Genomic DNA, 70,318 nt, shown 5'->3' on the forward strand with positions numbered 1-70,318 from the left:
GTTATTCAATATTTACTTTTTTTCTTAATTATTTCCATTCAAATTCAATATTGGATGAACGAAAAATGTGATATATAATTAGTTTTTAAAACGGTGCCTCTTAGCATAGTTATTAAAATCGGACCGGACCAGCCGGTTTGACAAGAAATCGACAAACCGAATCCAACACCGGTCCGGTCTAAGATTAAAACCGCTTAAGGTAGAGAACCGCCACAAACCGATCAAACCCGGAGAGAACTAGATCAGACTGAACCGCTCAGTTGAAGGCGAATCTACGACGCTCCAGCTTTCTGCAAGTCTATCGTGCTCCATATGCTCCAGTGCCGTCAACTGTCAAGCTTGTGATTTTTGAAAAAAAATTCAAAATCCTTCACATGGGATTTGAACCCTTACCCCCAAGGATACAAGAAGGATGATCATACCACTGAGCTAGAATGCTTATATATATATATATATATATATATATATATATATATATATATATATACATAAAAATTATAATATATATAATAATATTTTATTTTACTTATATTCAATTTATTTTAATTTTAACGTCACTCATTTTAAAATCAATTATATTTTATTTAAATATAAATTTTATTAAATATATACAAATTAAAAAGATAACAAAAAAATTTATTAATCACAATTTATTTTTTCAATAAATACTTGTAGTATATAATAATAGGTAAAGACTCACATGCAGTTCTTTTCATATGAGGTTAATAGTTGAAAATTGTTAGATGATATTTAGTCAAACTTGTCAAATCATCTAACGGTTTTTAAATATCAACTTCACACGAAAACAACTGTATGTGAGTTTCACCTATAATACTATAATAATACAATAAATAAACTAATTAATAAAGTATTAAAATTTGAAAATGATAATTATTTTTATAAAAACAAAATAAAAGTACTTATAATAAAAAAATAATTAAATTTTATATAATTATTTAATTATACCAGGTTAACCAGTTCGACCAGTGATCCACCGGTTGAACCAGTAATTCAATGACCCAATAACCTCACTGGTTCGATTACCGGTTCGGTTCTGACAACTATGCCTCTTAGTCATTCTCACCATGACCCTAAGTCAATATTATAAATTGAATTCTATTAATTCGATTTAGCCATGGGTTACTAACCTATATAAATACATGCAGAACATTAAACCTTCATCAAAGTGACACTCACAATTGCTAGTGAAGAAAGTTTTTTAGTTCTTGTGCTCTAAAAAAGGATGATTAAGAAAAGAACACGAGAAAAAAATAAAATTTAGTGATAAGGATCCGCTAAGTGTATTCACTATGCCTTGTATGCATATATTATACTCGAAACCTCTATATTCATTATACCTTGACCTAGAAGTGATCTAGCCTAGCTTGCAAATAGTTGAGATAATAATATCTGAGGTTCTTACATTATTTAGTGATTTAAGTCAATGCTCAGCTTAAAAAATATTTGAAGAAAGAATATTTAAGGTTCTTATATTCATAAAATCTGAATCAATATTTAGCTCTAAAAAATTTAAGAATATCTCAATTATTATTGATGACCGGATGAAAACAAATCTCAATTTAACCAATATATATTGTAATGTACTATCTTTTAAGCTTTATCTCTTTTATATTCTGCCATTCAAGTTTAAACACCATAGAAATTGTTTTTAGAAATACAAATAAAGTTCTGTATAGTAGAGTGTTATTGTTAGGCTAAAACTGTTTTACAAGTGAATCTACTTACGTAACTTCACGTCGACAACAGAACAACCTTTCACAATGATCATATGAATAATTATTAAAAAAATCAATATGAGTGACTTTCTGGGTAAAACATTTTACGCGTATCAAAATTAAACTCAAAATAACTATAAAAGAATCTGTGTGAACATAGTTTATATTTAATAAAATAATATCCTAGTGTTATAAAAGGGCTTTCAGTATTTAACTTGGTGCAATGCACATTTCCCTTGATACCATTTGCTTTCACCCTAAATTTCAGTTTTTTTTCTCCAGCAATCATGCCCAAATCTCGTGACTCTTATAGCCCCAGCCATGAAAATTGAATTGGTGATGGTGGTGCTATTAAGAGCTTTAACGTTACCCTTTCACCTCTTTCTTCACCCAATTTTTCTTGTGATAACACTACCACCACTATCAGTGATCCGCATTACCTATTAACAATCAATGGTAGTAATAATAGTGAACCAATGAGTGAGATTAACTAACTTGACCTGCATCAAAAGTTGAAAGAGAAGAAAACAAATGGATATGGTAATAATGATGATGTGAATCCCAGTTTCATTCATCGTGCATCATCGTCGTCATCCAAAGGTGCAAGTATGAGTGATCATGCAGCAAAAGATATGTTGAAAACTCATCAAGTTGAACATGCAAGTCCAACGAAGGACAATCTGATTTGGACGCAACAAAATCTCAAAAGGTATGATCATGATTTTCTCTTTAAAACAATTGATGGGTCTTCTGGTTATAAAAATTTCTTTGAGAAAGTAGTGTTAAAGCCACAAGGAGGAGTAGGAAGAGGAATAAGAATAGTTAATCACAATGATAACAGTAACAACGAACCAATCAGAAATAACATCAATCAGCAGCACCGTCATCACGTTGATCCAGATAATAATAATCAAAAGAAGGTAATTGATGATGTTATTGTTAACGACGGTGAGGATAGAAGAATCCAGAGCCTTCCTTACAAGAAAAATAGGCCGTACACATATTCAAAGTGTATGGCAGTGTTCGAACATCACAAAAGTTTGCAGCTCATTTAAGTTCTCACTACAAGCTTGAGAGTAAGGCTGAGAGAATGAAGAGACAAATGGCCAAAATGATGCGTAAAATCAAAAAAAGAACCGTCCTTGAACATCAGCAACAACATATCAAGAATTTTGGAGGAGGAAGAGGAGGAGGATCTGCTTTGCAGGTGAACGTGGAAGATCAAGTCCATCATAATAATAATTATGATGCTCCTCCTGGTTTTGATGCTCGTTTTAGCGTTGGCAAGATCAAGATGGAGCCTTTCCCATTGATGTTATTATGTTATGTTCTTCAGTTCCTGTTTGCTATTTGAATTCACAGGTTCATTAGTGTTTAGTTATGGGTTCTAATTGTCATGGTTATGGAGTTATATATATGTATTATTAATTTTTTTTATATTTTGTTGAATTGTGTGGTTTTAGTGATGTTATGTGTGTATTTGGACATTAGTCTTTTATATGAATTATTTTGTTGTGGGTGTGTGCTACTGAATCGTGAATTCGTGCTATGTTTATATGAATGATTAGAATGATAATGATGATATTGAAATAGTTCTTCTGTAACTCTTTAATGGAAAAAATATTGGTAGTAGTTTATAGGCTAATAATTGGTAATAAATCTTTTAAGAAGATCGAGAATTTAATGAAATAATAGTAACAAATAGGAGAGAAAATGTTATTCAACGTTTCATTTTTTTAATTATTTCTATTCAAATTAAATATTGGAGGAACGAAAAATGTGATATATAATTAGTTTTAAAATGGTGCCTCTTAGTCACTCTCACCAAGACCCTAAATCAATATTATAAATTGAATTCTATTAACTAGAGTGAGACCCGCACAATGCGCGGAGAGGTAGATTATTTATATTATATAGTATATTTTAATAAATGTTATATTAAAAAATTTTAGAGAACATATTATAAATAGATTTTAAATTTATTTATTTTTAAAAAAGACATAAGTTATTTATATTAGAGTTATACAAAATTACTTTTTTTTTTTCATTTTTCGATTTGCATTAATGGCTACACTTTGTCGGGTTTTTTTTGTAAATAATGAAAAAAATAAATAAATGGGAATGAAAAACATATAAAAATGTTATATTAAATTTAAGAAATTTTTGACAATTAATATAAGAGATTAAGAAATGAAGAGTAGTAAGAGTATAAGTTGTAGAATTTGAATATTTGTAACTGAAATTTTTTATAATTATTATTATTATTATGACACTTTTAATATATGTTTATTGCATTTAATTAGTACTTGATGTTTCAATTGAATAATAATAGATAAGAGTTTTTTGTTTTAATTTTCATCTAGCAATTTTGGGTATTAACTCTTTCGGTTTGTCATTACCACTGCAAATCCTTCTACAACAAAAAGAATAAGACATGGTCAAAGAATGATAATCCATTCCAAGTAAATTGTGGAAGTAATACTGCACATGTGGAATAACAATTTGAAAAAGAGGAACACGTAAATGTAAATTGTGGAAAAAACAATAGCTCATGGGACCGGAAGAGGATGGAAAAAATAGGATGAGACCGAAAAAGGATGGAGGAAATAGGATCTTAGTACAGAGAGGTGGTAAGAGGGTGAGGGTTTGAAAAAGGTAATAATTAAGCTCTTTGGTTTTGAGAGCTTTTTGTTGGGGTAAATGTTAATTTGTGTTTTTGTTGTTTTAGAAATAAAGATTGATTTGAAAAAAGTTAATTTGTTGGTTTTTATTGTGTTTTTTAGTTATTTTTTGTATTTTTTTTATGTGAAAATAAAAGTTGATTTGGCAAGATTTGAGTGGTGGATTCTAAAATTTTGCCAAGTAAGCGTTGGTGCTGACATGGCGTTAGTAGAAAAAGAGAAATAACTTAGAAGCAATGTGGGTAAACCTATGTACCTACTTTTATATATTAAGAATAGATTCGATTTAGCTATGGGTTACTAACCTATATAAATACATTCAGAACATTAAACTTTCATCAAAGTGACACTCACAATTGTTAGTGAAGATAATTTTTTTGTTCTTGTGCACTATAAAGGGATTATCAAGAAAAGAATGCGAGAAAAAATAAAATTTAGTGATAAGGATCGCTGAGTGATCCAGCCTCAAAACTTCTGTATTTATTATACCTTGACTTAGAAGTGATCCAGCCTAGTTTGAGAATAGTTGAAATAATAATATCTAAAGTTCTTAGATTATTTAGTGATTTAAATCAATGCTCAGCTTAAAAATATTTGAAAAAAGAATATTTAAGGTTCTTATATTCATAAAATCTGAGTCAATATTTAACTTAAAAAAATTTAAAAATATCTCAATTATTAGTTATGATTGGATGTAAACAAATCTCAATTAAACCAATATATATTATTATGTATTATCTTTTAAACTTTATCTCTTTTACATTCTACCATTTAACTTTAAACACCATAAAAATTGTTTTTAAAATATAAATTAATCTTAAAATCAAAACTAAATATATCCTTGCTCATTATAGGTTTAAAAGCTTGATAAACTTTATTTGTTATTTGTTTTGGCCCAACAATAGAAATATATGGTTTGTTTATATTTTTTGTTTTGTGATCTAAAATGCGATAGGAGATAAATTTTTGAAATTTTTATGAAAAAAAAAAGTGTTTTAAAATAAGAGATGAATGAGATCTAATTATTTTAACTATTTTAGATGGTCCGACGGGTTTAAGCCATTTTTACTGTCCTATATGTGACCCTCTCTTTTTTAAAGAGGCGGAATCCTTGGCCGACTGTAAACGCCGCAATAGCTAACTCACAGCCACCTCCACCACCGAAGGGAACACATCGTTTAATTTGATCTCTTCCCTCGGTTCTTCTTGTCCACACTAAATTGGTAGCTGGAATTCATCATGCCCAAAGAGAAGAGCCCTGGCTTGAAGATCTTATGGCTCTGGACCTTTGGAACTGCTGCTGGTAATTCGCCTCTCTTTCTTTCTTCTTTTATTCGGTGCCCTCAATTTCGAAGAATCTAATACATTATGACCATTTTTTCTTTGGCAGTATTAGTTGGCAATGCGTTGAGGACAACAATAAGGGACATGGACGCGCTCATGAATGCCGAACAACAAAAACATCATGATCCCCCTCAAATCATAATGGATACGTTGCCTCCCCAAACTGAAGCTGATTTTCCTGATGATAAAACATGATTGGCTTATTGTTTTGTTTCTTTTTTACTTTTTGGGTTATGACTTATGATATTGAATGCTAGAGAGGTTTGTCATCTTTATTGTTGTTGTTCAGAACTTCAAACCATGCGTGATAAAAGAGTGCCCACAACGTGTTTGTTGAATGTCGTGAGTGAAAATTGAGGCTTGCCTTTCCAGCTAGTTTTGAATATATATATTATCTCGGAATAATTTTTTATAAAATCCTCTCTTGGATTAAAAGTTCGTATAGTGTAGATCATGTCCCTCTTTTTTTTTTTACTGAAAGATATGGAGACTCGAATCTACAACTTCTTAATTGAGTATGGAAAAACTATGCCATTTAAGCTATTACTTTTTGGCTAAATCATGTTCCTCTTATATGAATAAAAATTTATGATGATATAAATATTTAAAACCTCCATAAATATGACTTGTTATATTATAACAATATTGATCTTTAATTTTTACAAAATGTGAACAAAGAGCTTAATGATTGATCCATCCATCATATTTGTTTATCTATCTTATCTATATAAAAATTGATCCACATATTTGTTTACAATTATAGATTATCATTTCATCTATTAATTTATTATCTCGAGTTAAATACTAATTCGAGTTTCGAAAAATTTAAGCACTGACAAAATAATTCTTAAAAGATGTTATTGATAAAAAAAAATATTCCTAAATAATTTTAAAATTTTTCAAGTGTGCCCACAACTTATGAATCTCATTTTAGATGAGCATAATACTAAAATAATCATCGAAATTGGACTATCTAAATTAATGATCTGGACATTGAAAATAAACTCTAATTAAATTAATTCAAAATATCATATCAGTAATGTATCTTTAAAGGTAGTCAAATTATCCAATTTCTATGGCCACTACCACATTATACTCAACGAAAATGGGTTCTGACAAAGTATGAGCTCTGGCAAAGTTATACGCCTAATTGTCAAATTTTAATGTAATGCAAGAATTTTTTTTCGATAATATTTTTTAGTATTTTTTTTTTTCAATGTCTAAATCTTTTAAATACCTAATTGCTAATTGGTAGTTAACTCTTATTATCACAAGTTTTTTTTTAGTTGTAATTTTTATAAATTTTTAAACTTATTTATTTCTATTTGCTCTCTTCGTTCAATAACCTCCATTAACGTTATCATCTAATTAATATTATTAGTAATGATTTTAATCAATAATAATATTATTATTAAGTTATTTTCTAGAAAAACTCTATCATATTATTTCTTTGTCATTAACTATATTTATTGAAATATTATTCTATTATACATATTTTATGTTAGGCAAAGTCTTCGGTATAGACACCAAGATAGTATCTATATGTGTAGATAATGGGTGGCAGGCTGTGGCGATGACATGTGGTATATGGAGGGGACAAGGTGATCAGGCCTTAACAGGAGTTGCAGGAAAAGCTGATGGGAGCACGTGAGGGAAGGTCTTTGGTTAGATGGGGTAATTAGGTGTTAAAACTAGCAATCAGTTTTTGCTGATTAGGGGCCCAAGCCTTGTGGCCCGTTTTTTGTTGTTGGACCAAAATATTTTGATGGTTTTTTTTAATCTGTTAACAAAAAAGAAGGACCCAGGTAAACCCCAAACCTCCCTCGTGACCCAACCCCCTCCCCTTGTTCCCTGAAACAATCATTGATACACGTATAGGAGAAAGCAGATTCAAAGAAACCCTCACGGTCTTGACCTCCGCCTAGCCCTTGTCTTATATAAATTTATTTCAATTTTATGTCTCTTAAAATTTGTAATAAGAATATGAAATGTTTAATATCTTCACTTCCTTATGGATAACTCGTTAAAAAAGGTTATTAAATAATAATGTCAGGTTATGATTAATTTATTTATTCCTTGTTATACCCTTTTCTTTTGAATTTTTTAATACTATTTTGTTTAGTACTCCATTTAAGAGACATAAATGCAGGGCTAGGCGGAGGTCAAGACCGTGAGGGTTTCTTTGAATCTGCTTTCTCCTATACGTGTATCAATGATTGTTTCAGGGAACAAGGGGAGGGGGTTGGGTCACGAGGGAGGTTTGGGGTTTACCTGGGTCCTTCTTTTTTGTTAACAGATTAAAAAAAACCATCAAAATATTTTGGTCCAACAACAAAAAACGGGCCACAAGGCTTGGGCCCCTAATCAGCAAAAACTGATTACTAGTTTTAACACCTAATTACCCCATCTAACCAAAGACCTTCCCTCACGTGCTCCCATCAGCTTTTCCTGCAACTCCTGTTAAGGCCTGATCACCTTGTCCCCTCCATATACCACATGTCATCGCCACAGCCTGCCACCCATTATCTACACATATAGATACTATCTTGGTGTCTATACCGAAGACTTTGCCTTTATGTTATACATAAAATAACCTATATATTATACTTTTATAGATTTTCAAATTTTAAACATGAAATTATAAGTTATAAAGTCAATTGATATTCAATTATAGTATAACTGTCGTTGGAAGGGACTTCTCGTACTTCAGGCACTCCAGAGGTTAGTTTGTAAAAGAGTGAGAACATGTGAAACAACAAAGAGAATTAGGAAAGAAGGAGCTTCCGCTGGATTTACTCTGTAAGCTGGAGCCACACCACGAGTGCTTGACTGGACGAAGTCTGCTAGAAGTATTTGAATTTATTTTAATACTTTATAATTTTATTTTCTTTAGCTTATATATATGATTGTAAAATATTATTCAAGCATAAAAAATGTTTTTAGTAGAGGAGTGTACGGGTTAGGTTGGTTCGGGTTTATGGTGAAACTAAAACCGAACTAATTGAATTATAATTGGTTCGGTTTGGTTTGAATTTACGTTTTTTTGTATATGTACCCGAACCAAACCAAACCGATTAAGAACGGATTGGTTCGGTTCGGATAATTGGGTACTCAATAAAACAGAAATTTATAAAATAAAAAATTATCTTAAAAATTTTCAAGTACAATAAACATGTCAAATCAATAGAAATAATCCAAATATGTTAAACACCAAATATATTAAAATATAAACATATTAAATACAATGGGAGTGACTGCACTTCTCAAAATCATTAAAAGGCATATATATATATATATATATATATATTAAATTTTTTATTTTTTTATTTAATTAATATATAATCGAGTCCACGGGTTGGTTCGGGTTCCGCACCTCCAAAATCGTTACCCGAACCATTTACTAGAAAGAGTCACTGGTTTGGTTCGGGTAGGACCCGATTACCCGTTGGTTCCAAAACCAATTTAATTGGTTCGATTTGAGTTCGGATAGATAATTGAATACCCGCTACCCATGCTCACCCCTAATTTTTAGTGAAGTATAATTTTTATAAGTCAAACTTTTTTTAACTTATATATTACTTTTGTATTTATTTGTTAATCTTTTTGTTCAAATCTAACTTATTTATCAAAATCAAATAGGATAAAAATTTATTCTCTTCTTTATATTTTATCAAAAAATTCTCCTTAAGTAAATATTTAATATATATAGTAAACTGTCAAAATTAATTTTTATTATATTATTATTATTATCATTATTATTGATTATACTATAAAATTTATTATTATATAATATATAAAATCCAAAATTCCATTATGATTTTAATTATCTAAAAAACTGTGTACAAAAATTTTATACCATTAGCTTGTATTAAGCGGGATATAAATCTAGTTACTGTAATTTATTGGGTATAACGATAAAACTAAGTTTTTATAGAAATATATAAACGCTGTTACTTTGCTTAAAATGACACGTGTAAGTCTAAGTAATTGTTACACTTCAAATAATTTTCATCAAAGTAATTTTTTTATAAGTCCCAGCATCTCTTCTGGAACATACAGCATCTCTTCTAGAACATAACCCTTGCACAATATTATAGAATTTACCAAAGCATAAATAAACAATAGTTGTTGACAAATTAAATCAGATAAGAATAAGAACAAAAAGGATAATACACTTCACATTTCCCAGCCATATAAGAAGTTTGAACAATTTGATGTTCATTTGAATTATTTGATCTTAGATTCGTTTCATCAATTGAATAGAACCAAACAGCTTGATTCAACCGAGAATCCAATTGAAATAAAGCAAAACGAACATGAATTGAGATGTGAATACAGCAATAAGGAAATTAGGACGAGAATGAATGCAATCATTGCCAGACGAAAATGGCGACTGTGAAAGAGATAGCGGGCAATGATTGAAAGAGACGAGAATGACAAAATTTTGGTGAATCAGTAATCTGAGAGAGACATGAACCACGATAATGAAGGGGTTAATCGCTAAAAAAACAATGACAGTGTGGGAGTGTGCGATGTAGGCATCTAAAAATGGTTTTAGGGTCGCTTGGTTGGGACATGGCTGGAGAACGTACACCTGACATTTTTCTTACACTATGCCCATTTTTCCCTCAATTATTTTTCTTTTTATAATTCAGGTCACCCATTCCCACCTACCATGCGTTTCACCACAATCCAAAAATCTAAGCCTGTAAGCCTTGAAAATGTTTTTTCCCCCCTGGTTGGTTTGAGATTAGTTTTCAAACTAACATTTATAGGTTTCTGGGTCTATAAATGGCATGAATTAGAAATAAAATACATAAATTAATTGTGACAGAAGTGTGCCTTCGGATAAGACTGGCATTGGTTTTGATTGTGCTCTTCGTGATGCCACCGGCAGGTGGGTGAAGGAAGCTGCCGGCTGCAACCCAGCTGGGTCTGTTCAGAGGACCGAATTCTTTGCAATTTGGAGGGGTCTTTCTCTTGCAAGGGAGTGTGGCTGCCGTCAGCTAGTGTGTGAGACTGACTGCTTGGATGCGTTTCTCGTGGTGACGTCCCACCTTCATGAAGCGTCTTTGGCAGAGGATGCTGATCTGCTCGTGCAAATTAGAGATTTGCTTCAGCTGAGTTGGGAAGTTCAGTTCAGCATTATCCCAAGAGAATCGAATTCTGTGGCAGACGCTTTAGCCAAGATGGGTGCTTACAACCTTGCTGGGGCTGAGGAGTGGCTGGATCTGCCGTTGGAGCTATGTGAGATCTTGAACAGGGAAGCCTCCACCATGGCGTGCTGACCCTGTTCCGTGTTTCTTGTTTTTTGCTCTTTTTCCTTTCCTTTTTAGCTGTAACTCTACCCAAAAAAATTTATAAAATTAGAATTTAAGGATAAGCTGGGTGATTGTAATGGTTTAAAAAAATCAGCCAAGTGTCAAACTGAAAATTAAGAGGGAAATCCTGATACACCTCAGAAGGTAAATAAGCACTGACATGAAAAGAATATGTAGCAGAAGCAGACCCGAAAATTTCAATAAGAATGCTTCAAGGGGCATGCAGTACAATTTCAATTACATGTTTAAGACCTACATGAAAATCAAAATTTGAATGACCATCATTAAATACTGCATGCGAATGCCATAATAACAGAGTATTATCTACAGAAGTAATCAAATGAATCAACAATTTTATAGTCAATTTTATTATTCAATTTCTGATATAATTGCTACCTAAAAATAGGATGTTATATAATCTTGAACATGAAAATTAGTAAATAGCTTTCAAAGTGACAGGTAAATCAGTTTCTCCCTTTAAAAAAAAGGGCATATGGAGAATAAAACATCACCAACTGAAGTGCAACAATAAAGTTCGATCAGCATGAAAAATATGGGTTAATAGTCAAATTAATCCCTGAAAGATAAGACATTCTTCAAATTCGTCCCTAAAAGATTTTTTCAATCAAATTGGTCCTTCAAAGATTACGAATTAATCATATCCGTCCTTCAGTTACTCCACTCACAATTTTCGTCAACAATTGATGATGTGAAATGTTAACTGATAGCATACATGACACATAACATGTTCAATTAGACGTTGACTAAATATGTTTAAGAAAATCTATCAATTTAATCGCTAGGTCATATTAGGAATAGGATTCTTGTAATTAGGGAAAATGACTAAATTAATAAATTTTCATAAACATTTGGTCTATATCCAATTAGACATATCAGGTATTATATATGTTATCAATTAACGTTTTATAACATCAATCTTGGAAGAAAATTGTTAATGGAGTGACGGGAAGACAAATATGATTAATTCGCAATCTTTGAATGACCAATTTGATTGAAAAAAATTTTCAGGGATGAATTTGAAGAATGTCTTATCTTTCAAGGACTAATTTGACTATTAACCCTGAAAAATATCTATATTGGGAGTGTTAGACACAATTCATTCAATGGGAACAAGGTCAACAAAAGTAAAACCTTCATTCAAAAATCAATATTCTACTCAATCCTAAAATTGTCACCCAACCTTGCAAAAGGAATAGGACCAAACATCAAAATTACATAAATAAACTAGTAAAACATACCGAAGCTATGTTTGTCAGTAACCATCAAGTTTTCCAACTTTTTGGCGGCCTCAGTCATGCCGTGAGCATTGTAAGCCTGCATTAAGCAAGCAAAAGTGATGCTATCAGGTTCACAATTTCTTTCCTTCATTGCCCGGAAAAATTCACCCATCTTTTCCAAGTCGCCAGCTTGGCCATAAGCACTAATAACACTATTAAAGAAGGGAGTATCCAATACTACATCAGAATTTTCTACATGCCTCATGATTGAGTCAACTTTGTCAATAAGCCCAGCTTTGCTATATGCATTGACAAGAGAGCAATAAGTTACAGTGTTAGGCTTCACACCTAGATGCTTCATCCTATTGAAGTGTTTATCCATCTTCTCGATTTCTCCAGCTTTTCCAAACACATCAATAACCGTATTATATGTTACAATTGTAGGAGAGAAAAATCTCCGTTTCATAAAATCCATAACAGACTGCATCTTCTCATACATGCCTGCTTTCCCATAGGACTTTATCATCATATTGAATGTCTTTAAGTCTGCTTTAACGCCCATTAGCTGAAATTCATCATACCATTTCTCCATCTTGTCAATTTTCCTACCTTCTCCGTACGCTCCTATAATAGAGTTCAGTGTGAAAACATCTGGTTGGCAATTGCCACTTTCAACCATATCCGCCAGTGAGTTTTCCATGTGTTCAAACATGCCAGCCTTACCATACCCATCAATTATGGTATTATATGTCACATTGTTACATTCAATGCCTACATAAGACATCTCCGAAAGAACATGACCAATTAAATCAAAACGTTGAAATTTTGTGCAGCTGCTGATAAGAATAGAATATGTATATATATCCGGTTCACAGTCAACAACTGATTTCATATCTTCAACAGTACCAAATGCCTGATGAAAGGAACCACTTAGACCGTAAGCACCTACCAGAGCGGTGTAGACATCAACAGTAGGTCTAAGCCCTTCCGACAACATTATCTCAAAGATCTGACCAGCCTCTTCAGGTTTCCTGCACTTGCCAAGCATCATCAATATTTTTGCATATGTTTGGCATCTAGGTTCATACCAATGTTGCCTACGAAGAAGTGCAAAAATCTGCAAAAAAGATGTCCATCAAATTTCAGAAAAGGCTAAAGCTAAGCCCTAAACCCTAAACCCAATATGTCCCTATAAGAATATACCTAAGAATATTCCAATTCTTTTAATATTTTTGTAACAAGGATTTAATTACAATTTTTTTTATAAACATTTGATCCATATAGCCGACCCCACCTAGTGGGACAAGGCTTTGTTATTGTTGTTGTTGTTGTTGTATCAGGACCTAATTACAAACTTTTGAAGTATAGGAACCTACTCACAAATTGAGTAAAATTATAAGGACTTCCATATTAATTAAACCTTTAGATGATAATAATAATAACAAGAAGAAAAGTATTAAAAACTTGAGCAAAAGAGATTGTGTTGCATTGACTTTCTTTGTAATTAAGTAACATTACACATTTCATCCTTTGATTGTCATGGCTACATTAACTTCCTTACAGAGGAGATCAATGTCATGCTGACAGTAGAGTTAGTGACATATCACCTAAATCTCAAGGATAATGTATAATTTTATAAATCATGGTGTGTTGTGTGTAACAACACATAATTCAAGAGAGATTAATGAAATTCCCCCTAAGTTAAGCTACCAGAATCATGAGCCCTATAAAATAATTAACACAAAAACATGCTAAAATGGAGTACACCCACGGATCCCTCACAATTTTATTTTATTTTATTTCTTGATAAAAGAAATTCATTAAGATGAAAGGTAAAAATAAATGGAGGACAACGATTAGAACTCCAACAAATGACAAACAAAACAAAAGCAGAGCTATCCATAAAGCATTGCTTTTGAATCTCTCATCATGTCTGAGATGGAAAATCCTCTTAACAAAATTAGAGCTATCTATAAAGTAGATGCCAATCATCTTATCCTATCCCATAAACTTGTTTGTCAGAAAATCTTAAAACCTACCAATTTAAGAGAAGAGAGGGGAATGACAAGAAAGTGGCACATTTTGTCTCCCTTGCATCTCAGTCTCCAATTTCAAAGCTCCCTCCAAATTGGTGGACAAATAGGAACTAGCTAAATTCTCTTCATTTTTCCCATCAAACTTATTGATCATCCAAACAAGAGAATGACATGTTCTATTCTCCTTCACTACTTGCCTTTCCCTTCTATTCCATTGAGAGTAGTCATGCCCTTACATCATCTAGAAAACACCCACACATACCCTTATATGGTTAAGGAGATCTCCCCATAACTTGCCTAAGTACACAACAAGACACTAAACTTACAAAACATTGGAGATATCATAAAACCAACCAAGAACATTCATCATCATGTGTACATCCTCACCATTTATCACAAACATTTTTTTCTTTTGATTTTTCACCATTGTTTGTTGTTAAAATTCATGGTTACTCAGCAGAAATATTAGAGTAACTAAACTAAAGAGAGAAAGATAATATATTGTGTTTAGATTGTCGTTTGTTACAATAGAAAAGACCAATATATACAGAGAGGAGAGTAATAAATGTAAAGCACATATCAACTACTCTCCACTAATACACCATTTAAACTACTAACTACACCATTTAAACTACTAACCACTATCTAACAATAGGATCACTTCTCATATTTCAGCACTCACCCTCAAGCTTGAGCATGTAGATAACATGCATCAAGCTTGGAACATAAATAACTGATAGACGATATTATGAGATATCAAAGGATAATCTCTTTTATGTTTAAAACTCCCACCTCAAGCTAAAGCTTAATAAGTGAAAACTATATTGCCATTGGTTTAAATTGGAAGCTGGAATCTAACACAATACTATAAACACCACTTTATACATGAGGAAAACTAGAGGCCGATGCTTGGAAGGTAGGTGACTTACTCCCCCTCAATGTGACAGTGGCATTGAACAATCAGCCAAATACAAGCAGAAAAACGTAGACATCTGAGAAGACCACAAGGCCAAGGGCATAGACAGAAATGCAGAAAAGCGCAAAATATGAAAGATGTGATCAGCAGTGGAGTACGGAGACAGACACGGATGAACAGGGCAGTAGAGCCAGACCAAAAAGGGAAATGCAAAAAGTTGCAAAAGATGAAAAATTGTCAGATGTGAAAAAAACGACCACTTCTAGAAAGAGAACAACTAGGGAAGCAAGGTGGTGCAAAAAGCAGCAGAATACAGTAGCAGATACGCCCTCACGTGCTGGTGGAAGTGATGGAACTTGGAAGTGACTTGTTCATGAAAGAGAAGCAGCGTGTGGATTATCAGGCACGACACTGTTGACAGGGTTGGACATCTATAGACAAGGAGAAGCTCATGATATGATCGTTGGTCAGATTGGATGACGGTGAACGGTGGCGGCAGCACTGGAGAAGTTCTGAAGGTGGTTGGATTGTTGGAAGGTGGCTTTGGGCTGCGAGAGTAATAAATGTAAAACACCTATCAACTACTCTCCAGTAACGCACCATCTAAACTAATAACCATTATATAATATTAATATCACTTCTCATATTTCAACAATTACTTTTTTCAAATTTTCACCCTCTTAATAACAATCTCATGAACGGTGAGATGCTCCACTTGCTCATTTGCAATTTGTACATTACAAATATCCTCTACCCAGTGTTATTGATTTTAAGAGTATACTAGATACCCAATTGACATGTTAGCCTTTATGAATCAAGTTCGTCTATATTCATGAAAGCTCCAAGTTCAATTGAAAACTCTTGTTTGATTGCCTTGCCTCTACCATGCAACATTGAACATAAAAATGGCCCCTACATAATTTTTTGTTTAACTTGTCCCTAACATTTACAAACAGTTTCAATATCATCCTTCCATTTTATGAGGATGAGGTGGATGAAAGGAGAGTTAGAACTTAGAAAGGATATTGTAGGAAACTTTCTTTCCTCTTAAAAGTTTCTGTCACGTTTTACAGAAGTATGATTTTTGAAACAGTTTGTAAACGTTAGGGATGATTTTGACAAAAAAAGTAAAAAGTTTATGGACCATTTTTATTTTCACCCTAATTTGGAAATAACTTTATACATAACACAGCAAAAAGCATCAAACTAGAACCTACCTTGAGTGCAGCCTGCCATCGACACCCTTTGATGGCCTCATCCAAGGCTTCAAGAACAGCCTTGGGCCATAGCTGCCTGTGCTTCCATGAGTTCCCTTTGTTTTCCACCCCTTTGATGGCAGCTTCCGTTCGTAGAATCCGCGATAGGTCCTTGTTGGAATCCTTTTGGATCCCAGAAGACAATGGTTTCAAGCCTCGCTTCATGAATTCAACACGAAGTGGGAATGGTGGGTTTGGAGCGGTGTTGATGTGGCTGTGTTTAAGGAATTCTGTTGAATGCATGATGGGGGCTGTGGAGGAGATGGAAGAGGCCCATCTAAGGCTAGTGGAGTCCACGAGATGAATCTCCATTGGAGAGAGTGAGTGTGATTTCTGTGAGTCAGGTTGTGCTTGTGGGAATGAGAGGACGAGCACAACTTCTACTAAATTAACATTCCAATGCATTTAGCAATCCCATTGATCCACATTTTGGCACCACATTCATGCGTTTTCCCACCATTTTCCCCTAGCAAATCATGACCATTACCCTTCATGCTCATGCATGTCAATTTTGATGTGTTCTGCAACAAAGCACTGATAGTCAATGGCCAAAATGATGCATGTCATATCTATATGGGAATGAAGCATGCATGATGTGACAAATCAATTGGATTCCACGATGTGAGTTGATGTTTGGCTTCGTGCAGTTAAGGCACAAGATGCTGAACTATAGATGATGCACACAGATTCTCATAATAACTTTTGAGCATCAGCAATATTATATGCCCCTATCTGTATCTATAAGTACCAACCTTTAAATCATAATCATAAGCAAGTGCAGTGCACTTTTATGATTTCCATCAAAGTATCTATGTAAGCATCATTTATATCTTGCAGCTTTTTTAGCCAATTCTTATGTCTAGCGTAGAAAGCATATTTGGCTAATTCCTACTTCAAGGATTCTTAGGCACAGATAGTCTTAAACTTTTAATTCCACAAGCTTTTAAATGTCTTTCCACGACATACAAGATTCATAATTTCACCATACAATTCACATATCCTTCATTACTTAATATGAAACTCAAAGCCTTAAATTCATATTTCTCTTTATTACAACTTTTCCCTAGACTTTACGAAAACTACATTTATCAAAATTCTAATTTTAATTACTTTTTAGTTTCAACCAAGTTAACTTAATTACTCTAAGAAACTAAAAATTAGAATTCTTGATTCATAATTTCTAATTAACCATCATTTAATGTTAACCTACGGATAATTCTTAGTGATTACTTGAATTGTTTACAAATTTACATTATTATAAACTAAAACTATTAAATTATCTTCTTTATTTTTAACTCTAATTACTTACATGACAACAACTCTAATGGTACTCGTTAAAAAGCATCTAGTTACATTTTCTAACTCTAGTAATTAATCCAAAAGCCACCTAATCCAATTAGTTCTCTAGCCACACAAACCCACATTTCTGCTCTAATTAACCTATATAAATCCTAGTTGACCACTTGCAAAGCTTAAAAAAGCTTATTCCTAAGCTTAGAAGTTACAATATAAGGTTGCGAGAACCGAACCGGTCATTAAACCGGTCGAGTAGCTGGTTCAATAGTTCAAGGTCCAACCGTGGTCCAACCATGGTCGAACCAGTTTCATTAAATATAAAATAAAATTATTAAAAATACAATATAAATCTTTTAAAATTTAAATTCAATCATTCATATAATAATAAAATTTAAAATTTCATAACCCACCCACTAACTAAACTATATCTCATCTCATCATTAAAATTCTACATTCAAATTCAAACATCAAAATTTATAACTAAAACAAATCATGGCATAAAATACTATATCCACATTCCATCAACAATCACCAACAATCAATAATAATGTCAACAATTGCTTAATTAGACAAAACTCACTCAATTAATGCCAAATTACTAATTAGAAATAGCTATGAACCAATCTCAGCAGCAATATTTTTCCAAGATGTGCAAAGCAAACCATCCCCTGCCCCCTGAAAATCCTAAAAGGAAAGAGATTTACCAATGATTGACCAACTTCTATTTTAACATTCAAACCTTCTAAACAGTTCTAAAAAATTGGTACAACCTCAAAGAAGAAAAGTCTAAAACCCAACTTCATGTTTCAGTTGCAGTTACAACTTATAACATAGCATACCTTCAACGAGCATAAAACAAAGGGACAAAACAGAACCAAATTACAAATTACAAATATACATACAGCAGTTACAGCAAAATAAAACCTCAGCCATTACAGCAATTACAGCAAAATTACCCAAACTCCTTGTTAAGGCTGTTGGCGGCAGCATTAGTACCGGCCTTATCAGAGGCACCATATTTGGAAAAATCATCCTTCACTCGCTCCAGAAACGCAATAGGAACCTGCCTTCCAGCAGATTTATCCGCAACAACACAGTAAGCTGAAAAACGACAATGCAGCATTTCAAATCACTCAAACACAATGAGAATTCCACCCTAACAATCATCTGAGCAAAAATGCATACGTATGTACACAAAATTGAATCAGAGGAAAACAGATCTAGAGAGAAAAAGAGAGGAACCGACTGAAGCCATTATTGAAGAGGAAGCTGAAGGTGTGGTTGTCGCAGTTGTAGGTGAACTTGTTATTGGAGGAAGGAAGCTTCTGGAGGCACTGGAACGACGGCGAGGAGAACAGGGCTGAGTAGATGTTCGCGACGTCGAGCGACAGAAACGTTCGGCGGCAACGACGGCACCCTCGGGCTCGACGACGACGAGGACAGGTCCGGGATTGACGACCTTCTGGCGACGACGACGAGGATAGGACCGGGCTTGACGGCACCCTCGGGCTTGACGACGCGGGGAGGAGAGAATACCTTCGAGAAGCTAGGATGGCAATCACTGGTTGTCACCGCCGATAGTGGCGGGAGCTGATGGGGGCTGAAAAGCTTGTTGATTTTGTTCTGATAGGGGTTAGGTTGGTCAATTTGAGGCTTTGGGCGTTTGTGAAAGATTGAAGGTGGACTGAGGTTTTTTTTTTTTTTTATCAAAACAGCGCCGTTTTGTGTAGATTAGAGCACGCAAACATTTTCAAAACCCGGCCGGTTCAATCGGTTCAACGGTTACGTCGGTTCGACCGTTTTTAACCGGTTTTTACAAAACGGTTTTAGATGTCAATCGGACCGGTCAGATGATCGGTTTTCGGTTAATCCGATCGAACCGACCAGTTCGGTCCGGTTTTCAAAACACTAGACATCGATTACCCACTCTAACCAATATTAACATGTGGATCATCCACGTGTCATCATTTTAAGCTCAGTTAAACCATAAAAAGCTATTATCAACAGCATCATCCACTCAATAATCAGTTAATCACAATTAACCAAAAAACCTTACCTCAGAGCTTAATTTGATAGTCACAGAATTTTAGGGATAAAGGCAGTTAGCAGAAGCAGCAACAACTCAGGCAGTTTCAGCAGTGACATGGACATCGGCTACCACTACAACTCACGCCAGCAGCTCCAATAAGACAGAACAGAACCAGCGATGCAGCCCGAATCCGGTGAAATAGGGGTGGTGGAAGAGAGAAGGCAGAGGTGACGGCATTGGAGCAGGTTCAGAAGCAGAATCGGCAGTGGTTCCGGCAACTTCAGCGGCAGCAGTTCCAGCAGACAGGGACGGCAGGCGTGGTAGCAACAATGGCAGAGACGGAGGCAAAATGGTGGCTTTGAAACAACAAGCAACAGTGGCGGCGGCGGTTTCTCCCGGCGACTCTTCCTCTTTCTCGAGCTCGCCTCTCCTCCTTCTCAACCTCCCTTTCTCACGGTCTCACTTCTCCTCTGCTATCCACGACTCTTACCTACGTGCAACAATAACAATACCGCCAACACTTCCACGCCACTCCCTTCGACCTTCCCTCTCGGCCTCTGTGTTAAAGCGGATACTCCAATGAAGTTATCCAATTTGTCTTCCGATGTACTTTCATCCAAGACCATTGGATAGATTTTGATAGAAAAATGAAAACATCGTGTAAATAACTAAATATGGATTAATTTTGATTGGATCAACATACTATAAAGTAATAAGTGTTGGAAAATTACTCTTAAAGGCTTTGTTTGGATATAGGAAAGAAAATAGAAAGAAAGAAAATAAGAGGAAAGAAAATGAGAGGAAAGAAAATAGAAGGAAAAGTAGAATTATTTGTGTGTTGTTTGGATGAAGAGAAAATAAATGGAAAGAAAATAGAGAAAATATTTTCTTTTGTTTGGATGAGAAAAAAAGTGAGAAGAAAGAAAATCATAATGATATAAAGTTACATTAATACCCTTATAATAAAATAAAGTATAAATATTTTTATTTATTTATGTTTTATTGTATTTTATGAATATTATAAAATATTATAATTTTATAAATTATTTATCTAATACATATATAATGTTTAAATATAAATCTTTATTATAATAATATATTAAAACTATTAAAACTAAATTTATATTAATAATTATTAATAATAATAGAATTAGGGGTAGTATTGTAAATATACCAAAAGTAACATTATCCTTCTTGTTTTCTTGCTTCTAATGGAGAGAAAAAAATTTTGTGGGACCCACACCAAAATTTTCTTTTCTTCCCATTTTCTTTGGTATCCAAACAAAAGAAAATAAAAATTTCCACTCATTTTCTTTCCACCACTTTTCTTTTCTCTTATTTTCCCTTAATCCAAACATAGTGAAAGAGAAAAAAATAAATAGGTTCTTGAACTTTTTATTCGAAGATATTTTAGTCTTTCACGATTTGAAAATATGAAAATATCATTGACCACTCAAAACGCTTGATATATGGATTCTTCCATTTAATCAGCTTTCTAACATCAAACGAATATGTCTGATGTGGCACCCATGTGTTTATTATAGAGTGATGTATTCGTTATGTTGTCGATGCGTCATCTTTCCATAAGGTTAGAGGACAACTAGGTCCTTATGCTCCCAAAACAATGTCATTCTGGGAGCTGCCCTAACTCTTCAAATTGGGGCCAGACGCCATTGCAGCCCTATAGTTAGAGGATTTTTTTTTTGTTTAAAATTGTGTTCTATTGCCAGTGAAGGAGGTTCTTCGAGCACGCAACGAGTCCGATTGCAGTCTAATATTCATTGCATGGAAGATGGAGACGAGAAGGATGACATTGCTCCAATATGCAAATGTGGAGTGTATGATAAATTGTACAAGTTCAGGACGCCAACTAACTCCAATCGGTTGTTTTTTGGGTGCCCCTTCTTTAAGGTAAGATGGTTATGTAAAGATTGATTAAGTTAGAAAGGAAGCTTGTTTATTTACAAAGGAAGAAAAAAAAAACTAATTTGTTGATTATTCTTGTGTGTTTGCTAGTAACTTGTGTTGCTGTTGTTGTAATTAAGTCTTGAAAAATAGTCAATTAAAGAAGCTATGCATTGTTGTTGACTTATTGTGATGAACTATAGTTTGAGTTCACAGAATTTAGTTATGTTTATCCATTAATGAATGATAATATTTTGTTGTTGTTATATAGTGTGTTTAAATGGCTATATAATATTTTGCTGATGGTCTAACTATGTGAATTTCATTAAATGTTTTGGTTTATTAAACATCCAAACATAAGATATAATAAGTTAAAAAGATTACAATCTTAATAAAATAACATAACATACAGTAGGTCATAGCACCAAAAATTTGTCCTTAGAAAGTATTTCCCATGATGGAAAACAAGAACACCAAATACATCATTCATTTGTAACATTTTTCGACACTGAAAACAACACAAAAATCATACATAGTTAACAATGATCCAAATTTTTCAATTGGATAAGTCCTAAATATTACTCTAAACCTCACTAGCCCCACATAACTAATAGTAATTAGCCACTATCCTCACTTATAGTCCCTATAAACCTTATCCTAGGACATACATAACAAATAAAAAGCAGGAGTACAATAAGTTTTAATAACAATGTACTTACTACTCTCCACGATGGACGTAGCTATAACAACAAAGCTTCACTAGAGCTGCTTCACAGAACACCAATAGCGATATGATGAGCGGATATTTTATACGCTTTTTGCTATCATTTTCATATAGTTTTTAGCATGTTTTGTTTAATTTTTATTAAGTTTTCATAGGTTTTAGTGTTAAATTCACATTTTTGGATTCTACTTTGATTTTTTGTGTTTTTATACAATTTTAGGTATTTTCTGGCTGAAATTGAGGAGCTGGAGCAAAAGTCTGATTCAGAGACAGAGAAAGCACTGCAGATGCTGTCTAAATCTGACCTCCTTGCACTCGAATGCGCTTTTCTGGAGCTACAGAAGTCCAAATGGACCGTTCTCAATGGCTATGGAAAGCTGACTTCCAGAGCTTTCCAGCAATGTATAATAATTTATACTTTGCTTCAGAATAGAAGGCCCAAAACTGGCGTCCAACACCAGCCTCCTGCCCCATTCCAAGCGTCCAGTGCCCAAAGGAGGAGACCAGCATCCAAACGCCCAAAGAGGATCTCCTAGCCAGTGTTCAACACCCTAGAGGCCTCATAGCATGTGGATCTCATCAAAGCTCAGTCCAAACACTCACCAAGTGGGCCCCAGAAGTGGATTTTAGCACTAAAAAGACTGTTTTACCCTTCTTAATGTAATCCTTAGTCATTAGTTTAGTATTTAAGGGATATTTTACATAATCATAGAGGACTTTTAGCCATATTTCGTCTTTCACATTATGTTCTCTATCAGTATGAGTTTCTAAACCTCCTAGGTTGAGAGGAGGAGTCCTGCTAAGTTTTATGGATTAATAAAAGTACTACTGTTCTTTCTCAATTCGTGTTTGATTCTCTGTTCTAAGATGTATCTTCGTTCGTCATCAGTATGAATGTGTTGAACTGGCATAAGGTTATCACATTCTACATGGGTTCAGAGTGAGTCTTTCATCGGACAATGATGAACCACCAGCTTAATTATACATCTCTTAGACAGCTAATCCACGACTTCGTTGGGGACTTCTCGAGACACCAGTTCAGCCGAAGTATGGGAAAATTAGGGTCTCTGTGGTAGAGTCTTGAACCCAAAGGCACAACATTCTCTGATTCAGAAGATCCGACCTTGTTTGTGGCGTTTTGAGTAGGATCACCAAGGATAATGGACTGCAGGAGCTTCACCCTTAATCAGAATGGATCCGCACTAACCCTGGGGTTCAGATCTGGAGGAGTATTGGCGGCTGCTCCAACCAGCGTCAATCACATACAACCTGCCATAGAAGAAATCATTCACAATTGAAGAAGACAATAAGACCAGAGTTAATCCAGAAGGACAAAGCATCTCCAAGCCTTAACAATCTTCTTATCACTATTTACATTCGAATTCACAAAGTATTTTATACCCTTTTTTTATTCCTTTTATGCAATTTCACAAACATACCAACTCTTCTATTCGCCAAAAAACACCATAATGACACTTACTATCACTCCATGTCATATAAGCGCCACCTAATCTCACTCCGTTACGTTTTGCCAACCAAATTGAACGAAAAGACCCATATATCAAGCATTTTGAATGGTCAGAGATACTTTTATATTTTCAAATTTTGAGAAACTAAAATGTCTTTGAATAAAAGTTCAAAAATCTATTTGTCATTTTTTCTAAATTAAAATATTAAAAATATATTTTATACAAGTTATAAAATTAATAATAATTAATTTTTATTTTATTAATTTTTTATTTTAGAAAATCTAAATACATTTTTATTGATCATTCAATGACTAAGCAAACGGTCTAACTAGATTGTACTTCATTATTGTTAAAAAAAATTGGTTAAAAGAAAAATAAAAATGTTTGGTAACCAAAGAAAATCAGCCAAAAATAACCATAACTTATCTTATTTAGCATACATTAATTGTAGCGACAATTAATAATTACTAAATAAGACAAGTTCTGACTGTTTTTTTTTTTTTGTTTCCCTAACATTACTGAAAGAAAAAAAATAGGAAAGTGACAAAGCAAAATATCAATTGTTATTAAATTTATATTTTCATTATAGGTGAATTTTACTATCTTAATTTAACGATAATTAAATATTATTTTTTCATTTTATAAATCACTTCAGTTCAAAAAATGTTGATCTGTTAAAAAATCTAATTAAGTTGGATCAATTTAATAGACTAAAGAAATTGTAACAAAATAATATTTAATTTTCTTAATTTATTCGTATTATTAATCTAACAAAAGTACAAATTACTTCTGAAACTCTTGATCTTCCCTAAACTCTCAAAGGATAACACCTTGGCACCAAATCAATGTTTCCTTTGCATTGTCATCACAGTTGCTGCATGAGTTGCATAATGATGGAATCGATTTTTTCGGTGGCTAGAGTTGCAATTTTGAAAGGCATCACCTAAAGTCTCACTATAATGCCTCCTTTTTGTGATTCCGTCTCCTCTGGTCCTCTATCGGCATGGTGGAAAGTGAATCGCGAGAAGCCCTCTGAGTGTGGGAGCAATTTATCTTGGAAAGTGTGTCGGACACTATATCCCATGAGTGTGATGGGTATTACATCCCAAGAGTGTGGCGGGCACTATATCCCAAGAGTGTGAGAATACTTTATCCCAGAAAATGCGGTGGGTACTATATCCCATAAGTGTGACAGGCACTATATCGCAAGAGTGTGGATGCATGTCAGAGAGATAATATCCGGAATAGCTACCGGATATGTTGGGTTCTGGCAATATAACCGACACGTGAGCTCATGGCCAGTAGGATAAGTATGCATCATGTGCATTTGTATGACTTGTTTGGTGATAAACCCCATTTTTAGGGTTTATCTTGTGCTTAATTTAAGGGGTTTTATCACCCTTTTCCCACATTTATTCCATGAAATGGCATGGTTTAATGTATTTCTCCTAATTTGTGCTTAAATGTGAAAACATACTTTTTAGGCCCTTAATTGGTTAATTTTAATTCACCTTTGATTCCACTAGATACCTTGATGTGTTTGTTGAGTGATTTCAGGATGAAAAGGCTAGGAATGGATCAAAAGGGTGAACAGGAAAAGCATGCAAGTGGAGAACTCATGAAGAAACAAGGATTTGGGATGCTGAGATCGATGCGCACGCGCAGCAGACGCGCACGCGTAGATTATGGATTCGCATGGCGACGCGTACGCGTACATGACGCGTACGCGTGGATAGCAAGTTGTCAAGCGACGCGTACGCGTGACCCACGCGTACGCGTCGATGCTCGCACGTGACTCACTTAAAGGCAAAACGCTGGGGGCGAATTTTGGGCTTCCCAGGCCCAAATCCAACTCACTTTCTGAGCCTATTTACATGCGGAAGTCAAAGGGGATCACACATTACATCACTAGGAATTAGTTTAGTTTTAGTTTTGGAGGAAAAGTTAGTTTCTAGAGAGAGAAGATCTCTCTTCTCTCTAGAATTGGGTTAGAGATAGATTAGGATTTCTTAGATCTAGGTTAATTTCATGCTTTGATTTACTTTTTCTTTATCAATTCTTGTTCCTCTACCTCTCCTCTCTCTAGTTTTGTACTTTAATCTTTGTAATTCTTTACTTTTATATTGATGCACTTTTGTTTCTTCTATTTCTCTTTTAATGTAATTTATGATTCATGTTCCTTTATTGTTGAATTGATTTGTTGTTGTTTAATTCCTTACAATTGAGTAGTGTGGATTTACTTTTCTTACAATTTCATTATGCTTTCCTTTTATGCCTTCCAAGTGCTTGATTAAATGCTTAGAAGGATGCTAGAGTAGATTTTTGTGTTCTTGGCTTGGGAAGGTAACTTAGGAATTCTTGAGTCACTAATGTCCAAGTGATTGATAATTGGTAGCCATTGACTCTAGTTTGCATTAATTCAATTAGTGAGTGGCTAGGACTTATGGACTTTGATTGGTATAGCTCATTTGACTTTCCTTTGCTTGTTAGAGGATGATTTAATGGGATTGATCCTTGCAATTATCATGTTGTGGTTAGTGATAAGGATAGAGATCCTTGACCACCAAACCTTGCCAAGACCTCTTTTTACCATTTAATTTTCATTGCCATTTACAATTCTTGTTTCTTATTCTAAAAACCCCAAAACATACCTCTAACCAATAACAAGAACACTTTATTGCAATTCCTAGGGAGAACAACCCGAGGTTTGAATACTTCGGTTACTTTTATAGGGGTTTGTTACTTGTGACAACCAAATGTTTGTATGAAAGGATTATTTGTTGGTTTAGAAACTATACTTGCAACGAGAATTCATTTGTGAAATTCTTTACCATAAAAAATCCGTTCATCATTTGGGTATGCATTTATTTTGGTTTTCCTAGTTACTTATCTGTGGTTAACTGCTATTTGATCTAATTGTTATAGCTGCTATCTATATCTGTGCATTCCTTATTTGTTTTGTGTGTGTTTGCAGCTGAGAGATCCCTCATGCTTGCGGAGGTGACGCTGAGGGTAGTTCCACCGGTGACTTGGAGGGTTGGAGGAGACAGAAAGTAAAATGTTAGGTTAGAGTTAGATTAGAACGTGAATACCTTAGATAGTTTTACCTAATTTCTGGTTTAGTTGGACCTTAAGTTTAAATCTGAGTGTTGAAGTTCTAGGAATGCCTCTGGCTTTCGCAGGACCTTATACATTATCTATGCAGGCACCTTTACCATACTGAAAACCTCAAGTTCTCATTCCATACGTATATTATTGTTTTTAGATGCAGGATGCGAGGTACCGCACTGAGCATTCTGGAGACTCTTTGGAAGCGAAGGACTCTCGGGACTTATGTTGTATTTTGTTTATGTTTATATATGTATAGATTTTCCACCTTGTATATATTGTGTTTTGTCCCTCTTAGAGGTTGATTCGAAGAAACAGGAATATTTACTTGGTGTTTTGGGATGTATTCTAGGTTATATATATATATATACTCTGGCCGGCTTTAGCTTCACAGGTCGAGTTTCGAAGCTCGTTATTTGTATTTTGGAATTCTGATCCATATATATGTTTTTAACTTCCTTTTGATCTTGCTTATCTTTCATGAGTGATGCGAGTTCTGTTTCGTTTTTTATTAACTTCTCTTTCAAGGATCCTAGTTACAATTTCCTTCGATTATATTATATACGTATATTTTTTTAGAGGTCGTAGCGCCTCACCACCTCTAATTTACGTCATAGGCATAAAGCTCTATGTAGTAGGGTGTTACAACGATGATGACAATAACGATAACGATATCGATGATGATAATAATAATAATGATGATAATGGAGGAGGCACTACAAGAAAAAAGGCCTGTCGCCACACTTATTTCTTGCTACGCTTCAAAAGCGTGGGCAAAAGGGTCAATGGCCACGCTTTTATGAAAGTGGTGATTGATTAGAGATTTGGCCATGTTTTTCTTGCCACGCTTTAAAAGCGTGCCAAAAAGGGTTAAAGGCCACACTTTTGTGAGGGTGGCGATTGATTAGAGATTTAGGCACGCTTTTTTGCCACGCTTCAAAAGCATGGCCATAGAGAGCAACAGGTACGCTTTTAAAGCGTGCCAATAGAGTTATGTTACGGTGATGTTTTTAAAATCTCATTGCTATATTTTTTATTTCTAGACTTCAAAAGCGTGGGCCAAAAAGTATCAATCGGCACACTTTTAAAGCGTGACTTTTTTTTGTTTTGGTGAATTTTTAAAAGCGTACCCATTTTCTACCCTATTTTTTTCATAAACCCTAAATTGTCATACACTCCTCTCTCTCTCACGCACTCACACCACATAGTCACAAACTCCTCTTTCACTCACACAATCTCAGGCTCCATTCTCCTCTCCCCGTCACAGTCCTCTCTTCCTCCGTTCGTCGAAGCCTCACACTGTCTAGCAGTCGCGTGTGCTCCGTTGCAGTTCGTCAGCCTCCAGCCGTTCTCAGGACGTGGTGCTTTTCCGTTCTCAGTGCCTTGGTGTTTGTCAGCTATCCAATCTTGCAACGTCCAGCCTTTCCGCCACCGTCCAGTTTCTTCGCCTTTGTCGCTACATCTTCCAGTCTCTTTGGGTTTTTGATTTTTTCTTAATTCTGTTTTTAAATTCTTTTTATTTGTCAGAATTTGTTGTTATGATTCTAATTTTTAAATCCTGTTTTAAAAATTTTCAAGTCTTAGGGTTTTTTACTTCTTTAATTCTGTTTATTTGTCGCAATTTGTTGTCATAATTCTGCTCCTAATCTGATTATTTATTACTTGCTGATTTTTGTTAGGATTATTTGTTGATTTTTTTATTTTGCAGAGTTCATCAAACAAACAAAAATCGAACCCTGGATCCAACGCACTTGCTTCATTAAGGTTTGTTTCCTTTTTAAGAATTCAATTGCTCAGCATTCATTAATATCTTTCTTTGACCCATTTTCATGGCTATACAATGAGTTACATGATTTAGATTCCAGATTTTTTAGTACACTTTCGACTACTATCTTTCATCCATTTTGTTCACTTGATTTTCTTATTCTAATTCTGACTCTGATTTTATTTTTGTTCAAGTTGGTTTTTTGATGGAACATGAAGTACGTGCTTGAATGATTTAGTTTACTTGCTTTGAAAAATAAAAATAAATTACTTGTTTTTAGCATTTTATTCTATGGAATATTTTTCTTGTTCAAAAAAATAAGGTCCTAAACAAATACTTGTATGATAAGGGAAATATGTTGATTATTGTTCATTAGAAAAACTATCTCATTACTCTGCTATTATAGTTTAAGTATAAACTTGTTGATGTTATTAGTATGCGCTAAATTATTGCCTCAGAGTCAGTTTATTTTAGGCTTTTGATAGTTCTTTATCTGCCGCTGTTGCTGTTGCCGCCTCTTGTATTTTTCCTCTACTATGGTGCTGCTAATATGCTGCTGCAGTACTAATCTTCTGCTGTGGTAGTATTGCTTTATTGCTGGTGAGCCATTGTTTACAAATTTTAGAAGTTGATTTAAGTACTGCTTTGTGTCTTATATTTGTGGTTGTAAATGACCTGAAATTGATATGTTAAAATTAATTAGTCTAGATTATTTTTTATTTTTGATGTCATTATTCAGACTTTTCTTGTTTGTTAGTGTGGTGACTAATTTTGATTATGTTCATGGCTCATTGAAGAGTCTCATCAAATGGACACGTTATAGGCGAGTCAATCTTTCATATGCATTATTGCAAGCTTTAGTTTCACAATCCCCTGTCATATTTCAGGTTGGTTGAACTAAGTTATCTTTTTTAGCATATCCTTAAGGATCTACTTGTAAATCTTGTTATTTTGTTCTTCTTTGTTGGCAGTATGGAACTGGAATACTCTTGATGCTGTTGTGATTCAGAGAAAGTCTCAAAGTATGTGTCATATCTTTTTGCAAATCTCATAGAAGCTTCTTAGCAGAGACCGCTGTCGATTTAATGTGTCTAATCTGTTTCTGCACCACTCTTCTTGTTTTCAAGGTGAAATAGGCATCTTCTTTTTGCTGATAGTGCTTAGACCACTAGACAATTTAGAGTTTTTCATCAACCAAAAACTTAGTGTTTTTTGGTATGATGTTCTTCCTGTTAATTAAAATTTCTTGTAATATGGTTTAAAGACCTTAAATGATATGTTGTTTTGCCATCCTTTTTTTTGTATGATTAGTTTGATTTGGTGTTAGTTTGTAGGATGCTAGAAAAAGTATGTAAGGATCCACAGATGCTTGTTGACATTTTTGTGAATTATAACTGTGATCTTGATGCACCAAACTTGCTTGAAAGAACGGTAAATCTGACAATGATTTTGTATGGCATAAACATCATTTAAGTTATTTATGTGCATGTTGGTGAATACAATAATCTCTATCATCTTCCAATTTAACATGTAGGTTACAACTTTATCAAAAATAGCTTAGGGTACTCAAAATGATGATCCAAATGCTGTTGCTATTTCTCAAACAGCTTCAATTAAAGGTTCATCGCTTCAGGTAGGTTAGTTGTTGCCTTTTTTTTATGGGAAGCAAGTAGTTTATTCGAGGTTTAATTACTTTAAAATTCTCTATAGTTTCATTGAACTTTCATATTGGGTATTAAATTGCTTTTTTTTGGATATTATTATAAAACTAATACTAAAACTAATATTTATATTTATATGCATGAAAGAATTTTTTACATTTATTTTTAATTATTTCATATTTATAATACAAAATATTTGTTAGTTATACATGTCTACATCTCTTTTCATTGAATCATTGTTTCAATTTCATTATTTGTGAGTTATACATGTCTACATCTCTTCATATTTCACTTCAATTATCTCAGTTCTAGATCAAAAATAGTAAAAAAGAATATCTCACTCTCACCATTCTTTTCTAGGCTAGGTACTTGTGGTATGAAACTATGAATACATTTACAAGCTGGACAAGGTCAATTAATATTATAACAAGATGCACCCCTACACTTCATGGATACCAATTACGTGAGTATTATCTATTTTCTTTTTGACATTGTCGTTCTTTCAGTTTCCATTCTTTCCTTTTCATTATTAAGGAGACTAATCCTATAATAATATCGAGTGACATTTTTTTTTAGGTTATTCCATTGATCATTGTGCTTTTAATTAAAATATTTTACAGTGTTTACATTTGCTTGAGAAATTTCACTCAGCAACTTTGGAATGTCTCTTTGACCCTATTTGCGTATGTGTTCCTTACCTTTGTTATTGAAGTTCCAATTTGTTTGGTTATCTCTCCCTTCCTCCGCTTTTAATTTGGTGGTACCTATGCTTTTCTCTATTTTTTATTTTTTTATTTTTTCTATATTTTGTGTTTATCAAGTGGCTTGGGAAGATTACTTGAGACTTACATTTCCTAGTTTCACATTTGGTTGAGGTTCATGCATATTGTGTGGATCTTAGTTGTTGTTCCATGATTAGTGTGTATTCTGTTTTCTTTTGTTCATCCGGGCCTCCATGTTTCACTTTAGTGTGATAAAATACAAGTCTTCACATAAACTTTACTAAAATGATATTGTCTTAAGTCCAAAATTTTCTTAATTTCTGTATAATCTACATAGTTTTATTTTCAAATAAGTGTCTTCAAATGTTAACATTGTATGTTGGTTCAATGCAGTGTCTCTAATGTCTGTAAACTTGTGAGGGCAAAAAATGGAAGCATGTTACATGCCTTGGCTATGGTTCGAGTTCAAGCAAGAGTAAGGGCTCGCAGAAATCCAGTTAAGTCATGAGAAGAAGCAACATGAAGCTACAATGAAGAGGGAGAGATTGATATTTTTTATCCCAATGCATTTTATAACTACTTTGGTTATAAGAGATTGATATGGCTAACTCGTTTTGATTTCTACTAATATAATACTAGTTTTTATTGATTCTTTTTTTTAAATGATATTCACATATTTTTGTTAATGTTTTTTATTGTTTTTAGAGTGCATTAAAGTACATGTAAAAGCACATACCAGTTTTTGTTTTTGTTTTTGTTTTTTTTTTTTTTTTTTTTTTTAATTTGATAAGGATATAGACACGCTTTAAAAGCATGGCAATAGGTCTATGTATTTTCGACTATTGGAATGCTTCAAAAGTGTAACCATATCTTTCATTAAAGTGTGGCAATAGATAAAGCGTGCCAATAGATTGAGAAAAGTGTGGCGATAGAGCAACCGGTACGCTTGTAGATGTGACCCTTTTAAAAATGTGCCTGTAGCTCAAAAAGCGTGGCGAAAAGCTATCGGCACGCTTTTTCGCACTTTTCAGCATGCTTTAAAAGCACGACAAAAAGTTTATTTTCTTTTAGTGAGGAGGAGGAAAAGGAAGGAAGAGATCGAAGAAATTCAAATGAGAAAAAAAGAGGAGAAGGATGAGGAGATGGAGGCGGTAGTGATGTGGTGGTAACGATAACGATAACAAAAGAAAAAAATGAGGAAGAAGAGGAGAAGAAGAAGTAATAGAGAAATGTAGGAAAACATCAGGAAAGATGCTGTTTACATTAAAGTCTATCACACATTAGCAACACATATATATAAATTATTTGGTTGGACTTTATTAGATACATGATTTGGTTGTAGAGTTTTATTGGTTAACCTTAATGTTATGATAATGATAATGTTTATTGGGCTGGTTTCGGCCGTAATGGGTCGTGTTTGCTAGTGGTCTCTAATTTTTATTGTAGTGTTACATATGTTTCAATAATAATAATAATAATAATAAGGGATAAGTATTGTTTTGGTCCCTCACGTTGAGGGTCGGAATCGAACCCGTCCCCGATGTATATTTTGATTTAAAATCATCCTTAAAGTCGCATTTGAATTTAAAATCGTCCTTGACGAAGTAAACTTTTTATAAATGATGATGATACCCTTTCTGAAGTTTTTGTGTTTCGCGCGAAACACCTCACCCCTTCATATGCTTCCTAACCCTCAACGTAAACCCAACATTAATCATAACGTTTCACTTCACCAATGTTGTTCCACCGTGCCCTAGGGAAGAATCAGAAACGCTAGAAGGTGTTCTTGGAGTGAAGATCGCAGCCGAGTCTGGTTTACTGGAAGGCAGGGTCGTGCACATTCTATCAGGTATGTTGAGTTTGTTTCCCGTTTACTGAGATTAGGGATAAACATCACTGTGTGGTTTAGGTTTTAATTTTTTCTTCTATTTGTGTGATATGGCACTGTGTATAGGTTGTTGGAGAAGCCAATGGTGTACTTTAAAATGAAAGTCTACCATGGGGGTGGTTTACCTATCAGAATGGGCCGTTAGAGTATGTGGGGGGGGGGGGGAGAAACAACAGTGATAGAAGAAATTGATGGTGATCGGTGGTCCGTATTTGAAGCTTATGCAGAGTTAAAGCAGTTTGGATATGTGGAGGAGAATATCCCTTCCTTGTGGTTCAAGGATCCTACACATGAAGACTTGGAGAAAAATTTGAAGTTGTTTAAATCTGATGCAGATTCTATTGCTATGTGCAAAATAGCTGAGGTAAGAGATTATGTTGAGTTGTATGTAGTGCACAAGGTTCAGGAAGAGGAGGTGTTTCCTGCTTCTGGATACATTGATGTTGGGGGGGATCATAGGATGGATGATGTGGGACAACAGCTGGTTGTGTATGGAGGAGAAGATGCTGGTTTAAAAGAATCTGAAGCAGCTGCTGATATCTCTGGGGCCGAGAATACAGCAGGTGGTGATGATGTTAATCTGGAAGCTGATATGGGTAACTATAGTGATAGTGATAGCGTTGATTCAGAGTATGAACCATCTGAGGAAGAGGAAGAGACTGAAGATGATTTACACTTTACCAGCAGTGAAGATGAGCTTGATCCTGCTGTTAGTGGATTTCAAGATGTTAATGTGTTGAATGAAAAAAGTAGGGCAGTGAAAAATAAGAGGGTTGCAATTGAAAACTTTGAGGATGAAGATGGAGCAGGGAGTGATGAAATAGAGAATGACCACGAGGTTGGAGGTGCTGTGTCAGATTCAGACCACCAGGGACAGAGTTATCCAGTTCACAAGCATAAAAAAGACATGAGGCAATACAAGTGGGAAGTGGGCACAGTGTATGCTACCAGGGAAGAGTTCAAGGACACTGTGACTGCATATGCTGTGCAGACTGCTCGGGCAATCACATTTAGGAAGTGTGATCTGCAAAGGGTTAGGGCAGTTTGCACTGGCGAATGTCCGTTTTGGCTGTATGCTGCGAAGATGAAAGAAGAGGATACTTGGCAGCTTCGCAGCATGAACTTGACTCACACATGTACATAAGCACACAGGGTGGGGATTTTGCACTCTAGATGGCTAGGCAAGGCATTCAAGAAGAAAGTGGAATCAAATCCGAAGGTGAAGATTAGGGAGTTAGTGTCAAAGGCTCAAAAAAAGTGGAACTTGACTGTCACCAAGTCAATGGCAACGAGGACCAAGCAGATTGCACTTGATGAAATCCAGGGAACCTTCCGAGAGCAGTATAAGAGGATATATGATTATGCACATGAGCTGATGCGGGCAAATCCAGGGACATCCGTTCGCCTACAAGTGCAAAGGTTCCCTGAACTTGATAATGAGGTAGCCTCATCACAGACCAGCTACTGTATCTTTCAAAGGATCTATATCTGCTTGGAAGCATGCAAGCAGAGCTTCAATCATTGTAGGAGCTTTATTGGTCTAGACGGCTGTTTTTTGAAGACACCACAGGGGGGGACAACTTCTTACTGCCATTGGTTGGGATCCAAACGACCAAATGCTGCCCATTGCATATGCGGTTGTAGAGGCCGAGACCAAGGACTCATGGACTTGGTTCCTTAGTCATCTTGCAACTGACATTGGTGTTGAGAAGATGGGAAGAACTACTTTCATGTCTGACCAGCAGAAAGTAAGCAAGTGTAACCGAAGTTTACTTATGTACATCGACACAATGAATTACTATATCTCAAGTATCAATCACTGTTTGGTCCTCCATTTTCTGCTTACAGGGTTTGTTGCCAGCATACGATGATGTTATACCAGGTGTGGAGAATCGATTCTGTGTGAGGCACCTATACAGCAATTTCAGGAAACGGTTTCCAGGGTTACAATTGAAGCAACTAATGTGGAGGTGTGCTAAGGCGACTCACTGGAGGGACTGGGAGAAGAACATGGCCGAACTGAAAGCTGTGAATCAGGAAGCCTATAGGTACCTAAATGCTATCCCCCCTAGGTATTGGTCTAGATCTAGGTTTACCTATAATTCTAAAGTAGATACACTGGTTAACAATATGTCTAAGAGCTTTAATGCTGCCATAGTTGATGCTAGAGAGAAACCTATACTTACAATGTTAGAGGAGATCCGGGTTAAACTGATGACTAGGTGGGCAGAGAATAGGGATTTGGCTCAGAAGTATGCAGGGACAATCTTACCTAGGATTAGAATCAAGTTGGAGAGGAGGTCTAGATCTGCTGGAGAATGGCGTCCATATTGGTATGCTGCTCAGAAATATGAGGTTATGAATGGGTTAGATAAGTTTACTGTTGACTTAGGATCCTCTGAGTGCTCTTGTAGAAGGTGGCAGTTGAGTGGAATACCTTGTATCCATGCAATTAGTTGCATCAAGTTCAAAGGGCTTGAGTTGGAACCTTATGTGGCTAACTGCTACAAGAGAGAAGCATACTTGAGGTGCTACGAGGCAGTAATTCACCCATTGAACGGCCCTGACCTATGGGAGATTACACCACATCCTGATGTAATGCCTCCCCCATACAGAAGGCATAGTCACAGGCCAGTCAAAAAAAGGAAGCCAGCTGCTGGAGATGAAGAACAGAGCAGCCGCACTCACATGTCCAGGAAGGGGGAGAAACAAAGGTGCTCTATATGTGGTGTTGTTGGACATAATAAAAGCAGATGCCCTAAACCTATTGAGAATGAGGTATATTGATTAAATTTTTTTACATTGCTTGTCTGAGAGTTTTTAACTCAGCCTTATGTTCTTCTGTATTGACTGCAAATGTTTCATAGGCCCAAAATTCCAAGAAACAAAGCAAGAGCAAGCAATCCAGGGGAAGCAACAACTCTATCCCTCCAGCTGCTAAGGGAGGAAAGAAAAGTGCATCTACACAGCCCACTCCCAAGCTCACTGTCAAGAGAAAAGTTGCTTTAGCAACACAGCCAACAAGCTCAGCCCAGTCCAACACTGTAGCACCGCCAAAAAGGCCTAGAAGCAGGCCCAAGGGGACCATGAAGCCCACACCTTCAGCCCAACCTGATCCACCAACTTCATCATCACAATTAACCACCACTACTCTTCCAGCATCTCAGCCATCCTTTGCCATAGCTTCAAGCCAACCCACTAGGCACTACTCTGTTAGCTTTACTGGAGGACCTCATGTTTCTCCCAGGAAACTGAAGTTAATGGCAAAGTTGCCTCTAAGAAAATGGGGATTGCTTTAGGGAAATGACAACACTTAGCATGTTGGTTTATTTTGTTTTAAGTTTGTCTTAAGCTTCTGGTTAATCCAGTGTGGACTTGTTGGTTGTACTGAAATATTAGCTTATATTTTGTTGCTGTGCTACTGTTGGTTGTAGTGAAATATTGGCTTGTTGCCGGCCAATCCTTTTGATGGTTAGGTTATTTTGAGTTAAGTTTCTCTTAAGGTTCTGGTAATGTCAAACACTATGCTTATTATGTATTTAGGTTGTTACCATTTTAATGACACTGTTATCTTATTGTTCAGTCATGGAAATCATGTTTTGCCAAGAAAAACTTTCACTCTCATTTCAATATCCAACCATGCTTACAAGACAGTCATATATACATCTTGAAATACATTCAACATACCACAATCAAGAACCCCCCTAATACATAAACCCCAGCCCAATTCACCAACAAAAACAACAGCATAATACACCTACACATGTTTCATACCAGGTTCAATGGAATGAGACACTGTTGCGTTGCTTTAGACCAACTCTGCAACAGCAAACATACAAACCCAACCCACCCAAAAAACCCTAACACTGCAACGAACTTCAGCTTCCACTCTGCCACTTTAGTTCTTGATTTCATCATCGAAAGCTTCTTCCTTAACCTAGCAATTTCTGAATACTCCACCTCTGTATCTGGATCTGCCCAACGAAAAAAATTGCAGCCTTCTTGCACCTGCACATACCCACAGAGATCACCATCCCTTCCATCACCCAGAAGACCCAATTCAGAGGAAAAGTAAATAAACAAACCTCAAAGTAGACACAACCCCAAAATCTGCGACCTGGGTTCTCCTTGGTCCCCGAGATTCGCAACACCGGCTTCTCACCATGGGAACAAAGTAGCAGCCTACCTTGTGACGAAGATGGGATTCGAGACGAGCTTGAGCTTCGTGCAGCCATGGCGGTCTCCCTCCAGCAGGTCCTCACGGTGAACTATGCAACAATGGCTTCCACGCTACTTTACCCTTTCCTCCTTTCAATTCAATGTATAATTATTAAACTTTCCCATTCATTTTAATTTCCTATATATACATATATATATTTATTATTATTTTCCATGATCATAACTGCCTCATAACGACGCAAGGGCATTTACGTTCGAAAATGTTATAAAGGACAATTTTAAATTCAAATGCGACTTTAAGAATGATTTTAAATCAAAATATACATCGGGGACGGGTTCGATTTCGACCCTCAACGTGAGGAACCAAACAATACTTATTCCTAATAATAATAATAATAATAATAATAATAATAAGGATTTTGTTATTGTGTGTTCTGAAGGCATATGTTAAATATATTATAAAAAATATTTTAATATGATTTATTATAATAATATTTTTTATATTTTTAATATATAAAAATAATAAATAGCATTAAATTATTTTTTTTATAATATATTTAATATATGTCTTTAAAGCACACAATAATAATAATAATAATAATAATAATAATAATAATAATAATGTAAAAGACAATGTAGCGTTTTTTTTTTTTTGTCATTTCGGTGTTTTGGACCTATAGATCATATATAACTATAGAGTAAAATTAACAACCACAACTTATATAAACCGGACCACGTGGAGTTTTTTTCTTTAATAAACACATTATTTTCATTAAATAAATATTAATATTTTGCACCTTCAAATGAGATAGACATAAAAAACAGTAAAACACACACACACTATTTTATTCGCCAAAAGCATCTTTTACTCTTTCACAAAAATTCTACTTTTTACAAATTTTGTATAGCCTAACCCACTGAAATTCATTTAATTGTATACTTCTATGTATAAAGTCCTTATCTCAAAGAGATAAATAATATTATTTAAGATTATTTTTTATAAGATCTATCCATGGATATATAGACAAACATAACTTCTGATAACTTTCTGCTTAAATCAGCTTCAATCCAGTGGCAGAAGTTGAAGAAATTTTTTGAGAGATAAAAAATTTAACATAAAAATTATATAATATTATTTATATTAAAATAAATTTAAATATAATTTAAATTTATTATTAATATGACAATAAATAAATAATTATATAGACAAATATTATAAAATACTTTAAAAATTTTAGAATTAAAATTATAAAATAAATAATTATATGGACAAAAGAAATTAATTTTATTACAGTTAATTCTAACATTAAAATTATACAATCTTGTTGATAATGAGAATAAAAATGAGATTTTAATTTGTATGAATGAGTTAATAAAGTTTTTAATTTGTAAAAGTCCATTAAAATCCAAATCTAAGATGTTGACATTTAAAATTAAAAATAATTGAGTAAATACAGAAAATAACGAGACTTCACTTTGCATTCGTATCACAATATGCTCCATGTAGTTTATATGTCTTCAGCAATAACGTGGTACATCTTTCGATATCTTAAGGAAACATACTATCATCATCTTGGTTTAACCTTTTACCATTCGACAATATACTATACGTGCTTCATTCACACTGCAATTGAAAGGGCAAGCGATTCGTTTCACTACAAGAAAACCATAATTTTGCTACGCTATTAAAGCGTGGCAAAAAGTTGGAAAAAGCGTAGTGATAAATTTTCGCCATATTTTTTGAGCTATTGGTACGCTTTTGTCGATATATCGCCACGTTTTATGTTTGTCACGCTTTTATTGATTGCGAGCATGGCCGTACGTGTGACTCTATAGCCACGCTTTTGAAGCATGTCCATAGCCAAAGATATGGCTACGCTTTAAGTGCCCCTAGCTGAAGATACGACTACGCTTTTAAAGCGTGCCCCATAGTCGAAGATACATGGACCTATTGCCACTAAAGCGTGGCAATATCCTTATCAAATTAAAAAAAAAAGTTCCGGTATGTGCTTTACATATACTCTAATGCACTCCAAAAACAATAAAAAACATTGACAAAAATCTGTGAATATCATTTAAAAAAAATTAATCAATGAAAACTAGTATTACATTAGTAGAATTCAAACCAAATTAGACATATAATTCTCTTATATCCAAAGTAGTTATAAAATGCATCAGGATAAATAAAATCAATTGAGGTCTAATTTTATATTCCATATCACTATCCCATATCAGCCTGCATTATCCCATATCATTCAACTGAGTCTGGTGTGCCATCTCCAGTTGGTCTAATCTCGATTTTAGCACAACCAACGCTCCAACCAATTCCAATCCAATTGAGGTCTCCCAGTCTTGTAGTTGAAGGTGTAAGCAAGAGCTCTCTCTCTTCACTATTGCTTCATGTTGCTTCTTCTCATGACTTAACTGGATTATGTGAATCTTTACTCTTGCCTGAACTCGAAGCAATGCTTGCATGCACCACATTGTCATCTGCACTTGCTTCCTCATATTATGTTCCCTCACAAGTGCTTGCAGCCTCACCAATCCCTTCAAAACACTGATGAACAAAAATCAAAGCTCACAGATACCGACAAGTACACCGGATCGCACAAGTAATACCACGATGAGTAAATATCATTCCCACGAGGATTAAAGAATTAAGCAATCAAAGGACAAATTAAATACCTAATTAGATTAATAAAATCTGATTGTTGATCAGAGAGAGGGCAAGAGAGTATCTTGCTGGGAGTTTTGAGAATCTTGAATGTTGAATGCTTGGATGCCATGGATAGTGAACTTGAATTAGGAATTGAGAGAAGACAGTAATGATGAGAGTCAAGGGCTTTAGATATGCTTATGCTCTTAGGAAAATCAATCTTGTTTATTTATCTTGAAATTTGCAAAGATCTTTCACGACAAAACCTTTAGTAACTGATTTTCAATTCCTTGGCTCCTCAGTTTCTCAAGCATTAATTAGGCATCAATTAATTAATAATCAAGAGATTAAGCACAAAACTAATTTTAAATTCAAATAAGATTTAAAAATAGTCATTAGGTCGAATTATATGTCACGTATTCAAGTTAGTCCTGTCCAGTTAAATCTTAAAAGATAACATAATTTTCAAAAGTTGTTCTAATCCGGATTATATGTCACTTATTTAAAATTAGAGTGATTGAAAATCATGTATGTGTTGCACACTAATTGAACCACTATTCCTAGCCGAATTTAAATAGTCATGTGAAAGAGTTTTCAAGCTTTGATTCAAATATCAAAATTTTCAATTATAATAAAAGAATCCAAGAAGAATTAGCTTACCTTTCGATCCACTAATCCGAAGGAAGAACAAATAACTTAATCATGAAATAGATCAATGCAAAACTTCAAAATAAAAAAAAAATGTAAATTAATTATCCAAAGAAAATATAAACAGAGCTCCTAATCCTTTGGCAGAGAATTAGTTACCCATGAAGAAGTAAGAAAAACAAGAAGAGAAGTAGTCCGAGGACTTGATGATCTTCTCTATGAGCTACGTCACTTATTTATAGCCTAAATTCTAGAATTCAAATTTAAAACTAAACTAATATTATCCTTCAGATAGAAAGGATAAGATAATCACTTATCTTCCGGAGAAGGAAACAAGATAACTGCTTACTGACTCTAATTCAAATTAAAAAATAAATAATTCAAATCAAATCTAAATGAGCAAATCTTTTATGCTTCTAGAGAGAATCAATAACTAATCTTCAAGCATATTCAATCTTCTGAATGTGATTAAGACTTTTAATAATGTGGATAATTAAGTTTGGACCTTAATTTATTAAATCTTGGAAGTTGAAAGTTGTAATTATGGTTAATTCGGGCTTGTGTTAGTGAAAGATTGAGCAAAAAGCCCAAAATCACACTTGCAAAGGGACATATATGCCAAGTGTGAGCTTCATATGCCGGGCGTGGGAGTAGGCTTCCATGGAGGCCGCCGAGCATGCATCAAGGCCACCCGGCGTGGAGGATCTTCTGCCAGGCACAGGAGTCGTCTGTCCGGCATGCTGCTGAAGCCTGGATGGGTCCGCTAGCAGTCGTGGCTTTAGTTCCTTGGGCCACACTTTTGTTTCCTTTGGGCCACACTTTTGTGTTTCTTTTGAGTTTTTCTTCGATTCTTGCTTGTTTTTGAGCCAGAAAACTCTTGTAAACCTACAAACACTATCCAAACTCCTAATATTTGATTAATTATTAAATTCTATTAGAAAACATAAGAAATTTAATAAAACCTAAGAAAATAAATAAGAAAAAGAATTTAAAAACCGCTTAAAATGACATGTCATCACAACAGCAAACTTAAAGCTTTGGTTGTCCTCAAGCAAAAAGATTTGAAAAGCTTTTAAGATTTGAAAACAAAAAGTGAGGGTTGTGATAATTATTTGTGGTTGCATTTGACTTCTCTTATCCTTCATGAATCTTGCATACTCAGGATTAGGAGTTTTCAAAAACTGAAATTCAAATTGTATTATGAGATTTATTTTGGATTTGTATGACTTGGAGGCAATTACTTTTTATTTGAATTTAGAGAAAGATCTTGCGGTTTTTTTACTTTAAGGGTTTTGTTGCAAGGCCAATTTTAGTGGTTTTTCCTTGGCACATTCATCCCACAAGCACATAACTATGGTTTTGATCCAGACATCGATGCTCAGAGCCTCTTTGGACTTCTAATCGTTTTGTTGTAAGGCAGCTCTTTAAACAGGCTTTCAATCAATAATCCTGGTCCAGTTGGCCTAAGTTATCGGGTGATAAAGCACCCCTTAGATTTACTGATCCAAGTCTATCCTTAGAACAAGAACACCATAGACATATAATTGGATCATAATCATTGGTTCTCAGAGCCTTGGAACTTTTGATTTTGATCTTTCCATATTTTTTCACTGCTCCAAGGAATTGATGATCAAAATCTCAAAATATTTCTTAAACACTTGGTTAACCAGACGAAATGCTGTGGGGATGGAGGTTTATTCTGCCCACGATGAGGATGGTGGTGATATCCCGCTTATGAGAAAATGAAATTGATTAATTGATAAAGAATTGGGGTTAAAGGCTATAATAACTAATGAAACAAATTTAAGTCAATGACTATAACTGATTGTGGTCTAAATGACCAATTTGGCAAGGACAGTGGTTTTATCCCGCTTGCGTGCTTGAGATCGATTATGATTGTTGAATTGGCAAGGATGGTGGCACTATCCCGCTTGCGTGGCAAGGTTGTGGGTTTTGTCCTGCTTGCGTATTGATGTGATACTTGTTCCGATCAAGGTCGGTGGTCTTATCCCGCTTGTTCGTGGTTCCGGGCAAGGTTGGTGGTTTTATCCTACTTGTTTGTGGTTGTGGTGTGATGTGAGGATGGTGGTTTAATCCCACTCATAAATTAGAGAGTTTGAGGATTCTCTCCAGTTATACATATATCCGTATGTGAATTAGGTTATGATAAGTTATGATTTACGAGGCTGGTTAAGATTATGACTGGGATTGAATTGAATTGAATTGATTAGATGCTTAGATCAAAAGTGAGGATTCATATGAGGCTTAGAATGAAAACTATGATTAATGATGGATTTGATGATGATAATGGGTTTGGTCAATAATGATTAACCCATGGTGAGGACAATGGCCTTGTCCCGCTTACGAGTAGGCAAGTTGAGATTGAGGATTCCCTCTCTTGTGTTGCAATGTACAAGTTGGGTTGAGGATTTCCTCTCTTGTTACATCGGAGGATTGGACAGAAGGTTAAGTATTCCCTTCGGTTCAATTTCCAACTATGATGAGGATGGTTATTTTATCCCGCTCACGGTTTGAGGATAATTATCCTCGTGATAAATGTGAACATAATGAGATTTGATTGAAAAATGATTATATATGATTGTGATTATGATTGATGTTGTGGGGATGGTGGTTCATTCCGCCTATGGTGAGGATGGTGGTTTGATCCCGCTCATGGATAGACAAGTTGAGGTTGAGGATTCCCTCTTGTGTTGTGGTGGACAAGCGGGGTTAAGGATTTCTTCTCTTGTTACATCGGAGAATTGGATAGAAGGTTGAGGATTCCCTTCGATTCAATTTCTGGCTATGGTATGCACGAGTTAGGTTGATGATTCCCTATCGTTGTATCACAGTCTCTCTCTGATTGTGAAGTGTGGCGGGCATTATATCCCAGATAGCGCTGCCTCCAATGAGATGGTAGAAGGTTGAGGATTCCCTTCTAGAAGGTTGAGGATTCTCTTCTTGTTATTCCTCTTGGGGATGTGCGACAGAGAGATTATGTCTGGGTTAGCTACCGGATGTGTCGGGTCTGGCAGTTTAATCGACACGTGATCTCATGGCCAATATAATAGACATGCATCATATGCATCTATTTGCTATTATTTAGGTGTGCTTGTTGTACTTGGCTTGCCTATGTGAATGATTATGTTTAACTGCTAAATGTATTAATTGTTGTATTTGCTCTTTGATTGTGTTTGAATTGCATTACTTGTTCTTGCTACTACTGAATTATATACTAAACACTGATCAACTGTGATGTTGGAAATAAATATGCTGAGATGTAGTGGAAAAAACTGAGATTGGAGATCACTGATGTAGCTGAGATTTAGTATGTTGACCTTGTTGGGATTTAGAGAGAATCCTAGGTTTGAACTTTGTGAGTTTGGAGACTAGAATTGTCTAGTGGTTTCATGTATCTTTATGTAGTCTCTATTTGGAACTATTACCCTACTGGGAACCTTCAGGTTCTCACCCGTTCTGAAAATTTCTGTTTTACAGATACAGGACGTACGCACCTCGCTGAATGTAGGGGTGTACATTTAAAAACCAAAATGTGGTTAACCGATTAAAAAAATCATAACTACATTTTGGTTAACCAATTTAACAAAATTTTAAAATCATATCCATATTTTTTAAAATTGGTTAACTAAAACCAAGTTAAAAAAACCGGTTTTAACCGATTAACTAAAATCAAAACCAAATTTTAAAAAAATTTAACTTTAATTTTAATTTTTTAGATTAAAAATTCAATTTAAAAAAAATGAGTTTTTAAAAAACTGGTTTTTTGTCAGAAAATCAGTTTTATTTTTCCAAAAACCAATTTTTTTTTTCAAAAACCAGTAATTTTTTCAAAACCAATTTTTATTTTTATAACCGGTTAAAAACCGATTTTTAAATTTTATAACCGCTTAATAACTAGTTTTATCATATAAAACCAATTTGGTTAATTAACCAAGATTAAATTTTTGGTTAACCAAAAAACAGGTTTAGTTTTTCGATTAACCAAACTATGTACAGCCCTAGCTGAGTGTGCAAGTTTCCTTTCGGCAAAGCGAAGAAGACTTTACTTTTGGAGTTTATTTTGTCTTATGTATTTTCTCTTAGAGGTTTTATTTTGGAGAAAAAAGATGTATTTCAGTACACTTTTGGTTTTGTAATATTCTAGCTGACCTTTTCTTCACAGGTCAAGACTAGTACTTATGTATCTTATCCTAGATTTTATATATATATATATATATATATATATATAAGCGGGATCTTTCATTCACATTTTTTTCCATCAAGAGAGTTTTATAAAACTCTTGGACCCACCAATACTATGCTTTTTTCTATGTTTATATTAGTATTATTTACTTTGTTGGTTGGAGTAATAGGAATCTCTTTTAGCCAAGAAGGAACAAATTTGGATATATTAACCAAATTGTTCCGAGATGTTTTTGCTGGCATCGACCCCGATTTGGATGCTCAAGTAGAATTTGGAGCGAATTCGTAGGTTCAATTCCTACTGGATGCACGCCAATGGGACCCTCCCTCAAATAAGTCTATCGGATTTTTGTTCAAGAATGAAATCTTATTGGAACTGTCCGGTTCATCCTTCGGAATATATATATATATATATATATCTTTTGCTTATGTATACGACGTTTTCTATCTTGACATTTCGAGTGTGATGACGGTTATCGTTTTGTTTATCTTTTTTTCACAGACTCCTAGTTATACTATTATCTTTCGAATATTATGTATGTATATTTGTTTTAGGTAATATAATGCCTCGCCGCCTTTGATTTACGACTTAAACGTAAAGTTCTGTGTAGCGGTAGGTGTTACAACGTCCGTATCTGGTTGTGGTAGTTTTTTTAACACCATAAAATTGGCTTAGTTCCCTCATTTTTGTTAGTTCTCTTAACAACAATACAAAAATCCATAAACGATGCAGTGCAAATTTTTTTTATTAATGCCTAATTAAAAATTGCGTTTGCTATTCCTTATTTATCATTATAATTCAAAGTGGGTCCTTATAATTGAAGCTTAAGCTATAGTTCTATCATTATTCATTCCTCTTTTTAATTTTGGTGTGAGCAAAGAACTCATCTGGCATGTTATAATTTTGTGGTGTTGTTCAAAGATTAAAAAAAATCTTTCAAAAAAAAAAAAAAAGAAAGAATAAAAAAGAAGAGCAGGTGGATTCGATTAATGTTATGGACAAATTGGGGGCAACGAATATAAGAAGCAAATTAAGGAATTAAAGAAACTTTCATAGTGTTAGAAAGAGGAACTAACACAAGGAAAGATGACCTAAAAAGAAGAACAAACATAAAGAGATAATAGAGGTGAGAGATGATATATATAAATGTGTTTGTCTCACATACTTGAAGAAAATTTATTAATGTGAGATAAAAAAATATATTATTAAAAGTTTTTAAATAATAAAAATCAAATTAAAAATAATTAAATTATAAAAATTAATAGAGTAATTAAACTTAAAAAATATTCAAAAAAATATAAAAAATAATGTATTGATAAAAAATTAGAAAAAAATAAAAAACTTGTTTTTCATATAATAAAAAGTGTGCAAAATAAATAATTCAATTTTCGATGCACTGTTAGTGTAAGATTCGAGAAATTTATTGGCCAATTATATAGTTAAAAATTGAGTTAAGAGGGTTTGAAACCATCTAGTATGGGTTAAAAATTTAAATTTTATAATTTAAAAATTTACAAATAAAATTTGAACATTGAAAATTTTTCAGAGCACAAGAATATAATTAATTATGAAAAAATGCATACCGGCGTCGTAATTAACTGTACATGCTTAGGTCTATTCAGTACTGCATATGAGAAAAATAGAAATATAAAAATGACCAGAAAATATTTAAAATACGAACCGAAATAGATATCTTTAAAAATTTGGGCTTAGGTAGGGCCAATGAACGAAAGGACAAAAATACCGTCACTTAAGGGGTCACTAGTGTGACTCCCTCCCCTAATTTCACACATCTTACCCCAGAGAGAGAGAGAGAGAGAGAGAGAGAGAGAGAGACCAAACTAAAAAACTATTCACCTTGAACTTCAAATCCATTTTTCTCACAAGCCGGAGCTCCAACCGACGACCAGTTTGTGACTAATCGCTCTTATCTCGCTTTACATTTCTATACCACTTTTGAGGTGAGTAATTACGAGAATCCTATCTCATTTCTCTGTTTCTTGCAAATTTTGTATTTTTGGATAGTGAGGTGATGAAATTATGATTTTGATGCTTTAGTGGAAGTTCAAGCTCAATTTTTAGTAGGGTTTAGTCCATGTTCATGTGGAATAAGGTAAGAAAACTCTTTCCTTCTGTTTTTCACTAATTTCTATTAAACCCTAGTATGAACAATGTGAAATTTGAATGTAATTAGATTGAATATAGTTGGTTGAAGCTTGGATTAATGAGGAATTGATTGAGGCTTGGATTGGCCGGAGAGAAGGATGCAAGAAATCGGAACCGCCGTCAACTAAGATACGGGAATCAATTTCGGATAATCACTATGTAATGCTATGTGAAACTCTAGGCAAGTTGACTCTAAGATATTGTTGGATTAGTGTTGTTGATGATGATGATTTAGTATGAATATGTGTTATTGGATAGTTATTGATTATTGAATGAAAGTGGCCGGAGGCCTTGATTTAGTGATTTTCTAATGCTTGATATATATGGGAATTGGAAAATTTGTGGTGGATATTGTTGTTTGTTTGGAAAATTTTCATGAGGAATAAGATTAAGGGTGAGTGATATTGAGATTTTGGAAGTGTCAAATTGTGTGATTTTAAGTGAATGAAAGTTGTATGATGGTTAAGGTGAGAATTGAGTATTCATTGCAAAAGAAAAGAGTTTTGTGAATAGTTGTTTTGGGTATTGCAGAAAAATATGTTTTTCGTAAATTTTGGTCAAGTTCGACAGACCATAACTTGATGCGCAGAACTTGAATATTTATGGAATTTGTGTTGAAATAAAATTGGAGATGTGTATTTATTTTCTTTGAAGAAGGGAGTAAAAAAAAGTTTGTACTAAAAGTTATGATCCTTTGAAGTTTGGTGGTTAAAATTGAATTTTGTAGATTTTGCAGCAAGGTTAGCAAAAGTGGGTTCTGTGCATACGCACCTATGCTGCATATGCATCATGGCATTTTTGTGCGTATGTACTATTCCACGTATGCATCATTCACACAACTGAAGGAACTAGGACAGGTTCCGTGCGTATGTATGAAGCATGCGTACGCACTGATAAACCCCAATTTTGTGGTTTATCTTGTGTTGAATTTAGTGGATTTTATCAACTTATCTCACATTTATTCAATGAAATAGCATAGTTTTGTGAATTTCTCCTAAATTGTGCTTAAGAGTGAAAACATGCTTTTTAGGCCTTAAAATTGCTAAATTTAATTTACTTTTCTCCCAGTCGAGGCCTTGATATGTTTGTTTGAGTGATTTAAGGTTTTGAAGGCAATGACTTGAAAGAAATGGAAGAAAAGCATGCAAAATGGAGAATTCATGAAAGAATGAGGATTCGCAGAATTCATGTCGACGCATATACATGGCCCACGCGTACGCATGACAAGCAGCACATGACCTCATTAATAAAACACGCTAGGGGCGATTTCTGGGGTTGTAGAAGCCCAATCCAACTCATTTGTGAAGCTATTTGATGCAGAATTCAAGAGGAAACAAGGGGGAGTAATTTGTGTAGCTTAGCAACATGTTTTAGGGTAGTTTTCTAGAGAGAGAAGCTCTCTCTTCTCTCTAGAATTAGAGTTTTTAGTTTAATTGCATCTTAGATTTAGGTTTTATTTCTTGCTTTAATTTAATTTTCTTTGTAATTTCTTGTTCCTACATCTTTATTCTCTTAGTTTTTCTTGTTAATTTCTCTTTTATGCCACTTTTTAGTTTATGAACACTCTTGTCACTTTTAATTTTATTTAATGCAATTTTATGTTTTCATGTTTATTGATGCTTGTTTGAGTTATTGTTATTGATTTCTTGCATTGGGTAGTTTAGATTTTATATTTCTTGCAATTTTGATATGCTTTTATTTTTATTCACTCCAAGTGTTTGATAAAATGCTCGGCTTAGGTTTAGAGTAGATTTTGTGCATTCTTGGCTTGGAAAGAGAAATTAGGTGATCTTGAGTTATTAATACCCAATTTAGATTGGTGATCTAGAGTGATTAGTTGATCTTGTTTCCATTAATACTACTTATGGATTAGGATTAACTAGACTTGTTTGACTTTCTCCCGATGTTGGAGATAACGAAATAGGCTTAACTCTTGATAATTATTCTATTATGATTAATGACTAGGATAAAAAACCTCGATTCTCAATCCTTGCCATGAGTGCCTCTTTTTATTAATTGTTATATATAGTTGTTTGATTTACTTGCTTGTCACTTTATTTTTCTTGTCATTTAAATTCTTATTTTTTTAATTTCTTGTTTTATCAACCCACCCCGTGAAACTCATAACCAATAATTAAGCACTCGATTGTAATTTCTAGAGAGAACGACCTGGGAGCAATACTCTCGGTTATTTTATTGGGTTGAACTTATGACAACAAAAAATTAAACTTTGATTGAAGGTTATTTGTCGGTTTGGAACTATACTTGCAACGAAGCGATTTCTTTTATTGAGAAGAAATTATAGACTGATGATTTCCTTCTTTCAAGTTTTTGGCGCCGTTGCCGAGGAATTGCAATGTGTGCTTGTTATTGGTTATTGTCCATATGTGAATATTGTGAATATATTTACCTTTTGTTTCTTTGCTAGTTTTAGGACTTTATTTCCTCATTTCTTATTAGTTTTTGTTTTTATTTTCTCTTGTCACTATAATTCTCACCCTTTTGACTATGAGTTTGGTTCTAACTATGTTGTAGGAGATGGGAATTACAACGGGAACATGCATCAAGGATGGAACAATCAAAGGTGGGAGGAGCATTATGCCTATGATCAATCTTCATGTCAACAACCTCCTCCAATGTATTATGAGCAAGAGCCATACCATGATGCATACCAATCTAATGTGTGTGGTGGACCTCCTTGTGGTTATCAACCACAACTACCATATGCCTATGAACCCCCTCCTTAATATAGCCCTCAACTACCATACTCACAAGCCTTATACCACCAAATACCTCCATATGATCCTAACCTATATCCACCATACCAACCACCATATGAACCATACATAAAACCACCACAATTCCAACATTAATACTCCCAAGAACCACCTCAATATACACCACCTACATACCATTACCATGATGAACCACCTCCTATGTATGAGAACTTTCAACCACATGATACATTTTTCCTTCCACCACAACCCTTCATGGAAGAATATCCATATCCATCAATTCAAGAGCAATATAATCCTACTTATGTTAGCCAAGTGGAACAAGAGCCAAGGGATCGTCTCAAGAAAGTGATGGATCGTCTTGGAGCAATCTTAGTTCAAAAGGAGCAAGAGGAAGCCCAAAAGAGACATGAAGATATCATGGCTAATTCATGCCACAAACAAAGCATTTCCACGGATGAATGTGGAGAATCAACCGAAGAGCAGAGCATGAAGGAGATCTTAGAATCTCAACTTGAGAACAAGAAGATGGAGTGTGTTTTGCAACAAGTGGAGGGGATGGAGATTGTTGAAGAAAAAGAAGTAGTTGAAGACCTAGGTGAAGTGGAACAATAGGTGGATTCCAAGCTTGAGAACACTTTCACACCAAGTAATGTTGTTGATGATTTTGTGGAAGTTGTTGAACCTTCTTCTATTGAGCTTAAAATTGATGTTGAGGAGGATAATGCGAAACCTCCAAGGCATAGCATGAATGAAGAAAGATTGGAAGAGGTTGATCAAGAAGCAAGCTCCACCATTGAAGATGATTCCATACCAACCAATGTGCCTTTTGAAATTGATGAACCTCCCTCATTTTGTTGTGAAATTGATGACAAGGAAGACCGTGTACGACCTCCAACACATGACTTGAGCATTGAGGAATGTGTACAAGTAGTTGGTGAACAAGGAATTGAAATTGAAGATGCTTGCCAAGAGGTGGAGGTAGTCAAAGAAGAGCACAAGGGAGTGGAACTTGCAAGCACCTTGCCAAAGCCGGTTGGAGCCTCTCTCACTAAGCAACCATCCATCTTATCATTTGAGTGGGTAAAACTCATATCCTTAAGCTTTATTATCCCACTTGAATATGGCCTACTTGAAACAGATGGTTAACTTAGAGCTCTTTGTGGAGTGAAGAGTAAGAGAGAGTTGTATAGTGGTTGGAAATATAATCTTAGGTTCATTGTGGTTGAAAGCTCAAAGTTGAATTACAAAGGTTGGAGTTATGCTACATTGAATGGGTCTAGAAAGATGCTTTGGTGTGTGAATGAGAATTCGAAATGTTTACCACCCGATTGGAGCTTTGATGATAACCTTTAAGATGGGTGTAAGAGCAAAGTTGATCCCAGCATACAAGAAGATCAATTTTGGGATCCCTTAGCTTATGAAGAACTCCATCAAAACTTGGTGCAATGGAATTGGAATCTTGGTGCATTTTGGAAATCCAAGCACTGGTGGAAGTTTAAGGATGAATACAAGCACAAGCCACCATGAGAAGGAGCTTTTCAATTGTCCAACTTAAGGACAATAAATAAAAGTGTTAGATGGGAGACACCCCACCATAGTAAACTCTTTTCATTTTTTTCTCTTTTGTAAATATTGGTAAAATTAGTTCAATTTCATGTTTAATTTAGTTGGTTAAGTTTATTTGGCAGTCTAGTGTCTTGAATAAGGTCTGGTGGTGTTTAGATGATTGTTTGGGTGTTTGGAATGCTTGGTTTGGTGCTAGAACTTAAAAAAATTTGAAAAACAGAGCACCCAACCACGTGTACAGATGACCCACGCATATGCATAACACTAAGATTCCAACCTCTCACACGTGCACGTGCCTGACGCGTACGCGTGACTCCAGAAAAAACCACCATGCAAAAATGGTGCGTGAGTGCTGCTGCTGCATGACTCCAAACAGAGAGTTGTGTGCGTAGGGTGTGGACACTGTGCATCTAGCATAATTTCATCCCACGCGTACGCGTGCCCCACGCATACGCATCACTCTCTATTCTCCCGGCTTACGCGTCACCCACGCGTACGCGTGGGCACCCCTGTCTCACATATTTCTTTTCTTCTCTTCTCTTCATTTCTTTTCTTCTTTTCTCTTCTCTTCTCTTCTTCCCCTCTTTCAACCAACATCCACCACCGCCATTCACCATCTACCCTTAGTTAGTCAGTTAGTTTGTTAGTTAGTTAGTAGTAGTTTAATTTCTTGTTTAATTTTCTATTTTGGTGCAAGGTGTGGATTATTAATTTTGTTGATGTTTATTGCTGCTGATTATTGATAGGATGCTATTTTAGCATCATTGTTATTAATATTCATTGTTGGATTTCTTTGTTGAGGTTATATCTTGTTCCTTGGTATTATATTGTTCATGCTTAATTTTATGCATACCAAGTACTTATGACATTGCCTTCAAAGCTTTCTAAGTATTTTGAATTGCATGATTTGGCTACCATGTGATTTAAATTCTTTACTTTGACTAGAAAATTTTTTGATGTTGGATGTTGTGCATTTATCTTAATGCATTGTGTTGCTTGATCATATGCATCCATATGTTATGCTTATGCCTTAATGATATGTTGACCATTAATTGTTTAACTATGTGCTCAACACATACTTAAAACTAGTCATTTTGGCATAATGCTTCATTTGTGAAATTGGATCGTAAGCTCACCTAAGGACATCTTTTCGAAATTCTTAAGCTATATGGATTATGCTTGCTATGTGATAGATTTTCACTTCTATCTCTCTTGTCCTAAGTTGCATAGCAACCATGTATCCCACTTCATGTCAATTAGGTGATGCAAACAAACTTCAAGTGTGTTATTGATTGATATGTAAGCTCTATATTTTCTTTGTTGTATTGAATTCTCTTGCACGGCAACCAATTTTCACACATTATCCATTTCACAATTGCTTGTTTATTTGCTTGAGTGCGTTCATGCTTCTTTATTGCTTGTTGTTTGCTTTAACTTACAAGTTTTCTTTAGAGTATCTCAAGCACACTAGAATGAGTGAAGTGCAAATTTCTTATGTAATTGTGACATAGCTTTTCATGCTAGTGTGTGAGTTCTAAACCACGCGCAATCTTAGAATTCATACACTTGTTTTCATCAATGTCATACACTAATTCACTCACTTCATTTTAGTGGTTCTTACCTCATTCCAACAATTTACGCTTCCTTACTTTTGCATTTTCTCATCTTACGGTGTTATTTTCTATTTTTCATGGATGATTCGCCATAAGGGAAAAGGAAAGCGGAAGAAAGAACACGTAGTAGCCGGTTGATCCACCTGCTGAAGGTGGCAACTCGTGTAGTCGCCGTACCCCCTTGCTCATCTTTGAATGCACTAAGGACGGTGCAAAATTTTAAGTGTGGGGAGGTCGTCCGACCAATCGATCATCCTGGGTGACAAATTTCTAATCCCAACATTTTCACATTTCATTTTTTTCTTATTCTTCTATCACCATGTATTTTAGAATTTTTAGTTGCATTTTTCTTGGTTTATTGCATTTCTTTTTATATATATAATAAGCTCAGTCAAAATAATGAAAATTTTCAAAGAATTTATCTATAGGGCACCCCAATTGATTTGAGTAAAAAAAATTTTCATTGAACTTGCTTGAATTATATATTATGGAACATGTTTTTGAGCTAATAACATATAATCTTGTGAGTTTTTGAGCCTAATTGTGTGGTTACATCATATAACCACTATTTTTTCCTTCTTGTGTGATTATTCTCTTTCTATGATTGTAATCTTTGATTTGTTTGATTCTTTATGTCCATTGTTTGATGTATGAATATATTTATATGATTGAGGCCATCACTTCATTGAGCTCACTTACCCAAAAAGTCTACCCTTTTATCGTCCATTGTTAGCCAACTTTGAGCCTATTTTAATTCTCTTTTGTTCTTAATTTTAGTACATCACTATCCCTAAGTGAAAAATAATAAATGTCCCTTGTTTGGATCTTTGATTGATAAAAATATTAATTTATTTCAAATCCAATTAATCAAAACTATCTTTAATTATATTCTATAAAATGATTTATGAACTTAAAACTATAAACGAATATATATAATTTAAAATTAGTTCATAATAATTTTTCAAAAGTTTCGCGTCTTACAATTGTCGGTTTAGAACTATACTTGCAACTCGATATTTTTGTGAAAATCTTTACCGACAATTTTCCTCCGTCAACAATGCCACTGCATCTTACCCAGTTTCATATATCTTAATCAATCTCATCATATCCCACTCAAAGTTCATAATTAACTCAGTTCTCCTTAGTCTTCTTTCTCATAGCCAACCTCATCATCAAACATCTCTCAACTCAGCTACATTTTATTACTATTATCATTATCTTCATTATTTACTTCTTATTCAACATTACCAACGCCTCATTAAATCAGATAACATTTCGCAAAACCCTCCCAAGTATCTCCTTAACTTATTTAACAGACTCATCCCCATTCTAAGGATTAAAGACTTACTAACAGACCTTAAACAAGTGTAAAAGAGGTTTAGAAAGCTAGAGGATTATTGGATAAAATTCAAAATTCTCATTTTTGGCTAAAACAAGGGGGCTCGCGTATGCGGGACTATGTTTGCGTATGCGAGATTGAAAAACAGGGAAGAGTACTCGCGTCGCATTCATACTCTCGCGTACGCTAATGCGTGAGTATCTTTCCCTTATTTTCTGTTTATTTTAAGTTAGAATTTTTTGAGTTTAAGTATATTTTAGTGTTAAAATCCTCCTTAGATACTACCTTGAGTTGTTTTGGTGTTTTAATTATTTCAGGTAAAATTCGGATCAGTTTGGCAGAATTTTGTGTAAGAAAGAGAAGAATTGGAGCTGTGATGAGCGGATAATTTATACACTTTTTGGCATTGTTTTTAGTATGTTTTCAGTATAATTTAGTTAGTTTTTATTATATTTCTATTAGTTTTTAAATAAAAATCACAATTCTGGACTTTACTATGAGTTTGTGTATTTTTCTGTAATTTCAGGTATTTTCTGGTTGAAATTGAGGGAGCTGAGTAAAAATCTGATTCAGGCTGAAAAAGGACTGCTGATGCTGTTGGATTCTGACCTCCCTGCACTCGGAATGGATTTTCTGGAGCTACAGAAGTCCAATTGGCGCGCTCTCAATTGCGTTGGAAAGTAGACATCCAGGGCTTTCCAGCAATATATAATAGTTCATACTTTGCTCAAGGATAGATGACGTAAAATGGCGTTCAACGCCAGTTCCATGTTGCAGTCTGGCGTCAAACGCCAGAAACAGGTTACAAATGGGAGTTGAACGCCAGAAACATATTACAACCTGGCGTTTAACTCCAGAAACAGCCTAGGCACGTGAGAAGCTTAAGTCTCAGCCCCAGAACACACCAAGTGGGCCCCAAAAGTGGATTTCTGCACCATCTATCATAGTTTATTCATTTTCTGTAAACCTAGATTACTAGTTTAGTATTTAAACAACTTTTAGAGGTCTATTTCGCACCTCATGACATTTTAGATCTGAACTTTGTACTGTTTGACGGCATGAGTCTCTAAACTCCATTGTTGGGGGTAAGGAGCTCTGCTGTGTCTCAATGAATTAATGCAAGTATTTCTGTTTTCCATTCAAACACGCTTGTTTCTATCCAAGATGTTCATTCGCACTTCAATATGATGAATGTGATGATCCGTGACACTCATCACCATTCTCAATCTATGAACGCGTGCCTGACAACCACTCCCGTTCTACCTTCGATTGAATGAATATCTCTTGGATTCCTTAATCAGAATCTTCGTGGTATAAGCTAGAATCCATTGGCAGCATTCTTGAGAATCCGGAAAGTCTAAACCTTGTCTGTGGTATTCCGAGTAGGATTCAGGGATTGAATGACTGTGACGAGCTTTAAACTCACAAAGGTTGGGCGTAGTGACAAACGCAAAAGGACCAACGGAACCTATTCCAGCATGAGTGAGAACCGACAGATGATTAGCCGGGCGGTGACAGCGCACCTGGACCATTTTCACTGAGAGAACGGATGGTAGCCATTGACAACGGTGATCCACCAACATACAGCTTACCATAGGAGGACCTTGCGTGCGTGAAGAAGAAGACAGGGGAAAGCAGAGATTCAGAAGACAAAGCATCTCCAAAACTCCAACATGTTCTCCATTACTGCAAAACAAGTATTTATTTCATGCTCTTTTATTTTTTCACAATTCAAACTGATAAATATAATTGATATCCTGACTAAGAATTACAAAATAACCATAGATTGCTTCAAGCCAACAATCTCCGTGGGATTTGACCCTTACTCACATAAGGCATTACTTGGACGACCCAGTGCACTTGCTGGTTAGTTGTGCGAATTTGTGAGAAATAGTAATATTGACATTGACATACACAATTTCGTGCACCAAGTTTTTGGCGCTGTTGCCGGGGATTGTTCGAGTTTGGACAACTGACGGTTTATTTTGTTGCTTAGATTAGGAAAATTTTTTCTTTTTAATTTAGAGTCTTTTATTATTGTTTTTGGTTGAAATTTATTTTTTTTAAATCCTTATTTTCTCTTTTTAAATTTTTCGAAAATTTTATAAACTGATAATTGAGTTTTTCTGTTTGAGTTTAGTTTCATGTTTTAAGTTTGGTGTCAATTGCATGTTTTTATTTTTTTTTAAATTTTCGAAATTGTGTTCATTGTTCTTTCTTAATCTTCAAGTTGTTCTTGTTTATTTTCCTTGTTTGATCTTTAGTTTTTCTTGTTTTGTGATTTTTCTTATTTTTCTTGTGCATTTTTGAATTATTAGTATCTAAAAAAAATTTATTTATTAAATACCTTGTTAAAACACTTTAAATTTATAGCTCAATTGGCTAGAGCGTGATGCTTATGTTCTTGGTAATTGACTATCTTCTTTTTTAAAAACTTTTTCAAAAATAATTTTTCTTTGAATAAATCTTGTGCCAAACTTTAAGTTTGGTGTTTTCTTGTTGATTTTTTTTTAGTTTTCAAAAATTTTATTTTGGTTTTCTAAAAATTTTAAGTTTGGTGTTCTATCTTCATGTTCTTGTTGTTCTTGTGAGTCTTCAAAGTGTTCTTGAGTCTTCCTTGTGTTTTGATCTTAAAATTTTTAAGTTTCGTGTTCCTTGGTGTTTTCCTCCAAAATTTTCGAAAATAAGGAACATTAGATCTAAAAATTTTAAGTTGTGTGTCTTTTGTGTGTTTTTCTCTTTCATCATAAAATTTAAAAATAAAAAAAAATATCTTTTCTCTCTATTTTAAGGTAAATTTTCAAAAATTGCTTTTAAAATTCAGATTTCTATTTCAAAATTTAAAATCTTTTTCAAAAATCATATCCAAAGTTTTTCAAATCTTCTTAATTAAGTAATTATTTTAGTTTTAAAATTTTTATTCTTAATTTTCGAAATCTATATTTAATTTCTAGTTATTTTATTTCATTTTTTCTTTCGCTCTCTTTTTAAAAAAATAAAAAAAAATTAAAAATTAAAAATATATTCTATTTGCTATTCATATCAATTCCCTTTTCTCCATCATGGATCTAAGTGGAATTGAACAGTCCAAAAAGACTCTGGGATCATATGCCAACCCCACTACTGCTTCATATGGGAGTAGTATCTGTATACCCTCCATTGGAGTCAGTAGCTTTGAGTTGAATCCTCAGCTCATTATCATGGTGCAGTAAAGTTGCCAGTATTTCGGTCTTCCTCAGGAAGAACCTACAGAGTTTCTGGCACAGTTTTTACAGATTGCTGACACAGTACATGATAAGAAAGTAGATCAGGATGTCTACAGATTATTACTGTTTCCATTTGCTGTAAAAGACCAAGCTAAGAGGTGGTTAAATAACCAACCTAAGGCTAGCATAAGGACATGGAAACAGCTGTCAGAAAAATTCCTGAATCAATACTTCCCTCCAAAACGAATGACACAGCTAAGGCTGGACATCCAAGGCTTTAAATAAGGAGATAATGAATCTCTTTATGATGACTGGGAGAGATACAGAGAGATGCTAAGAAAATGCCCCTCTGAAATGTTTTCAGAATGGGTGTAGTTAGACATCTTCTATTATGGGCTTACAGAGAAAGCTCAAATTTCTCTAGATCACTCAGCTGGTGGATCTATACACATGAGAAAGACAATTGAAGAGGCTCAAGAGCTTATTGATACAGTTGCCAGAAATCAGCATCTGTACCTAAATAGTGAATCTTCCATGAAAGAAGAGGCTAAAGCAGTAACTGCTGAACTCAGTCCTGCAGAACAAATTACTGAATTCAATCAGCAATTAAACTTTCTAACAAAACAGCTGGCCGAATTCAAGGAGATACTACAAGACACAAGAATGGCTAATATAAATATGGAGATACAGTTGAAGCAAACAGAACAACAGTTATCAAAACAAATAACAGAAGAGTGCCAAGCAGTTCAATTAAGAAGTGGGAAAACATTAAATACCTCACTTCAAGGCAGCAGGAAGCCAAGAAAAGAACAAACTGCTATCCAAAATCCCTCTAAGGACAGTAAGAGCCCAGAGAGGAATAACTATGGCGTTCAAACGCCAGAAACAGGCAAGGATTTGGCGTCAAACGCCCAATGGAAGCTCAGTTCTGGCGTTCAAATGCCAGGAACAAGTAAGGAGTTGGCGTCCAACACCACTCCAGCTTCTAACCCTGGCATTCAAATGCCAGTGAGGGATCAGACACACACAAGTGCTGATAACAACCCCTCTAAAAAGGCTTTTCCAACCACCTCTGTAGGAAATAAACCTGCAGCAACTAAGGTTGAGGAATATAAAGCCAAGATACCTTATCCTCATAAACTCCGCCAAGAGGAGTAGGATAAGCAATTTGCTCGCTTTGCAGATTATCTCAGGACTCTTGAAATAAAGATTCCATTTGCAGAGGCACTTGAGCAAATACCTTCTTATGCCAAGTTCATGAAGGAGATCTTAAGTCATAAGAAGGATTGGAGAGAAACTGAAATAGTTCTCCTCACTGAAGAATGCAGTGCAGTCATTCTGAAAAGCTTTCCAGAAAAGCTTAAAGATCCTGGGAGCTTTTTGATACCATGCATATTAGAGGGTAATTGCACCAAGACAGCTTTATGTGATCTTGGGGCAAGCATCAACTTAATACCTGCATCCACTATCAGAAAGCTTGGTTTAACTGAAGAAGTTAAACCAACCCGGATATGTCTCCAACTTGCTGATGGCTCCATTAAATACCCATCAGGCGTGATTGAGGACATGATTGTCAGGGTTGAGCCATTCACCTTTCCCACTGACTTTGTAGTGCTGGAAATGGAGGAGCACAAGAGTGCTACTCTCATTCTAGGAAGACCTTTCCTAGCAACTGGACGAACTCTCATTGATGTCCAAAAGGGAGAAGTAACCCTGAGAGTCAATGAGGATGAGTTTAAGTTGAATGCTGTCAAGGCCATGCAGCATCCAGACACACCAAAAGACTGCATGAAAGTTGATCTCATTGACTCTTTGGTAGAGGAGGTCAACATGGCTGAGAGTCTCGAATCAGAGCTGGAAGACATCTTTAAAGATGTTCAGCCTAATTTGGAGGGTTCAGAGGAATTGAAAGAGCCTCTGAAACTTCCTCAGGAAGAGGAGAAACCTCCTAAACCCGAGCTCAAGCCATTACCACCATCCCTGAAATATGCATTTCTGGGAGAAGGTGACACTTTTCCAGTGATCATAAGCTCTGCTTTAAATCCACTGGAAGAGGAAGCACTAATTCAAGTGCAAAGGACACACAAGACAGCTATTGGGTGGTCCATCCGTGACCTTAAGGGCATAAGCCCAGCTAGATGCATGCACAAAATCCTATTGGAGGATGATGCTAAGCCAGTGGTTTAACCACAGAGGCGGCTAAATCCAGCCATGAAGGAAGTGGTGCAGAAAGAGGTCACCAAATTACTAGAGGCTGGGATTATTTATCCTATTTCTGATAGCCCCTGGGTGAGCCCTGTTCAAGTTGTTCCCAAGAAGGGAGGCATGACAGTGGTTCATAATGAAAAAAATGAACTGGTTCCTACAAGAACAGTTACAGGGTGGCGCATGTGTATTGACTACAGAAGGCTCAACACAGCCACCAGAAAGGATCATTTTCCTTTACCATTCATAGACCAGATGCTAGAGAGACTAGCAGGTCATGAATATTACTGCTTTTTGGATGGCTATTCAGGTTACAACCAAATTGTAGTAGATCCTCAGGACCAAGAGAAAACAGCATTCACATGTCTTTCTGGAGTATTTGCTTACAGAAGAATGCCTTTTGGTCTGTGTAATGCACCTGCAACCTTTTAGAGGTGCATGCTCTCTATCTTCTCTGATATGGTAGAGAAATTTCTGGAAGTCTTCATAGATGACTTTTCAGTATTTGGAGACTCATTCAGCTCCTATCTTGATTATTTAGCACTTGTTCTGAAAAGATGCCAAGAGACCAACCTAGTTTTAAACTGGGAAAAATGTCACTTTATGGTGACTGAAGGAATTGTCCTTGGGCATAAAATTTCAAACAAGGGGATAGAGGTGGATCAAGCTAAAGTGGAAGTAATTGAAAAATTACCACCACCTGCTAATGTTAAGGCAATCAGAAGCTTTCTGGGGGCATGCAGGATTCTACAAAAGGTTTATAAAGGATTTTTCAAAAATTGCAAAACCACTGAGCAATCTGCTAGCTGCTGACACGCCATTTGTGTTTGACACAGAGTGTCTGCAAGCGTTTGAGACTCTGAAAGCTAAGCTAGTCACAGCACCAGTTATTTCTGCACCAGACTGGACTTTACCATTTGAATTAATGTGTGATGCCAGTGACCACGCCATTGGTGCAGTACTGGGGTAGAGGCATGACAAGCTTCTGCATATCATTTATTATGCTAGCCGTGTTCTAAATGATGCCCAGAAAAATTACACAACCACAGAAAAAGAATTGCTTGCAGTGGTTTATGCCATTGACAAGTTTAGATCATACTTAGTAGGATCAAAAGTGATTGTGTACACTTACCATGCTGCTCTTAAGTATCTACTCACAAAGCAGGATTCAAAGCCCAGGCTCATAAGATAGGTGTTGCTTCTGCAAGAGTTTGATATAGAAATAAGAGACAGAAAAGGGACAGAGAACGAAGTGGCTGATCATCTGTCCCGGATAGAACCAGTAGAAGGGGAGTTTCCTCCCTCTATTGAGATCTCTGAGACCTTTCCGGATGAGCATTTGTTTGCCATTCAGGAAACACCATGGTTTGCAGATATTGTGAACTATAAAGCTGCAAGGTTCATACCCAAGGAGTACAGCAGACAACAAAAGAAAAAATTAATTACTGATGCAAAGTACTACTTGTGGGATGAACCCTATCTCTTTAAGAGATGTGCAGACGAAATAATCCGTAGGTGTGTGCCTAGAGAAGAAGCACAGAGGATCTTATGGCATTGCCATGGATCACAATATGGAGGCCATTTCGGAGGTGAGCGAACAGCCACCAAGGTCCTGCAATGTGGCTTCTACTAGCCTACGCTCTATAGGGATTCCCGGGAGTTTATACGTAACTGTGACAGTTACCAAAGAGCTGGTAATTTGCCTCATGGTTACGCCATGCCCCAACAGGGAATCTTGGAGATTGAGTTGTTTGATGTATGGGGAATTGACTTCATGGGACCTTTCCCACCATCATACTCAAACACTTATATTCTGGTGGCAGTCGACTATGTATCAAAATAGGTAGAGGCCGTTGCCACACCCACCAATGATACTAAAACAGTGCTGAAGTTCCTCCAGAAACATATCTTCAGCAGGTTTGGTGTCCCTAGAGTACTAATCAGTGATGGGGCCACTCACTTCTGCAACAAACAGCTTTACTCTGCCATGGTCCAGTATGGGATTCGCCATAAGGTGGCGACTCCATATCATCCACAGACAAATGGACGAGCTGAAGTTTCTAACAGAGAACTAAAAAGAATCCTGGACCGGACTGTAAGTACCTGTAGAAAGGATTGGGCAAGAAGCTTGGATGATGCTCTGTGGGCTTACAGAACAGCATTCAAGACCCCTATAGGGACCTCTCCATACCAACTTGTGTATGGTAAGGCCTGTCATCTGCCCGTGGAACTAGAACATAAGGCCTACTGGGCAACCAGATTCCTAAACTTTGATGCCAAATTAGCCGGAGAAAAAAGATTGCTCTAGCTGAATGAGCTAGAGAAATTCAGACTCACTGCTTTCGAAAATGCCAAGCTTTATAAAGAGAAATAAAAAAGGTGGCATGACAGAAAACTGTCATCTAGAGTCTTTGAACCAGGACAAAAGGTTCTGTTGTTTAACTCTAGGCTCAGGCTGTTCCCCAGGAAACTAAAATCCCGGTGGAGGGGACCATATGTGATTACAAGTGTATCACCATATGGTTATGTGGAGCTTCAAGACATTGATTCTGATAAGAAGTTCATTGTTAATGGACAGAGAATCAAGCACTATCTTGAAGGCAATGTTGAGCAAGAGTGCTCAAGGCTGAGGCTAGATTAAAAGCTCAGCAAGGTCCAGCTAAAGACAATAAAGAAGCGCTTGCTGGGAGGCAACCCAGCCATTAGCAAAACTTTTTCTGTTATTTTATTTTATTTTATTCCTCATTTTATTTATATGAGCTTAATATTAACAAGGTAAAGAATCAATTGCATAAGTCCACAGGGTTACAGAAGAATTCAGAGCACAAAACAGGAAAAAGGAGCTTACTGGCAAGAAAACGCCAGTACGAAACACAACTGGGCGTTAAACGCCCAAAAGAAGCATCTACTGGGCGTTTAACGCCAGTAAAGATAGCTATCTGAACGTTAAACGCCAGAAAGAAGCAACTTCTGGGCGTTTAACGCCAGATTTACAGCATCCTGGGCGTTCAGAAAAACACCCAGTGACAAAGGGGTTTCTAGCGTTTAACGCCAGCTAGAAGCAACAGCTGGGCGTTAAACACCCAAACCAAGCAACAATTGGGCGTTAAACGCCCAAAACATGCAACAGTTGGGCGTTTAACGCCAGGATTGTGGGGAGTAGGCAATTTCGTTTTCAATTCAAATTTTTTCCATTTTTTATGTTTCAATTCATGATTTCTTGCACAAACATGTTACAAATCCTAATTTTTCAAATCCTTTTTTCAAAAAAATATCAAATGTATCTTAATTCATAAGCCCTTTTTCTTAATCCTCTTCAAATTATTTTCAAATCCTTTTCAAAACAAATCTATCTCTTTTCACTCTAAAATCTTTTCAAACCATCAATATCTTTTTCAAATCCTCACATCATCTTTTTCAAAATTCAGATTTATCTTTTTCAAATATCTTTCATATCTTTTCAATTTTAAATCATATCTTTTTCCTATCATACTTATCTTTTACAAATCATATCTTCTATCATATCTCCTTCAAAACTTTTGAACCCACCCTCTCTTTTCCCTTTAAATCCTAATTCGGCCTCCCCCTCTCCTCCACAAGTTGCGCTTGGCTCTCCCTCTTTCCCTCTCCTTTCTTTTCTTTTGCTTGAGGACAAGCAAACCTCTAAGTTTGGTGTGTTTATCCATGATCACTAAGCCAATACCCACTAAGATCATGGCTCCCAAGGGAAAACAAACCGACTCAAGAGGCAAGAAGGAGAATATTCCAAAACCACTTTGGAATCAAGGGAAGTTCATAACCAAAGAACATTCAGACCATTTTTACAAAATAATGAGTCTAAGGTCAGTGATCCCGAAAGTTAAATTCGATCTGAAAGAAGATGAATATCCGAAGATCCAAGAGCAAATTCGAAACAGGAGCTGGGAAGTCCTAGCTAATCCTGAAACAAAGGTGGGAAGAAACATGGTTCAGGAATTCTATGCTAATCTATGGCAGACGGACAAGCAGAGAATAGCTGGAACCGCATTCTATGACTATAGAACTCTGGTCAGAGGGAAGATTGTTCACACCCACCCTGACAAAATAAGGGAGATCTTCAAGCTGCCTCAACTGCAAGATGACCCAGACTCTTTTAATAGGAGAATGATGAGATCAAACCTGGGATTGGACAAAATCCTAGAGGACATATGCCTCCCTGGATCCAAGTGGACAACCAACACAAAGGGTGCCCCGAACCAACTCAAGAGAGGAGATCTCAAACCAGTTGCCAGAGGCTGGCTGGACTTCATTGGGCACTCTATACTGCCCACTAGCAACCGCTCTGAGGTCACCATCAGAAGAGCAGTGATGATTCATTGCATTATGCTAGAAAAAGAAGTGGAAGTTCATCAGCTGATTGCTTGTGAGCTTTACAAAATTGCAAACAAGAACTCCAAAGATGCTAAATTGGCTTATCCAAGCTTAGTCTCTCTGCTATGTAAAGATGTTGGAATAAAAATGGGAGTAGATAAGTATATCTCAGTTGAGCAACCAATCACCAAAAAGTCTATGGAAAGACTACAAGTGCAGGACGACCCCATCAAGAGAAAAGCAGAGGAGCTCCTCCCGGAAATCCCTCAAATTGAATACTGGGAGCGCCTAGAAGCATCTGTCACCAAGTTGCAAGAAGCTGTGAATCAACTGAAGGAAGAACAGCAAAATCAAAACAGCATGCTATGCAAACTGCTTAAAGAACAAGAAGAGCAAGGGCGTGACATAAAGGAACTGAAGTGCCAGAAGCTGTCTCTTGAAGGGCCAAGCACCCCACAGACTAAAGAAGCATCTACCTCCCAAAATAAAGGTTGTTGAGTCCTAACTCTGAGATAACCTTTTATCTATTTTAAGAGTATATGAGTATTAAAGTTAGAGTCATTTATTTTTAAGTCCTTAATTTCCTGTCTTTTATTATTAAGTGTCTGCTTTTATGCCTAATTTATATTATTAAATAATAAATAAAGATTAGAGTCTATGCCTTAAAGTTATGAATATCCTATGAATCCATCACCTTTCTTAAATAAAAAAATATTTTAATTACAAAAGAACAAGAAGTACATGGTTTCAAATTCATCCTTGAAACTAGTTTAATTATTTTGATGTGGTGACAATGCTTTTTGTTTTCTGAATGAATTCATGAACAGTGCATATGTCTTTTGAATTTGATTGTTTATGAATGTTAAATATGTTGGCTCTTGAAAGAATGATGAACAGGAGAAATGTTATTTGATAATCTGAAAAATCATAAAAATTGATTCTTGAAGCAAGAAAAAGTAGTGAATACAAAAGCTTGCAGAAAAAAAAAAGAGAGAAAAGAAAAAAATGGCGAAAAAAATAAATAGAAAAAGAAAAAGCAAGCAGAAAAAGCCAAAAGCTCTTTAAACCAAAAGGCAAAAGCAAAAAGCCAATAGCCCTTAAAACCAAAAGGCAAGGGTAAATAAAAAGGATCCAAGGCTTTGAGCATCAGTGGATAGGAGGGCCTAAAGGAATAAAATCCTGGCCTAAGCGGCTAAACCAAGCTGTCCCTAACCATGTGCTTGTGGCGTGAAGGTGTCAAGTGAAAACTTGAGACTGAGCGGTTAAAGTCAAGGTCCAAAGCAAAAATAAGAGTGTGCTTAAGAACCCTGGACACCTCTAATTGGGGACTTTAGCAAAGCTGAGTCACAATCTGAAAAGGTTCACCCAGTTATGTGTCTGTGGCATTTATGTATCTGGTGGTAATACTGGAAAACAAAGTGCTTAGGGCCACGGCCAAGACTCATATAGTAGCTGTGTTCAAGAATCAACATACTGAACTAGGAGAATCAATAACACTATCTGAATTCTAAGTTCCTATAGATGCCAATCATTCTGAACTTCAATGAATAAAGTGAGATGCCAAAACTATTCAAGAGGCAAAAAGCTACAAGTCCCGCTTATCTGATTGGAGCTAAGTTTCATTGATATTTTGGAATTTATAGTATATTCTCTTATTTTTATCCTATTTGATTTTCAGTTGCTTGGGGACAAGCAACAATTTAAGTTTGGTGTTGTGATGAGCGGATAATTTATACTCTTTTTGGCATTGTTTTTAGTATGTTTTCAGTATAATTTAGTTAGTTTTTATTATATTTATATTAGTTTTTAAATAAAAATCACAATTCTGGAATTTACTATGAGTTTGTGTGTTTTTCTGTAATTTCAGATATTTTCTGGCTGAAATTGAGGGAGCTGAGCAAAAATCTGATTCAGGCTGAAAAAGAACTGCTGATGCTGTTGGATTCTAACCTCCCTGCACTCGGAATGGATTTTCTGGAGCTACAGAAGTCCAATTGGCGCGCTCTTAATTGCGTTGGAAAGTAGACATCCAGGGCTTTACAGCAATATATAATAGTCCATACTTTGCTCAAGGATAGATGACGTAAACTGGCGTTCAACGCTAGTTCCATGTTGCAGTCTGGCGTCAAACGCCAGAAACAGGTTACAAATGGGAGTTGAACGCCAGAAATAGGTTACAACCTGGAGTTTAACTCCAGAAATAGCCTAGGCACGTGAGAAGCTTAAGTCTCAGCCCCAGCACACACCAAGTGGGCCCCAAAAGTGGATTTCTGCACCATCTATCATAGTTTATTCATTTTCTGTAAACCTAGATTACTAGTTTAGTATTTAAACAACTTTTAGAGGTCTATTTCGCACCTCATGACATTTTAGATCTGAACTTTGTACTCTTTGATGGCATGAGTCTCTAAATTCCATTGTTGGGGGTGAGGAGCTCTGCTGTGTCTCAATGAATTAATGCAAGTATTTCTGTTTTCCATTCAAACACGCTTGTTTCTATCCAAGATGTTCATTCGCACTTCAATATGATGAATGTGATGATCCGTGACACTCATCACCATTCTCAATCTATGAACGCGTGCCTGACAACCACTCCCGTTCTACCTTCGATTGAATGAATATCTCTTGGATTCCTTAATCAGAATCTTCATGGTATAAGCTAGAATCCATTGGCAGCATTCTTGAGAATCCGGAAAGTCTAAACCTTGTCTGTGGTATTCCGAGTAGGATTCAGGGATTGAATGACTATGACGAGCTTTAAACTCACAAAGGTTGGGCGTAGTGACAGACGCAAAAGGACCAACGGATCCTATTCCAGCATGAGTGAGAACCGACAGATGATTAGCCGGGCAGTGACAGCGCACTTGGACCATTTTCACCGAGAGGACGGATGGTAACCATTGACAACGGTGATCCACCAACATACAGCTTGCCATAGGAGGACCTTGCGTGCGTGAAGAAGAAGATAGGGGAAAGCAGAGATTCAGAAGACAAAGCATCTCCAAAACTCCAACATGTTCTCCATTACTGCAAAACAAGTATTTATTTCATGCTCTTTTGTTTTTTCGCAATTCGAACTGATAAATATAATTGATATCCTGACTAAGAATTACAAAATAACCATAGATTGCTTCAAGCCAACAATATCCGTTGGATTCGACCCTTACTCACGTAAGGCATTACTTGGACGACCCAGTGCACTTGCTGGTTAGTTGTGCGAATTTGTGAGAAATAGTAATATTGACATTGACATACACAATTTCATGCACCAAGCTATAACTCAGCAACGCAAGAGGAGTTTCATCCCTCCAGGGCGCTAAATGCTACAGCTATCATTTAGTGCCAGGCAATGCGGATCCACTTTCACTCATGGAGCATCTTTAGTTGGACTTAGCTTTTAATTGTTATCTTTTATCTTATTTTAGTTATTTTTATTTACAAACAAAATATTTTAACTTTAAAATTTATTATTTTATTTTAGCTTCAAAGCAAATTAAGTTAGATATAAAAGGAAAAAGATTCACCCTTTGGGGGAATCTTCTCACTTCTGCACTTTCACATTTTTTGAACCCTAGTTTTCTCTCTAAAGCATGAGCCACTAAACCTCCTTGGTTAAGGTTAGGAGCTCTGTTTATTTCTATAGATTAAGACTATTACTGTTCTATTTTAATTAATGTATTGATTCATTTTCAAGGATTACTTTTATTCTTCATTTTATGAATCTGGGTAGATCGGAAGAATAACCCTTATTCTATATGCGTTCTTGTGATTCTTGGAAGAGATATCTCACCTGAACAACAACTTGAAAGTAAATTTCTCCTAAATCGTTAATTACTAGAACTAATCGGGATACGTGACATATAATCCTCTTAGCTTTGGGTAATTAGGGTTTTTGTGGCCATAAACTAGAATTGAACTTAACATTTTAATCGAAATTAAGTGACCAAGATATTGGTGGTTAACTAGGTTAGAGGATACTAAATCACTAAGACATTAGGGTTTAGTCACTGACAGTTTGCCATGAAATGAATTTTGCATGATTGAAATAGTTCGTAAAAAAACTTAATCCGGAAAAGTAAACATCTCCGATACCTTAACTGCTTTCTCTTATAAATTTCACACCATTCTCATTATTTGCGTTTCTCACTCTCCGAATTACCATTTAATGCTTTTTGAACCCTCAAAATATCACTTTCTGCTTGCCTGACTAAGAAATCATTAGACCATAGTTGCTCAATTCATCAATCCTCGTGGGATTGACCCTCACTTACCTGAGGTATTACTTGGTACAACCCGGTGCACTTACTGGTTAGTTTATGGTTTTGAAATACCGCATCATACGCGAGCTTTCAAAATTGGGTTCCACGTACGCAGGCCTTGCCCCGCATATGTGAGATTACAAAACAGTGAGCATAGCTCGCGTCGCGCGTGTAGGTCATGTACGCGACAGTCCCTTTTCCTCAAAAGCTGTTTAGTCATTAAAAATCAGTTTTATACACCTAACTTTCGATGTTCATAACTTCCTCTTCAGAACTCTTATTTTCATAAACTATAAACCATTTTAAAGCTCTTGAAATTATCCTCATTTTGAAATAAAATCTACTGAAATCCAAAATCCAAGGCTCAAGTTATGAACCGCCGAAGTTGGTTAAAAATCACTTTTTACCAAAAAGACAAAACCTCTAGTTTTAGCAAAATCTTAACTCAAACCAATGTTCCACACTCCAAAAATCACACCAATTGCATTTAAAACAATTCTATATCCTTCCCATCTCTACCACTAATACTCAATTTTATCACTTTTTATCCCAATGCTCAAACATCAAACAATACAATTAATTATATATATCAAAATATCATCAATTACTACTCATTGTCATCATCAATCATCATAATTATTAATAATCATTTATCATCCCTCATCAACAATATTAATTACCACATTTTTATAATAAACTCAACAATTCACAAATAGTAATAAACCTTAACAATTCCATCTAATTCAAGTTAGCCTACAGTCATCTAGCCTAAGTTTTCACGCAACATTATATATTATCTACGAAAAACCAAAATCATACATTGGATGATTCCTCCTTAAGCTCGGAACGCCACAAAATATACTGTTCCACAAATGTCCAAAGCTCCAAATATACACCAAATAGAAAATCCAGCCACAAAGAATCAAACTTAAGCTTCCAATGTTCATTCTCAAGCCTCCAATTCCATCGATTTGCCTCAACAACACATAATTTAATCTAATACCATATAAATATTACTAAATCAACATAAAGTTTGCTATACCAATAATTTTATAAGGTTTAGAGGATCCTCACCTTACCAACGGACGTTTGGAATAAGACTCAGCAAGTTTATAAAGCTAATTTGATCCTAAACACTAAAATTTAACAAAATCTCAACACATTTACTCAAAGTTTTCAAAATTGGGAAAGGAAGAATTGGGTGTAAAATTGATATTTTCTTACCAAATTGTTCAGTAGATTTTGTAGATAATTCTAAGAGAAATGCGTGGCCGCTGACGGCTCGTCAATCGGAGCTCCGAATTGAAAGTTACGTGGATTTGAAATGTTGGACAAGGGTTTGGGATTTCCCTTCCTCACTCTCTCATTTAGCTTGGAGCATGAGGAATGAGGTTAAGTGGCTGGGTTTTGGTTTTTATATATGGACCTTGGGTCCGGTTTAGGACCGATCCAACCGATTCGGTCCGTTAGTCCGTTTTTAAGTCAAAAATTTTAAAATTAGTGTTAAAATTTATATTTTTGATATTTCTACTCTTCTAACTTATCAAATATTAATTTCTTAATTTCTTTAAATAATAATTATTTTATTGATTAATTATTTACTAATTAACCGGGGTTTACAACTTAAGTGTAAAGTTTTGTGTGGTAGGGTGTTACAGTTAGGGTAAAACAGTTTTATAAGTGCATCACTTAGGTAACATCAAGTGAACAAAAGAACTACCTTTCACATTGATTGTATGACTAATCATTAAAAAAACCAATATGATTGACTTTTTGTGTAAAACATTTTATGTGTATCAAAATTAAACTCAAAATAAATATAAAAAAAATATGCGTGAACATAGTTTATATTTAATAAAATAGTATTCTAGTGGTATAAAAGGGCTCTTAGTAATTAATTTGGTGCAATGCACTTTTTCCTTGATACCATTTGCTTTGACCGTAAATTTCAATTTTTTTCTCTAGCTATAATGCCCAAATCTCGTAACTTTTATATCCCCAACCATGAAAATAGCATTGGTGATGGTGGTGCTATCAAGAGCTTTAACATTATCCTTTCACCTCTTTCTTCACCCAATTATGCTTGTGATGACA

The 70,318-nt window shown here is 35.2% G+C and overlaps 3 protein-coding genes across 13 annotated transcripts; 1 reads left to right on the forward strand and 2 right to left on the reverse strand.

The window, feature by feature from the left end:
* Nucleotides 1-9,908: 9,908 nt before the first annotated feature.
* On the reverse strand, nt 9,909-20,463 carry LOC107613259 (uncharacterized). Of its 11 annotated transcripts, XR_002352845.2 has the most exons (8): nt 19,881-20,434; nt 19,071-19,447; nt 18,781-18,925; nt 16,490-17,049; nt 12,581-13,437; nt 12,342-12,417; nt 11,271-11,334; nt 11,035-11,105 (listed from the first exon to the last, which is right to left on the reverse strand). XR_002352845.2 is itself a non-coding variant. In XM_021109709.2 (7 exons), the coding sequence occupies exons 4-6, from the start codon at nt 16,931-16,933 to the stop codon at nt 11,294-11,296; spliced, it is 1,581 nt and encodes a 526-aa protein (XP_020965368.1). In that variant the 5' UTR covers nt 16,934-17,049; nt 18,781-18,925; nt 19,071-19,447; nt 19,881-20,434; the 3' UTR covers nt 9,909-11,105; nt 11,271-11,293. The 11 variants fall into 11 exon arrangements, 7 of the variants coding, with proteins under 7 accessions (XP_020965368.1, XP_016170664.1, XP_088353421.1 ...); XM_021109709.2 differs by having other exon boundaries at nt 9,909-11,105; nt 12,342-13,437; XR_001613980.3 differs by lacking the exon at nt 11,271-11,334 and having other exon boundaries at nt 10,966-11,105.
* A 13,914-nt stretch (nt 20,464-34,377) lies between these two features.
* Nucleotides 34,378-36,394, forward strand: LOC110266021 (uncharacterized). The gene is made up of 4 exons (XM_021109710.2): nt 34,378-34,514; nt 34,666-34,843; nt 34,944-35,873; nt 35,963-36,394. Exons 1-4 carry the CDS (start codon nt 34,378-34,380, stop codon nt 36,392-36,394), a joined length of 1,677 nt encoding a protein of 558 aa, XP_020965369.2.
* Nucleotides 36,395-36,863: 469 nt separating this feature from the next.
* LOC148549696 (uncharacterized) lies at nt 36,864-37,330 on the reverse strand. The gene is made up of 2 exons (XM_088495753.1): nt 37,181-37,330; nt 36,864-37,103 (listed from the first exon to the last, which is right to left on the reverse strand). Exons 1-2 carry the CDS (start codon nt 37,328-37,330, stop codon nt 36,864-36,866), a joined length of 390 nt encoding a protein of 129 aa, XP_088351879.1.
* Nucleotides 37,331-70,318: the final 32,988 nt, after the last annotated feature.

Source organism: Arachis ipaensis, chromosome B8, assembly GCF_059453495.1.
Source record: "Arachis ipaensis isolate K30076 ecotype BB chromosome B8, ASM5945349v1, whole genome shotgun sequence".
In the NCBI taxonomy this organism is placed as follows: Eukaryota; Viridiplantae; Streptophyta; class Magnoliopsida; order Fabales; family Fabaceae; genus Arachis; species Arachis ipaensis.

What these genes read in the sequence shown, in the direction of transcription:
- LOC110266021 (XM_021109710.2), top strand. Translation starts at nt 34,378, where the DNA reads ATGGCAACGAGGACCAAGCAGATTGCACTTGATGAAATCCAGGGAACC. An exon ending in TCATGTCTGACCAGCAGAAA is followed by an intron (nt 34,844 to 34,943) that starts GTAAGCAAGTGT and finishes TTCTGCTTACAG; the next exon opens with GGTTTGTTGCCAGCATACGA. An exon ending in CTAAACCTATTGAGAATGAG is followed by an intron (nt 35,874 to 35,962) that starts GTATATTGATTA and finishes AATGTTTCATAG; the next exon opens with GCCCAAAATTCCAAGAAACA.
- LOC148549696 (XM_088495753.1), bottom strand. Translation starts at nt 37,330, where the DNA reads ATGGCTGCACGAAGCTCAAGCTCGTCTCGAATCCCATCTTCGTCACAA. An exon ending in GGGGTTGTGTCTACTTTGAG is followed by an intron (nt 37,104 to 37,180) that starts GTTTGTTTATTT and finishes GGGTATGTGCAG; the next exon opens with GTGCAAGAAGGCTGCAATTT.
- LOC107613259 (XM_016315179.3), bottom strand. Translation starts at nt 16,933, where the DNA reads ATGCATTGGAATGTTAATTTAGTAGAAGTTGTGCTCGTCCTCTCATTC. An exon ending in GATGGCAGGCTGCACTCAAG is followed by an intron (nt 13,438 to 16,489) that starts GTAGGTTCTAGT and finishes TCTTTTTTGCAG; the next exon opens with ATTTTTGCACTTCTTCGTAG. An exon ending in TACTGACAAACATAGCTTCG is followed by an intron (nt 11,106 to 12,341) that starts GTATGTTTTACT and finishes TTTTTTGGGTAG; the next exon opens with AGTTACAGCTAAAAAGGAAA.